At 39.2% G+C, this 72,089-nt stretch overlaps 1 protein-coding gene across 1 annotated transcript; it reads right to left on the reverse strand.

The window, feature by feature from the left end:
* Positions 1–18,330: 18,330 nt before the first annotated feature.
* Positions 18,331–44,337, reverse strand: LOC148537918 (uncharacterized). The gene is made up of 4 exons (XM_088460131.1): positions 44,124–44,337; positions 39,009–39,222; positions 37,002–37,057; positions 18,331–21,092 (listed from the first exon to the last, which is right to left on the reverse strand). Exons 1-4 carry the CDS (start codon positions 44,284–44,286, stop codon positions 20,389–20,391), a joined length of 1,137 nt encoding a protein of 378 aa, XP_088316257.1. The 5' UTR covers positions 44,287–44,337; the 3' UTR covers positions 18,331–20,388.
* Positions 44,338–72,089: the final 27,752 nt, after the last annotated feature.

Consider the following 72,089-nt stretch of genomic DNA (forward strand, 5'->3'; position numbering starts at 1 on the left):
CAATCGCCAATGATTACAGCAATGCATCCTGAGGATGCTCCGGGGAGCTCTAAGGGCAGCGGTGTGACCATCTGAAGCGTCCTAAGGACGCTCCTGGTGGCACTGCTGCATAGATTCTGGCTGCAGGGTGCCATTATAGGCACCCTCCTATCCAGATGAGGCTAGCAGAAAAAAGCTCAGAGGGCCAGACCAAATGATTCCGAGGGTCTGATACTGCCCCCGGGCCTGAGGTTCCCCATCCCTGGATAATATGAACAATAGAGTCATCTAAATACTACACTATCAGCTATTTTTATTTCTACTGCTTTTTTCCGGAACATGTATGGAGAGATCTTTTTTGAAAACTTATTTATTTATTAGTATATTATTATTATTATTTATTATTATTTATTTATTAATTAACAGTTTCTTATATAGCGCAACAAATTCTGTCGCGCTTTACAATTTGAATTAACATTATACTGGGTTGTAAAAGACATACATACATGACATACATAAGTGTAAGAGGGCCCTGCTCGCTTACAATCTATAGGGAAATAGGTGTTGCCACACAAGGATAGGTGCTACATATTGCAAATTGGTCCAGCCCAATTGCAGATGTTCTTGGTGGGCTGTATAATTAAATCACACTGGAAAGTTGGCCTAGGGTTAAGGAGGATGTTAAATTGAAGAAAGAGAATATGTGATAGGTGTTTACTATAAGAAGAGAGTTAGATAGGGAGCTATAAAAGGTTAGGTGGGCGGTCCTGGAATCTGATAAGCTTGTCTGAAGAGGTGAGTTTTCAGAGAACGCTTGAATGTTTGGAAACTAGTGGAAAGTCTTATTGCGCGTGGGAGGGCATTCCACAGGGTGGGTGCAGCCTGTGGAATTCCCTCCCTGTGGGTGCAACCTTTGTATAAAGAAGACACTCAGCACTAAGAATAAGAGACACAGACATTTGGGAACTATAAGTATATCTATTAACACTTCATTAGGAGCGCACTGTTCTACTGCTTGTTTTTGATTGTGATTTTTGTTAGGTATTGATAACACCTAATCTGAATTTGTAGCTGCTCTTGGACTGTGCAAGGGGGCATCATATTTTTGTCCAGATCTGGAGATCATGTTTCCAAAATAATGTCTAATTCTGCACACCCTGAATCTCGATTTTGATGGGGTTAACCACAAACAAAAGCACTGTTGGACATTTTTATTTATACAACATTCTTAAATGTATACTGAGTCATGCCAAGTTTTAAAAGTATTTACCTGTGTTTTTTTATTTTTTTTAAGCAAGTTTTAGGATTACATAGACAAAAACAAAGGGCCAGAAAAACTGAAACCCCATCCACCCCTGAAGCCACATCCTCCCAACCATCATCTCTACCCACCACTGAAGATGCCTCCCCCCCAACTCCTCATCACCCACCTTTGAAGATGCCTCCCCCCACTCCTCATCACCCATCCCTGAAGATGCCTCCCCCCCACTCCTCATCACTCATCCCTGAAGATGCCTCCCCCCAATCCTCCTCATCACCCATCCCTGAAGATGCCTCCCCCACACTCCTCATCACCCTTCCCTGAAGATGCCTCCCCCCACTCCTCATCACCCATCCCTGAAGATGCCTCCCCCCACTCCACATCACCCATCCCTGAAGATGCCTCCCCCCCACTCTTCATCACCCATCTCTGAAGATGCCTCCCCCCCAATCCTCATCATCCATCCCTGAAGATGCCTCCGTCCACACTCCTCATCACCCATCCCTGAAGATGCTTCCCCCCCACTCCTCTGGAAGCTCAAATTTGGCTGCTTCCACCCCAGAATTGCCGGGCCAAGGAGATGAAGGTAGATATATCACAGATGCTATTATGTAATGTATATCAAATATAGGAACCTGAAAATACTGCCATGTGAAAGCAGCATTAACCACAGTAGCCAATGTGCAACACTGTGCAGTATTATCTGGCGAAGGGTTACACACAAAATATTCATGGCTATGGTGGGTGAGTTTTATGTCCAAATGTTAAGATATAATTAAAAATACTTAATAAATTAATTTGATTACATTTATATTACAGTTGAACAAGAGGAGCCAGTCCAGGATGTTCTAAGGAGGGAGAAGGCAATCATTCGCACAGCTGTGCTAGAAATCCTGGAGGCCATTACCTGCATTCAAAATGCAATTTGAATCCAAAACATTTTTTTCAAATATAAAAAAAGTTAAAATAATAAAAAAAACATGTGTTGAGTTTTTATTATACTCTATGTTCAACTATTCTAGTAGTTATATAATAAAGTCTACCTGTCTCATTCTATCTTTCTGTATATATGTAAATTGAATTGTGTATAAGTATATATATATATATATATATATACATATATATAGACTACTGCGAGTGTAGTCCTCGCTCGTTCTGTTATGTGGTCCAGTATGTGAGTTTTCATTGTGATGGGTGTTTACCCGCCTGCACTGTGCGTTGCGAGCGATCGCTCATTTGCATTTTCTTGCTCAAAGCAGTTGCTAGCAATCGCGCCTTAGTTCTGAATCAGGTCCTCTGTGAGAGTGCTGAATCTGCAGTAAACCACAGGGTGTGACGGCATACCATAGCTGTATTGCATAATGAACACATCCATTAAGTCTTCAGCCTTTATAATCGTAATTTCATTGCTTTTTGAAGCTTGAGTGGCAGAAATTCTATAGGTTTTGAGAAATTTCAGATCATGTGTACAAAACCTTAATGGCACATGTGAAACTGTAAGGTTTTTGTCTATGGAATTTCATTTCTCTTTTAAAATGTATTAACTATCAGGGTTTGGAGGAGCAAACCAGGCCATGTGCAGGGGAGAAGTGCAACAAAACAGTATAATAGCACTGGTGGAGGAAGGCAGACACACAGGAGGTGTTTTAGGGATGCACAGGAAGAGAAGGCTGTGGGGGCAGGCTGCAGGAGTGTGGGGCAGTGGCAGCAGTGGAGTGCAGACCAGTGGCAGTAGTAGGGCAGTGCACAGGGGCATCAATGGGCGACAGAGGTGCTCACTGGTGCTGGGCATGCATCTGAGAAAATAAGACAAAGATGCATAAATAAATCAGTGAGATCCATCTATGCATCTGTGTTCAAATTTGAATTTGTGTAAAATAAAAATAAAAAAGGGGAAATGCCCCCCCCCAAACACAACCCGCCCCAGGCTTTTCACCGACGGTCCTGGTTGTGAAAATACGGAGGACAAACGATGTAGCGATCCCTGTATTAAGCACATCCAGCACCAGACAAATCAGAACCAGTCCTAGTTGCCAAAATACGGGATGGACAAATGACATAGGAGTCCCCCTGTATTCAGCGCAACCAGCACTGGGCTCTGAGCTGGTCCTGGTTCTATTAATACAGGAGAAAAAATTAGTAGGGTTCCCTGTATTTTCCAGAACCAGCACCAGACTTTTTCTAGCAGGGGGGTAATGCCACAGCCAGGGGAACCCTTTTCACTTGGCCCCCCAGCCAAAGCATTAACCCTGAATGCTAGTCAGCCCAGGCTTGTAATCCCTGGGGAGCTCTAGGGCTCCCCAGGCCAAGGCTGATAGTCCGGGGCCATCCCTGGTGCCCCTGGCCGGTGGGTTCCGGGTTGATAGTGTAGGGTGGTACATATGAAAGTATAAATATTGTCTTTTGCAGTAGTACTACAGGTCCCAGCAGACCTCCCCTGCATACTGGTACTTGGAGAACCACAAGTACCAGCAAGTGGGTGATTAAGGGCCCGCTGGTACCCATAGTACCACTGTAAAAGAAATATTAAAATAAAACAAAGATACCATTTGTTTTAATATTGTATTTTCATTCTTCACCTGGGGGACGGCAGCCTTTAAGCTCTTTTTCATGGCTGCCTCCTATCCCAGGACTTCCATGGCATCTTCACCTGGAGGAGGCCACCCATCCAGGACTTCCCCGGCGTCTTCTGTCTTCGGCAGGTCTTCTCTGCTGCCACCCGGCCAACGGACTGCCATGCCGTGTCCTCACACTGGCTAATATAAGCCAGCGAAGGGGGCAGGAGATGATGTCGAGAGCCGTGATTGGCTTGCGGCAGTCATCTTTAAATTTCAAAAATGGCACTGAGAAGGTGATTATGTTTTTTTTTTCAGGTACCTTAAGGATAAACTACTGGAGAAGGGTACCGATAGGCTTCAGGGATACATAGGTGAGTATGTGTGTGTGTGCATGTATGTTTAATACACTTTTACTTTGTACAGTGTGTGTGTGTCCTCTGTTTATTTAAAAAAAAAATTTTTGCTGTAGAACTACAGGTACCAGTGGGCCTGCAATGCCCTGCATGCTGGTACTTGTGGTTTTCCAAGTACCTATATGCGGGGGAGGGAAAGATTGCTGGGAATTGTAGTTCCACAGCAAAAGACAATATTTAACTTCTATTTTTTACACCACATTACACTATCAACCCAGCACCCACTGCACCAGGGGTTCTGGGGATAGCCCCGGGCTATCAGCCTGGGCCTAGGGTGCCCTGGAGAGGGGGTCCCCTTTATTGGGGTGGATCCCAGCTCCTCAGGGATCCCTGGCCAGGGCTGACTAGCGGCCAAGGTTGATGCTTTGGCTGGGGGACCTGGTGAAAGGGCTCCCCTGGCTGTGGCATCAGCCTCCCGCTAGAAAAAGTCAAGTGCTGGTTCTGGAAAATACAGGGGAACCCTACTCATTTTTTCCCCCAGTATTTTCAGAACCAGGACTGGCTCAGAGCCCAGTACTGGTTTCGCTGAATATGGGGAACCCCTATGTCATTTGTACCCAGTATTCTGGAAACCAGGACTGGTTCTGATTAGCCTGGTGCTGGTTGTGCTTAATACGGGGGGACCCTACATCGCTTGTCCTATGAAGTTTGCACAACTAGCACTGGGTCACTAAAAGCCCGGTGCTGGTTGCTCTTTTGGGGGGGCACGACATTTTGTTTTGTATTTTATGCATGTAACTTTTTTTTACACACAGATGCAGGCTTCATGAGCCTGCATCTGCCGCTGATACCGGCTACCTCCCCTGGGTCCTACTGCCCACTGGTCACCCTGCCTAGGCTGCTAACAGCTGCACCACCGCCTGCTATTTCCACTGGGTCTCAGCCACCGCTAACACCCACTACCTACCACTGGGTCCTGGCCACAGCAAACTCTGGCTTCCTTCTCCCTGGTCCCAGTCACCACTACTTCCTGCAGAGGACAGCCATCTTGGTGCACCCAAGTGAAGCCACAGTGAGTACACCTGCTGGAGTCTCATACTGAGGCTGTGAAAGGATTTGAATCATACTATCTCTATAATGGCACAATTGTGAGGTACTAGTCTAAAAACTGTAATTTTCTCAATTACCTGAATCCCAAAAGGCCCGACCCAGGAACAATAGCTACCTAATAAAACACACCCCCAAGTCTAAATTTGCCCCCTACCCTGAGATATGCCTTCCCAAAAATCCCCCATAGAGAGCAGCAGAAAAGTGGTCCTAACTGTGGTAACTTTAGATTACTCCCAAATCCTCATTTTTAATTTTTTTTCCCTGAAATTTGGCATGCAGAACCGAGCGACAGTTCTACCTGCCCATGCCAAATTCCGCTTGGTAACTCCAATAGCTTTTGAGGTGTAGCCTCTTAAACACCATGCCCCACCCTCTGGAATTCTCTTGGAGATTTCCATTATTTTCGATTCAGCCTTAATATAAGGGCACTGCTGAGCCCTTATAATACATACATATATACGAGTAAATATATATATATATATATATATATATATAACTGAGCTGTCAGACCCTAGCCATTGTTCCTAGCATGGTGGAATGAAGAGTAGCATGAGCTTTCAATGTGACATTAAGCCGTTTTTGAATACTGCACTTTCGGGTAATTTTTGCACATTTGTGGAACTGACTGCTGATGTGTGTTGTTACACTGTGTTCGGGCACCTATCAAGGGATAAAAGGTGAGTATTGTTTTTTTTTCAGGTACTTCCAATGGATACTTTACATTGAGAAGGGGACATGAACATCTGGCAACAGGTGAGTATGTGTGTGTATGTATGTATGTAATAAAACTTTATTCTCATGGTGTGTGTTGTGTATTTTTAAACATTTCTTTACAGGTGAACTACACATACCACTGGGCCCTTAATGCCCCGCATGCTGGTACTTGTGGTTCTCCAAGTACCAGCATGCGGGGGAGGCTTGCTGGGACCTGTAGTTCCACTGTAAAGACAGTGTTGTTCATTGTAATTTGACACTACACCTACACTATCAACCCGCCACCCTCCACCCAGGGGTGGCGGGGATAGCCCCGGGCTATCAGCCTAGGCCAGGGGTGCCCTGGAGAGGTGTACCTCTTTATTGGATGGGTCCTCAACTCCCCAGGGATCCCTGGCCTGAGCTGACTAGCGGTCAGGACTGATGCTGTGGCTGGGGGGCCCGGTGAAAGGGCACCCCTGGCTGTGGCATCAGCCCCCCACTAGAAAGGGTCCAGGGCGGGTTTAAATATACGTGGAACCTCATGCCAATTTTTTTTCTACGTATGTTTAAAACTAGCTCTGCCTGGTGCTGGTTCTTAATTTACAGTGGAACCCTATAAATTTTTTTCCCTGTAAATTTAAGAACCAGGATAGGCTGGCAAGTCCGGGGCTGGGTAGTCTTTTTTTGGGGGGAGGGGACTCACATCTTATTTTTTTTTTTTTAAAAACAGTTTTTTACAGGTACAACACAATGTCTCACTGATATGTGCAGGCTACTAGCTCGGGAGAGATTTGCAGAGAGAAAACACTGCAATCTCGGGTGAGTAATCTCATCTTCACTTGCAACTCGGGGGAGAAATCTCATCTTCACTTGCAACTCGGGTGAGTAATCTCATCTTCACTTGCAACTTGGGGGAAAAATCTCGTCTTCACTTGCAACTCAGGGAAGAAATCTCGATTTACTTCATCATCGAAAAACTCACTTTCAGCTAAACTCACTTCTTAGTAAATTTGCTAAACAAAAAAAAAAACTCACCCAAATTTTGGCGATGCAAATCGAGTTTAAAAAAACACAACTCGACCAAACTCGATTCTTAGTAAATTTACCCATAGTTGTAAGGTAAAATTGTACAAAAGAGAAAAAAAGTTTGTTGTTGGAACAATCAATTATTTTTGGCAAGATTTACAGATAGGAGTTATCACCCTAATAAAATGGGTAAAAAGATAAATTAATTATTACAGGAAAAATTAATGGTGGACTCCCAAAGGAAAAAACACATATCAGCATGCCCTGGCACAGTTTTAGCATTTAGTCCCATGGCAGCTAGAGGGTCACTTATTGCCCACCACTGGTCTACATGTATATTTTCTTGTACCAAATGCAATGTTGCAAACTTTTGCATAGGAAGCCTCCAAAATTAAGAATGGTAAAGATTATTGTCTTAAAGGAAAGTGACATTTGACATTTCTTATCTACCAGACTGGAAGAACTAAAATATCTTTAGAGATCAGGATGCAAGAACAATTAACAAATATCTATACTAGAAATGAGCGGGCTCGGCTCTCAGAGAACTGAGCCCACCCGAACTTTCAGTATCCAAGACACAGCCTGCCCCAGACCTCTATCCGAGGCAAAACTCGAGATCCCGCTGTTGGATCTCACAGTTTTGCCTCGGGCACCTATGTTCAAAGTCCTATTGAAGTCAATGGGCTTGCTGCTGATTGGCTGAGAGAGCTGTCTGTGTCGGCTCTCAGCCAATAAGCGTTTGCCCGTAGACTTCAATGGCCACAGGAAGGATAATATCGGCCAACCCCCCACACTGACACTGCCGCCCACCCACTGCTGATGCCGCCGGCACCCCCCCTCACTACTGGCACCCCTGCACTAAGGACAGAGCTGGCACCTCTGCACTGAGGACACCACCAACACCCTATGCACTGCTGACACCTCTGGCACACCATGAACTGCTGACACTGCCAGCACCCCATGTACTGCCAACACAGCTGGCACCCTGCACTGTCAACACTATCAGCACCCCTTTCACTGTTGACACCTTTGGCAACCCTGCACTGCTGACACCTCTGGCACCCCACACTGCTGACAACATCAGCAACCCAGCACTGAGGACACTGCAAGCAACCCTGCACTGAGGATACTGCTGGCATCCCCACACTGGGGAGACGGCCAGCAATGCCAGTCCAACCCACACAGTTTTTGAACTGCACTGTAACACGCACAATATCCGACCTGCACTGTATCCAACCCACACTGTATCTGACCCCCACAGTATCCAACCCACACTGTATCCGACCCCACAGTATCCAACCCACACTGTATCCAACCCACACTGTATACAACCTGCATTGTATCTGACCTGAACTTTATCTGACCTGTACTGTATCCGACCCACACTGTATCCAACTCACACTATATCCTGAGCTGTGTCCAACCTGCATGGTAAACTGCACTCTATCTGATCCACACTGTATCTGACCCACACTGTATCCTGCACTGTAACCGACTCACACTGTATCCGACCTGGACTGTACCCAACTCACACTGTATCCCACACTGTATCCAACCTACACTGTATTTGACCCACATTGTACCCAACCCACACTGTATCCTGCACTGTATCCGACCAACACTGTATCCAATTCACACTGTATCCCACACTGTATCCAACCTGCATGGTAAACTGTACTGTATCTGACTCACACTGTATCCGACCCACACTGTAACCGACTCACGCTGTATCCAACACACACTATATCCAACCTGGACTGTATCCAACTCACACTGTATCCCACACTGTATTCGACCTGCATTGTATCCAACCCACATTGTATCCTGCACTGTATCTGACCCGCACTGTATCCAACCCACACTGAATCCAACATGCACTATAAACTGCACTGTATCTGACCCACACTGTATTCTGTACTGTACCTGACTCTCACTGTATCCAACCTGCACTGTATACAACCCACACTGTGTCCAACCCGCACTGTATCCAACCTACACTGTATCCGACCCACACTGTATTCAACCCGCACTGTATCCAACCTGCACTGCAAACTGCACTGTATCCTGTACTGTACCTGACTCTCACTGTATCCAACCTGCACTGTATACAACCCACACTGTATCCAACCCACACTGTAACCGACCCACACTGTATTCAACCTGCACTTTATCCAGCACTGTATCTGACCTGCCCTGTATCCGACCTGCACTGTAACCTGCACTGTATCTGACCCGCACTGTTTCTGACCTGCAGGTATGGAGTGCTGTTTTTATGGTTGGGGAGATTATGGGGAACTGCTTAACAAAAAGGCTGATTGATGGGGCTTTACATGGGCACAAAGTGCCAGTCATCAGTGGCCCAGCATCCCCAGGAGGGAAATACAGGTTGTGCACTGAGAATGAGCATGTGCTGGGAGCATGTGCACAAGTGTAGGGGGCATTCACATCTGCTGTTGCTATTTACACATGTTTAGGTTTTTTCTTTGTGCTTGCTAACTACGGCTACTTTTTTTTCGATCAAGGATATTCCACGTACGATTTTTAGTAAATTGTTGTATTGTGTTCTACTGAAAGTACTTGCGAGTTAGTTTGATTGGTTATTGCTAAAACATTACTAATTTGCATAACATTTTTAAACAGAAATAACTGCTGTGTGTTTGTGCTGCTGCTCTGTTGCTTAGTTTAGCCAGCTAACCTTTGACTTATGTTGGTGAACAATATTGTGAGCTGTGAGGTGGTAAAAATTGACTGGAAATTACTGGATATTAATGTTTTTGAGGTTAAAAAAACTGCAGGAACAAAAAACGGCCCAAATTATGTGATTTTTGTAGTTTTTTTTATCATTTATTAAAAAAAAAAAAAAATACACATCCAAAACCAAAACGTGAGAGTTGTTTGAAGTTGGTGCAAAAACTATTGAACCAGGTGCGTCTTAAGAGAGGAGTGGGCCCATGTGCATTCGATGTGCAGGGCCCCCTCCTCTTTCCCCGGTGGCCAGCAGGCGACGGACGTGGCTGGCCAGCCTCCAGAGCATTAGTAGACTCCGGGCACTAGAGTGTGCCCAGAGTCTACTGCGCATGCGTAGAACACCAGAAAAATGTCAGCAGCGGCCATTTTCCAGTGTTCTGAGCAGTGCTGACACCTGACATGGGACCACGGACAGGTGACTTTAAAAAAATATAAGTGTGGGGTGTGCAGTGCGCGGCCCCCCTGTGCCCCACACACACTGCACCCATTATAGATGCACCACTGTATTGAACCTATTGTCATGAAAACTGCACCACTTTATAGTGAAAATTCCTAGAAATAACGTGCATTTTTTGCATATTGATCTGTCAAGTTAAAGCTGAGCAATTAAAAAAAAATAATTTATTGACATCATCAATGCAAGAGATGTGTGGCACCATGCGTGCTGCCAGTAAGGAGTGAGGGGAGAGGTGATTTGGGCGCTCGTTCACTTGAATAGGATAGGCTACATAGCAGTCTGTGCACAAGGCACACAGTGACATTGGTGTGAGTGGTGGGTGAATAGGATATGCTACATAGCAGTCTGTGCACAGGGCACACAGTGACATTGGTGTGAGTGGTGGGTGAATAGGATAGGTTACATAGCAGTCTGTGCACAGGGCACACAGTGACATTGGTGTGAGTGGTGGGTGAATAGGATAGGCTACATAGCAGTCTGTGCACAGGGCACACAGTGACATTGGTGTGAGTGGTGGGTGAATAGGATAGGTTACATAGCAGTCTGTGCACAGGGCACACAGTGACATTGCTGTGAGTGGTGGGTGAATAGGATAGGTTACATAGCAGTCTGTGCACAGGGCACACAGTAATATTGGTGTGAGTGGTGGGTGAATAGGATAGGTTACATAGCAGTCTGTGCACAGGGCACACAGTGACATTGGTGTGAGTGGTGGGTGAATAGGACAGGTTACATAGCAGTCTCTGCGCAGGGCACACAGTGACATTGGTGTGAGTGGTGGGTGAATAGGATAGGCTACATAGCAGTCTGTGCACAGGGCACACAGTGACATTGGTGTGAGTGATAGGTGAATAGGATTGGTTACATAGCAGTCTGTGCACAGAGCACACAGTGACATTGGTGTGAGTGGTGGGTGAATAGGGTAGACTACATAGCAGTCTGTGCGCAGGGCAAACAGTGACATTGGTGTGAGTGGTGGGTGAAGGTGCTGCTGCCACCCATCTGTATAGCATGACTGGTCACCTGGGCCACTCCCACTACAGGGCCGCTATGCAAAGCAATACAACTACAAAACCTCAAATAAAATAAAATGTTGGCATAAGCAATTTCATTGTAGTAAGAAATAAACATATATCCACAGCTTACCCACGATTTGGACCCTAATTGTCTCACATTCACTTTTTTGGAACATATACAAGAGGATAGTAGGGCGTGGGATAATGATTTAACACTATCAAGGATATACTTTCTTGATAGTCCTTTTGGATACAAACATTAGATATGCTGGTCCTTAAGGGACTTAATGATACGAGGGTTTATGTGTTTAATATTAGATAACTAATAGGTCTTCTCTATAAGCAGAAAGATTATGATTTTATAGTGAACAAATTTTTTAGGATACTAAAAATGCCCATTTGCACTCCTATTGGTTGTTAAGCAACTAATGGGGGAAAGTGTTGTTGTTGGTGACCAATGTGTAATGCAATTTTATTAATAATGATATCCTAGTAAACCATTTTAATAACTGAATTAAAAAAATTATGAATTGAGTTAATGTACTTTAAATTCCAATCTATATACAGGTTGAGTCTCCCATATCCAAATATTCCAAAATACAGATTTTTTTTTAGCATGACTGAGATAGTGACACCCTTGCGTTTTGATGGTTCAATGTACACAAACTTTGTTTATGGCACAATATTATTAAAAGTATTGTATAAAATTACCTTCAGGCTTTGTGTACAAGCTGCGTATAAGCAGACAATTTGTGTATAAGCTGTATATGAAACATAAATGAATTTCAGGTATGTACACAAACTTTGAGCCACAAAATTATTGAAAATATTGTATAAAATTACCTGCAGGCTGTGTGCATAAGTGTATATAAAACATAAATGAATTCTGTGTTTAGATTTGGGTCCCATTCTCAATATATTTAATTTACAATATCCAAAACACCCCTGGTCCCAAGCATTTTGGATATGAGACACTCAAACTGTAGTATATTACAAGTAACCCATTTAATAAAACTTATTAAAGTACAAATATTTAGATCTAGAGCCCATACCTGAAGATGCTGTACTTACAACAAAATGTCATGTGGCTTCATACTGCTGGTTATTGATATACGATGTGAGCTTGGATCTGACAATTGGGTGAGGTGTTACCTTGATGAATGTCTATTATTTTTATTATGTAAGGATTCACAATTCATTTTTCTAAACAATTTAAAGTTACTTTTGTAGAAGCCATTTTGGAATAAGAATCCATTTTGTATGCCATGTATGCATGAAGGGTGGGTGCACAGGACAGGATGGAGTTAATTCATTGTACAGACCCTGTTATAAGTGCACAGAAAAGCATATGTACATATATGGTAAGGTATGCGATTCCAATGTTTAAACAGAGCCATAGTCTCACTGCAGATAATGCATACCAGATGTGTTGCATGGTACCTTATAAAGGAGACTGTCTGTAGAATAAAGCAGAGAGAGATGGAGATGCTTGTGGTTACATATACACGTTCGTGTCCGTGTCTCTTTCTTTCACATGATCATATGTAGCCTTTAGCAAACAAGACTCTGAGGGTGACCAATAAAGAACTAATTCGCTGGCCAAAGCTAGTGAGGAGAATTGACAACATGGAGATTTCCACTGAGATGCCCAGCAGTATTGACCACCACTGGACAGAGCAAGTGAGATTGTGCTCTGGGGACAGAGTTGCCAGGACAATTTCCCGGGTGAGTAAACCCAAATGTTGTGCCCTCCTGGTAGCTGTGTCTCCATTGCAGTTGAAGTTCTGTCCTGCTGGAATCAATCCTTGGGTAATTATTGGTCACCCTAAAGGTGTTGTTATTAAAACATGTTATAATCTGTTATATGTTCAGTGAATGATAGGTGAATGTCTAAAGTCTTGTTTGTCTGTTTGTTATGTAACAAACCTGTCCTAATTGTGTTTTTAGAGTAACTTTGATTTAGCCACTGATTTAACTTTAGAAGAGAGCCCTACACAGTAATTTGTTTATGAAATAGAAGAGTGCCATGAAATTCCATTAGATTTAGAAAGGTACATCAGAGAAGGATTGGATACATTTACAGAAATGTGTTTTCATGTATTAGTGTCTGAAGGAACAGAAAGGGAGAGAGACCCTGTCAGGCAGTGTGTTCAGAAATAGGAGGAACGTTACATCCAGTCAATAGTGTTAATAACTGAGGTAGGAAAAGTCAGTGTGTGGATGTGCCTATAGATAAACATTTGATGATATTATTCTTGTGCACGAGAATAGTAACCTCTAATAAGAGGGGGGACCATTAGGTCTGATTTTAGTCATAAGGGACTTTGACTAAGCTAGACAAGGGAATGTTCTAGCGAAGCTTTATGGGAATCATAAAGCAGGATATTTGATGAATGTTTAAAAAGGCTGACACCCCAGATACTGACTGGTTTAAACCTCACAAAATGAGATATGAGAAGCAGAAGCAGAGGTTAATAAATATAACCTAGATGACACACTGAAAGGTCTGATTGAGAAATGTAATAAACGTGAATAAGAATATAGAAATGACCCCCAGATGCCCACTTACTTAATTATCACTGAAGAGGAATGTTGCGTTTTATATAACTAGTGTTTTGTTTGTTTTGTTTTTCTTTTCTTCTTAAAATGTATATTTCATTGGTATTGTGAAGGCATGCTGTGATAGAGCTGCTTTGCTGATGACAATGGAATGCAGGATGTCACAGAAAATGGCTGCTGTGCTGTAACTGAATGTTTGCTTGTGAATGAGATGGGCCCATATGTATGTGATAGAAGAGAGTCGAGTGAACTTGAGAAAGTAGAGTTGGTTGGAACAATTGTGTTGATCAGATGTGACGTGTGTGAATGATTGTGCGTAGTGAAGGTGTACTAGGGAATTGTGGAGAAGTTGTGCAGGAATTGAAAGGGTTAATGTGATAGTGTCAGTGAGTTGCCATTTTTTTCATAGGGACGCCCATAAATAAAAAATGTGCATTGCAAGATTGGAAAAAGGATTGATATTGAATGCATTAGTAACAAAATGCTTTATTTGTTATTTTCTAGGAAAATGGATATTGTTTCTGTAACTTGTGAGATCAAGAGACATATTGTAATTCTAAAAGAAACAGTAATTATATTTGATTGCTGCAGAAGGGATTAATAATAGTAAAAGTGATGTAAAATTTACCTAACAAAATGTTTTATCAGTTCATGATTTCTTTAAACTGTTGAATGATGCATGCTTACAAATTAAAATGTTAATGGTTTTAGACGACCAACAAGAACATAATATTACAAATCTAAGAATATAGGTAGAATAGGGGCTGTTTAGATATGACTGGAATGAATTAATTAGAAGGAGCCATAGGAATGCATATTGCCAAAACAGTTGCGCAGGTCAAGTAAGCTTTAAATGAAAGAAAAAAAATCCAATAATCCACTCCAGATGTTCCAAGTTCTGGAGTGTAAGGGAATGTGGTAATATACCCGTTATAGAAGAGAAATTATCCTCAGTTGTATAATATCATGAGCAACTGTTAAAAAAGACATAGATTAAGGGATTGATGGATTGATAAGTACTATCACCCTTGGAAAAGTCAGGATGTTGAACTAATTTTGTTTACAGACATGTAACTAGAATTACACTGACACTACTTAAAACATGCCAGGACGTTTTATTTTTGTATGCTTCTAACTGATTTGGTTAAGATACTCAGATCAATATTAAAGATTAGGATTAAGTAAGATAAACAGATACAATTTTTTTGGTTCAAAGCTCCAACCCAACCTAACCAAAAGGGTATGTCTGGACCCCAAGGTCGGGGAAGGGAAAAAGTCGTACAAAAAGTGCCTGTACTAAAGATATTTAAACAATTGAGAGGATTTTTAGGTCTTATTGTATTATACTTAAAAGGTGATAGACAGCAGGAATTTAAAAGTACTGTAACTTAGTTCTTGTGTTAACTCTGCTACATTACAGCAGTTAGTTAAGATTGAATCCAGATGTCACTTTGTTTCTCATGTATTCAAGAGGAGGGAGGACATGTACTGTGGGGGATGATGCTGGCATATGAGAGAAGATCCAGCAGCACAGCATATGCAAATTGGAAGGGTCTGAGCCTGCACATCCCTAATGCAAATACTATATGTAGTTCAGCTAGCAACCACAGGGGACTAGTGAGACACAGGAAGATGAAAATTATGATTACTTTTTTTATTTTTCACCTTTCTTTAATGATAATGATTGTTTTGAATTAATGAAATCTTTTTCGATAAGTTATGTTATTGTAAATTATAGATAGATTATACATAGTTTGTATTAGATTTTTTGTTTGCTACTTTTCAAATGCCGACAAATTTAGTTTTAAGTAAGGTCAAAAGCACATATCAGAGAACATACCCCAGAAGAGGAACTGCTCCAGCAAACCAAGTTGGCCAAACAGGCTACAGTAATATACCTACCTGATATTTTGATATTGGAGACCAGAAACAGCAGAAACATTGAACCTGATTTTGTTAAAAGCTGCAGTTTCAGGTTCCTCAGAAGTAATGGAAAGACTTGTGCACGACTTCGGTTGATGGATGGATGGTGGAGCACCACCTCTGTCTGCCACGTGCACTATTCTCAGTCTGAGCCCAAATACTTCATGGAAGCACTCATAAGAGATGCTATGGTAAAAATAGCCAAGAAGCACTGGATAGCCCCAGACTTCAGTTGGGCTGCATAAGCCTATCCCTAATCGTAGCACAGCCCAGGAAAAGTGATCACGGTACTAGAAGAAGAATGAAAGGAGTACCTCACCGATGTTATTCCTTCCAGAAACGAAAGATTGATTTTATATAGTTGGTTAAGTGTTGGGTATGTTCTGTGCTCAGACCTGTTGTCAAATTGACTATGGTCTTGCAGGGTAGCAAACACAATAGAAACAATAGGAACAATAGGAAAAAGGAAAATAAATGACAGAAGTAATTCGTACATGTGAGGTAATAGAGAGTGACAAAGGTACACATTTTATTAAAGACATTTTTAGAATGTATCTTGGAGAATCTGAGAATAAATAGGACCCAAAGCAATGATACAGTGTAAAGACTGAACTATACAGTCAAATTGAACTATGAAAAGTTTGTTAGAATGTTTATTTTTTAATATGATTGTTAGTCAAGAACTTTCCCAGTGTGAAACGTAGGATGATAACTTATAGAATACTATTTAGTATAGCTGCTAGAACAAGATGTGATTTCCTACAAGTGTATGAGCATAGTGACTTGATTCAATATGTGATGCATATATAATAGAAACTAACCAAAGTCCACCACCAGGTGTTCTCTAATGTTCTAGATCCCAATTCAATTGCAGCACCTAGAAACTGCAACCAGGTGATTGGGTTGTGATAAAGAAGCATCTAAGGAAAAGTCCTAGGACCCAGATACAAGGTCCTTATCAAGTTCTCCTAACTACTCCGATGGCAGTAAAGGCGGCAGAAAAGAAAATTTGGATTCGCCTCACACTGCAAGATCATTACATAAGGGGAGTTGGAGTGATTTGAAGTTATGAATAGATATATATTGCTAGGCCTTAAGCCAGACAAAGGCTTGTGAGGATGTAGTGTATACTATACTTCATTCTTGTTATAGTTTTGTTTCTAGTTTTATCAATATCCAGACCTAGTGTAAAGAATGGTCACAATATAGAAACTTTAGCCAGACTATTTAATACTGTGATAGATGAAATATTTGATGTGTTTGAAATAATTACTAATGAATTGAAATTCCAGGTGAAGGTTTTGGGACAGTTTAGGTTGATCCTTGAGTATCTCACAGCTACACAGGGAAGTATGTGTAAAATAGTGAGACCTATTTGCTGTAATTATATAGCTGATAATTTATCTGACCCGTTATATGTACACTTAGAGAAAGAAATTGAATGACCAGTTTAGGAAGATACATAATGATCCAGAGTATAATATTGATAGTAATGGATAGTTTACACGGTTGAATATGTCAAGTTGGTTCAAGGGAACAGAAGCATACTTTTCAAGTATTTTCATGTTAATAGCTAAAGGATTGAAATTAATAGTCATTTACCTGATTGTCAGGATAGATATATGACTAATAAGGAAAATACTTACACTTGATTACTGTTCTAGGTTTAAAGCGTCTAAAGAAATGTCAAAGACAACTATGATCCTGCTACATGGACATACCCAGAACTTTTGTGCAATTTGAAAGACAAGAGAACCATTGCTTTGCAGAGATTTATGTGAACAATGTATGGAAATAATTGAAGGCTTTTGCAAGAATACAGATGAAAAGAAGATACAGGACTATAGGAACTAAGGGACTCATCGCCTATGTGGTCTTGAATGGGCACTGCCCCATGCAGCTACCTCGTTAGGAGTAATAACTTGTTGTGTGAAGTAGGGACCAGCTACATAGGGGGTGGGCCATGGCTAGGTAAGCTAGAAAGACAATAGTATGTAAAAATTGAATCGAAAGGAGGGAATATGTAGAAGCCATTTTGGAATAAGAATCCATTTTGTATGCCATGTATGCATGAAGGGTGGGTGCACAGGACAGGATGGAGTTAATTCATTGTACAGACCCTGTTATAAGTGCACAGAAAAGCATATGTACATATATGGTAAGGTATGCGATTCCAATGTTTAAACAGAGCCATAGTCTCACTGCAGATAATGCATACCAGATGTGTTGCATGGTACCTTATAAAGGAGACTGTCTGTAGAATAAAGCAGAGAGAGATGGAGATGCTTGTGGTTACATATACACGTTCGTGTCCGTGTCTCTTTCTTTCACATGATCATATGTAGCCTTTAGCAAACAAGACTCTGAGGGTGACCAATAAAGAACTAATTCGCTGGCCATAGCTAGTGAGGAGAATTGACACTTTATAAACATAATGATGTATTGTACATACAGTATATGAAAGCAGAAGCAAGCAAGCTAAATTTTAGATATTTCATAAAGTATGTACCAGCAATACTATCCATGATTTTAACCATCATTTTATAAAATACATAAAAATGTTACATTTGTTTGGAACATTACAGTATACTTTTAAAAAAACATTTTCTTTATTAAAGCATATAAACATAATTAAAGTGCATGATACAAGTATGAAAAAATACAATGTAGATACATAACATAAGGCTTAACAATTCAAAATCACTCTATTCACATAAAGTAAGAAACAAAAATAGAAATTAAGGTAGACTTGGATCAAACTTTTAATATAGAGTGAATTGCCCAGTTAATTAATAGTTGAAGGAATTTTCTTGTTTAAGTTTATGGTGTATGTATAAGATAAAGCAAAAAAAGTATACCGAATATTTTTTTTTGCTTGTTAAAAGATTGAAGTAACAGTTCGAATTTGGCAACCAAAAGATGGGAGAGATGCAGAGATTAGCAGTGATTAAACTCACAAAGCCAGCAAGTGAGCACACAAGTCAAGTGAATGAACAATGTATAGATTAATGAAAGCATAAAATCAGACACCAGTTTTTTTTTTAATGATTGCATTAGATCAAAAACATCTATTTAAAACTTATTCAAAATTATCTTATTTAAAAAAAAAGTCATAATCAATAGGGAACATGTAAGTAAGCATACTATTAATATCAATATTTATAAGTATTAGGGCTTCCCCCACTATATATTGAATAATTAATATTTCAGGAACCGTGACACTTATGTTAATATGCCCCTGGTGGATGCTCCTCACTGTATACCCTTCACAGGGTATACAATTGGGGGGCTGAGGACTGCTGTATCTACATTTTCCCAGTGAATGCTCCTCTCTGCAGTTACTAGGGACATAAGGTTTTCAACCTTATGAATCAGTGAAGTCACCCACCAAAGAATACCTGCTCTCTACACCTCAGCTCTAAAACCGTTGGATTAGTTTTTCAGTTTGACCTCCACAGTGGCGTCCCTCCCCATGGTATCAACCGGTGCGGGGAGGGATGCCGTGTGCGTGGCCATGCCACATGCCACCAAAAAGGGGGTGTGACCTCGTAGACAGGGCGTGGTCGTGCGATACGGGGCGTGGCCTCATGGCCGAACTCCCCCGTGGTCCCATTGTTACTGGGGGGCAGATGCGCACTGCCCTGTGTGCAGTGACTGCCAGCCGTCTCCCTCACAGTTGTCAGGAACTGAATGCTCCTCTTTTTATACAGTGCAGCACCCGGCTTCTGTCACTGAGGGGGGGTCTGCACCTTGGTGTCACCCCTTGGTGGGTGACACCCGGGTGCAGCCCGCACCCCCCACACCTCTTGTGATGTTACTGGACCTCCATACACAGCACGATATTCCAAGCAGTCAGTTTGTCTCTAGAAATAAAGTATGTTTATTTACCAAGAGAGTCATCTGCACTTATAACAGTAAATTTGCACATTTCTCTGTATTAAATTTAGCATTCCGCCTATCATTTTTATTATGCCTAGGGTTCTTGTATAATTCTTGTGCCACACTGAATTCCATTCTCATTTTTGTTTCCCCAGACTCCTACCTTCCTATTCCCTGAAGATATCACAATAAAAATTTATACTAACATTACTCCAGGTCCAAGATCCATTTATTAACTATAACTTTTAATAAATGCTGAATGCAACATTTAGAAATTTCTGAACAGTTATTTCATGGAATGACAAAGCAGAACCAGAATATTGGACCTTGAACTCCAGCTGCAACATCGACATCTCTCTGTTTGACGTATAACGTTTGTTATAATTCAACCTTTTCATTGAATGTCGAATGCTGTGATACAGTTCACAAATATTTTGACAATAAAAGTTCTTGAGTTCTTTGAATTCTTTGCTATAATAGCAACTTGCTGGTGATAACAAACAGACTGAGTGTCTCGATCCGAGACAAGAACATGGCGATAGGTTGGTTTTCTTGCACTCCACTTGTTTTAACTCTAGTAGCAGGATAATTTTTAGCAGGAGTGGAAGAATTCTAAATAGATACAGTTGCAGAATAAGCAGTATGATTTCTAGAAGAAACAGTCACAGCATGTGTAGTGGAAGTTGTAATAGAAACACTTGCAGCATGAAAAGTAGAATTTGTAGAAGAAGCAGTTACAGCAGAATGAGGAGAATTTGTATCAGCAGCAGCAGAATTTGTAGAAGAAGCAGTTACAATAGAATCCTTGATTCTTTGGAGTACTTTATGATAATAATTTGCTGGTGAAAACCAACAGGCAAAGTGTCTTGATGAGAGCAAAGAACATTGAGTTGGGGTTATTCACATGTCCACCGCTTGTTGTAGAAGAAACAGTCGCAGCATGAGTAGTAGAATTTGTAGAAGAAACATTCGCAGCATGAGTAGTAGAATTTGTAGAAGAAACATTCGCAGCATGAGTAGTAGAATTTGTAGAAGAAAGAGTCGCAGCATGAGTAGTAGAATTTGTAGAAGAAAGAGTCGCAGCATGAGTAGTAGAATTTGTAGAAGAAAGAGTTGCAGCATGAGTAGTAGAATTTGTAGAAGAAACAATCGCAGCATGAGTAGTAGAATTTGTAGAAGAAAGAGTCGCAGCATGAGTAGTAGAATTTGTAGAAGAAAGAGTCGCAGCATGAGTAGTAGAATTTGTAGAAGAAACAGTCGCAGCATGAGTAGTAGAATTTGTAGAAGAAAGAGTCGCAGCATGAGTAGTAGGAGTTGTAGAAGAAACAGTCTCAGCATGAGTAGTAGGAGTTGTAGAAGAAACAGTCGCAGCATGAGTAGTAGGAGTTGTAGAAGAAACAGTCGCAGCATGAGTAGTAGGAGTTGTAGAAGAAACAGTCACAGCATGAGTAGTAGGATTTGTACTATTAGCAGCAGAGTTTCCATTATGTGCAGCTGTAGTAGGAGCAGAAGTAGTTTGTGTGGAAGCTGCAATAAAAAGAAAAATGGGGATTGTCATCAGTTTGAGAAAGATACACTAATTTTATGTTTGCAAATTGCGTAATCAGGCCCAATTAAAAAATATACTTGCTTATGACAGCTTTGCTCAACCCTCTCACTTACAGTAGAGACCTATTCATGATCACTAATAGGCCTGTTAGCTGGTGTGACAGCTGAAATGTAAAAATTTAAAATGTCCTGTGTTATTTTGAGCATAAAACACCATTTATTTCTATATGGAGTGCCTGTCTAATAAAAAAGGTACTTTATTATGTCATCTGTGATCTGCTAATTGACAACATCTGAGTGTTCTGTAGATTGATGCAGGTGACAGAAATGACAGCATACATAGCAGGCACAATATTTCAGCAATAAAAAGCTTAGATGCATCTCTCATGCAGACTTGAAGATCATAGACAATTAGATGATATCTGGTATCTGAGTACTGATAGAACATGGTGACCAGTTAACCACTATCATGGCTAACAAGGAAATTGTTTACCTCTATATGTACATATGATCACATTATACAAATCAATGGCTTTCATGTTTGCCATGGCACTAGAGGGTCTCTATAAAGGCAGCACACACATTGTTTATCTTAATGAGCATCATGTTTGAAACCCCATTTCTAAAAAATAATGCTACAAAAATATACAGTACAAAGGGGCTGCTGCAGAGTTGAATGCAAGTTGTTCATGACAACACCAGAATTTCCTGGATGGAATGAAATGAGAAGTTGTACATCTCTGTGACTGAACTGGCTCTATCCGTAGGAATCGGTATGAATGACCGCCGGACGAGAGCCCAGCGGTCAAAATCCTGACACTGGCAGGCCGGACAGCGCAGATCCCAATGGAGGTAAATAAAGTACCTAACCCTCCCCTCTCCCCTTAACCCTAACCCTCCTTTAGGGGTGCCTAACCCTAACCTCCCCCTAGTGCCTAACCATAACCTCCCCCCTAGTGCCTAACCCTATCCTCTCCCCAGGGGTGCCTAAACCTAACCCCCCTCCCCGCACCCTAATCCTAACCCTCCCAGGGGGGCAGGGCTGCCATCAGAAATCATGGGGCCCGGGACTACCAAAATAGACAGCTCCCCCCTTCCAGCCTATGTCCCCCTTTCCACCCCCTTGTCTTTCCAGCCTATGTCCCCCTTTCCACCCCCTTGTCTTTCCAGCCTGTCCCCCTTTCCTCCCCCTTGTCTTTCCGGCCTATGTCCCCCTTTCCACCCCCTTGTCTTTCCAGCCTATGTCCCCCTTTCCACCCCCTTGTCTTACCTTTTGCATGATACTCTGTTAGCTGGTCCGGCGGATCTCAGTCCCACGCGGCCGGTGGGTCCTCTCTTCGGCAGGGAGCGCGACGTGACGTCACGAGGTCAGCGTCGCGCTCCCAGCAGTCCTTTAGGTAGGAGAAACTGTGTCACAGCAGGAACTCCTGCTGCGCCGCCGAGCTCTATGGTCTTGCTCGGTGTCGCAGTGGCAATTCCTGCTGTGATCCAGTTAATAATGGTAACGGGTGTGCAGCGCGGGCTGGCTGGCTGCCCCCAGAGTGACTGTACGGCCAAGGCTGAGTTAGGGGTGGAGCGGGAGGACTTACCTGGACTTGTACTGCGGCAAGGGGTAGGAGCGGACGGGCGGGCCCCACGAGTGTCTGGGCCCGGGACTCCAGTCCCAGCAGTCCCCCCCTGATGGCGGCCCTTGAGGGGGGTGTCAAACTCTAACCTCCCCATTGGGGTTACCCCTCCCCTACTCTAACCTTAACCCTCCCCAGGGGGGTGCCTAACTCTAAGTCCCTCCGGGGGTCCCTAAACCTAACCCCCCATCCCTGGCTACATGGATACTTACCCCCGGCATTGGATTATTGGTCCAGCGTCCTGTCAGGGTCCCGGCATCGGAATTAACATAGTCGTCGGTATTTTGACAGCTATGTTAGATCCCTTGCCGGGATTACACTGTCAGGATTGTGATATGCGGCTGCAATGACTGCATCCACTATCTGATCCGTATGCTTGGTTTTATAGCTGCCATCATTATCAGTGTGCATGTGCAGCAGCCCTATTCGTGATGGAAGAGATCCGACTGAAAACAGGCGTAATTACGCATATGCACAATTCTGCATAGCTCGCCATTCTGTTGACGCACCCTCTACATACCCTTGCTATGAGCCTACTTGTGATTTAGTTATCACCCAGTTACACTTATTCAGCCTCAAGTAGAGATGTGACTGAATTGTGTACTACTCGTCATCACACGTAGCCGTGTATGCTTGGCTCAGAAGCATATGCAGTAAGAAAATATGCCTGATCCATCCAATGAACGAGGTGAAATCTGCATCAGCTCCAAACCTATTTGACTTTTAGACTATACTTTTTGTACACCATGAACTGTAGTTATTAGGTGCTTTAATCTGAATGTCCTCGGACCTCTGTATATTTGTTCTCAAAATGCAAATGATCTTTCAAAGTTGTTACATTAGCTCTGCAATTTATTTATTTTTTTTCAATATTTTTATTGGATTTTCCGTAAACATACACAAATAGATCAGACATAAAATATCATAATCAGTAATGTACAGACACGATATAGTATGACAATGAGAAATTATAGTCAGTGTGGTCGCTCCCCCCCTTTAGGTATAGGAGGTTGCTGTGTCTGCTGCTTAGCAGCCATGAGCAGTCTCCCACTGCATCCCAGCACACGCTGTGTACTGGGCTGCTGTGAGGGAGGGAGGGAGGGAGGGAGGAAGGGAGGGGGGGCGGCGCAGGACCCGGGGCCCTCTGGAAGCCTGGTCCTAGGTAAATTGTACCTGCCCCCCCCTCTCGCCGCCCCTGATTATAGTAGTATTAGAATTAAATTTACTAAAAATCTCCAGTCCAGCCAGCGGTAGTAAAAAGATATGCAAATTCCTCATATATTAAGCCAGATCTATTATAGATAACTATACAGCTTACTGTTAAGGTGGGTACACCTAGTAGATATATTTGCAGATTGAGTGATCTGCAGATATATCTGTAGATGATGGTCGTTCATATACACTGAACAACCATCATCTTCCAGGGGGGCGGGTCAGGAGCGTTTCCGCCCCTCCCCGCAGCTGCTGCTTCATGTGTACAGCTGGTCGGCAGATGGACAGATATGTCTGCAGATACATCTGTCCAATGGCTGTGCAGCACAGCCAATGCGATATGTCTGTGAATGACATCATTCATAGACCTATCGCTGGTACACACTGGCCGACAGGCAGCAGATATATTGCCCGATCAATTGATCGGCCAATATATCTGACAGTGTGTACCCATCTCTAGATAACAACATTGAATACACAACCAGTAAGACTTTATAATGAGATCTCTATCAAACCCATCAACATATAATAGAACATAAATAGACATAAAAAAGGGTAACTGGTACAAAAAGATAAACCCAATAGGGAAGAGAGGGAAATAAGGAAATAAGAGTGGTAATTAAGAAATCAAATATTTGGACTGCTCGAATCACCAATTATTGTCATCTCTATAGGCATAAACAGAATATTAATAAGCTACTGTACAGTACATATTGTAATGATATGATTCACTAAACCTTATCACTAGGATTCAGAACAGTTATGGTGCCAATGTTACCCATCTAAGAAGAAACCATTCTGTTGAATTGAACATTTGGAGTAACTTTTGTGACAGTATACAGATATAATCAGCAAAATTCAAGCTTTTCTATAGGTCACAATCTAGTGCCCCACTGTTTTCCATTAAGGATAGAAAAATACACACAATTCCATTGAAGGGGTGCCGTCAATATTCCAGCATGCAGGATGCTGGAGCTTAGAATTCCGGTGTCGGAATCCCAACACCTGTCAGAATGCTTGCGCCGGCATCCTGACCGCTGGCATCCCGAAGGTAATGGACGGAATTAGAGTTAGAGGGAGGTTTAGAGTTAGGGGGAGGGTTAGAGTTAGGGCTTAGGTACTAGGGGGAGGTTAGGGTTATTCACTAAGGGGGGAGGGTAAGGTTTAGGGTGCAGGGAGGGGGAGGTAAGTTTTAGGCACTAGGGGGGAGATTAGGGTTAGGTACCGGGGAGGGAGTGTTAGGGTTACGGGTAGGTACAGGGGGAAGGTAAGGAAACCAACCAACAGGTGTCGCTATCCTAAACCTGTCATCATGATTTTGACCACCAGGATCCCGAGCACCGGCATCCCGAACCCACCCACATTGAAAATATAACTACTTGCAAAATAAGAAAGAAAGTAATGTGGCATTCAATAAAATACATTCCAAAGTGTAATTTGTATTCAGGATCGAGGTGATGCTCTAATACAACTAAGTAGAACTTTGCAATTGATCTAAACTCAATGCAATTCCTGCAAAACAAAACTTTAAGTTTTGCTTTTATAAAAGGGTCTACAGAAGATCATTAGGCATATTACACGCCCCAACTCCCCCAGGGGATACTAGGGAGTATATTTACTAAAGTTCAATTTTAATCAATTTTGATTGATTTAAACTCGATCAAAACTGATGTTGGGTTTCTCGGGCTAAATCACACATTTACTAATACATAGATTAACTAAAGCAAAAATTGTCTGTGTGATTAAGCCCCAGAAAAACAACATTGATGTTGCTTGATTTTAATTGGTTTTTATCGATTTTAAATTTGATCAAAATTGATTGAAATCGACCTTTAGTAAATATACCTCTAAGTGGGGATGGTTCATCCTGTACCTCAGAATGGCGGTATGATGCCGGGTTGTGACATCATAGTCCAGCACCCACTTCCAACATTTCACTGACATTGAGGAGTAGCAGTTTACTTCTCCTTCATGACAGAAGCATGGACTACTGTATGGTTAGGGCAAAACTCTATATGAGTGACAATATTTAATACCATACCACTGGCTTCCTATTAGACCACCTAGGTTTGCCTAATGTTAGTGCTGGCACTGTTTTTAAACAGATGTGTCCTCCTACATCTAGCATCAATATGCCATGAAGAGCACCCTGCCGTGTCACAGCATAATGTATTAAGTTGCATCATGGCGTATTGAGTTGCAGCATAATGCACTGAGATGCTGAAAAGCCAGAGAGTGTAATACAACTTTCTGTCCACCAGATGTTGCACTGTGCATGTGTCAAACAGCCAAGGCAGTTTCTGTGGCATTGCCCGCTGATTGGCTACCAGAACCACGTGGGCACTGTCATTCAGACTGCTATAGTACAGCATGTCCATCATGGATTGAGAGCTGCAGTTTATTGTTTCCTTGAAGACCAGATTCTACTTAACAGGGGAAGGGGACAGAGCATTGGCAAGGTCTGTGTGAGTATGCACAGTATAGTAGCGTGAGTGTATGTGAGTGTATAATAAAGGATTAAGGCCCTCATTCAGACCCACTCGCAAGCGGGCGCACGTACGTTAGGCGTACGTACAAAATTATTTAAATTCAATGGCTCGCTCGTATTTTCGTTCGCATCTAAAATTCCTCCCTAAACTCAGGCGACCCCTCCTCTAACTAACGAGCGTGCGAAATAGCGAGCGTACATCCCCGAAATGGCTTGAAGGGAACTCACGCACAAGTGAAACCGGAAGTGGCCTTGTCAGATGTCGATTACCTGCTCCTTTATTCTGCCTACCTCCCTCAATCGTATCATGCCAATCAATGTATCAATTAGCTTAATTGTTTTTTTTTTTTCAACACAATGCAAGAAACTTTACTCTTGTCCGTGTTTGTGTTTACCCGCAGAATACGTACGGATGGAACATTCGCTTTTATTGTTCAAAAAACATGTGAACCACAATTAAACAATTGTTCTATTGCTGTGGATCCCCGCATATTTTCCGGGGTTCATTTCTTTATTTAAATTTGCAAACGCATGTCACTGCATCAAGCCTATCATAACTCTCCAGAGATTTCTGGCCCTGTTGAACACATGACTCATACACTAACCAATAAAATTGCTCCTGTTAATTTCCAAAATACATTAGCCAATCAGAAATTTTTTGCACACTTTATCAAAAATGTTTTGTATGAAAAACTCCATTGCCATCATGAGAGCCTCCGCATTCACCAGGCGCGAGCTGCTGGTGCTTACGGAGGTGATGGATCGCCGTATCACCAGCCAGCCTCCACCCATCACCAACCGGCAGAAGCGCTCCGCGTATGCGGAGGCACGGTCCCGCCTGCGGTCCTTAGGTTCACGCCGCAACATCGGGCAGCTAGAGCGCAGGTGGTCGGACCTGCAACGGCGAACTCCCCGCTTGCTGGCATGCTTTCGCATGCAGATACTGGAAAGTAAGTGTTATGTATTGTGGTTTTCATGTTTGTGTTTGTGGGGCAAACTGCGTGTGCATGTTTTCCTGTCTGTCCTATTTATTATTTGTCCTCATATCTGCGTGTGCATGTTTTCCCTCTATTTCTGTTTTTTTTCATTCTACTCCTATTTGCATGTTTTTGTTGGTGGTTTTTTTTTTTTTATTTGGGCCCCGGATTTGGCCAGAAACTAACCTCAATTTGTTTGACATATTTTAGGTGGACAGCCAAGACTACGCCGTCACCGTCCGGCCAGACGGCGTTCCCGGCCACTATCCCCAACCCCCAGCCAACACTCCACCCCAAATATTTCCCCTATACCCCACTCCTCCCCAGCCTTCCCAGACCCTCTCCCAGAACTGTCGGGCCTCATTCCCCTCCGTCCCACTTCCCCCTCTCCTCCACCCACCCCTCTTCCAATTACCCCCTCCCCGGAGTCCGTCATTACCCCTCCCCGTTCTTTGGGGAATGAAGGCTCCTCCGAGGAAGAACATGGAGGGACTTCCGGAGCTCCCGTTTTGGCTCCCGGTATGTTTTTCTTTCTCATTTTTTTTAAGCACAAACTGTTTGTATGTAATCATGTGTCGTGCCTTTATTCGTGATTTTTGGGTTTACTTTTGGTGATTTAGCAGTTTGCCTTTACCTCTTCCTGCTGGTTTCAACATACACATATCATACCTGTGGGAATTTGTACATAGGCCTGGTATTTTTGGCAGCACCCCCTTTTTGTTTTGGTTTCTTTTTTTTAGGTTTAGGAGTGATTTCGTTGTGTTTTTTTTTTGTTAATGTGGCTTCCCTATTGTTTTATTAATCCACACACTTTTCTCACCCACAGAGGAACAGAGGCGTCGGCAAGAGGTGGTCGAATGTGTTGGCCAGATGCGCCAACATGTCATTGGCATTCTTGTGGGCCTTGACCGGCTGTCTGGCATCCTTCGCCAGTAGTTTTTTTTGTTTTTTTTAGTTTTCTAAATAAATTGTTGATTTCGAATATACGTTCTGGCTCATTCTTTTTTTCCAAAACCAAGAAAAAAAACCCTGACATAAGTTGACTGTTCCTGCAAGGATTTCCCTTTTTAAAAAGTTAGATTGTGTTTTGTATTTGTATGTAAATCAGCCACAAGAAACACAGAACAGTAACAATGTCATTTCCCTTTTTGGGTGTAGTGTCAATTAGATATTTCTACATTTTACAGGTTCCTAGTTGGTGTGCAAGCTGCTTAGGCCAATCTTCCAAATCCAAAGGTTTGGACAGGCTTCCTTTTGGTGTGGGTTGGGAACCTGAAAACATATTTCAGTTTACATCAACTGGTGTCAGTACTGGATTACCCCTTAGTCAAATGTAAGGTGTGTTAACCTGGTTACACTTGCTGTTAACGTCCAAAAAAAGGTAGACCATTTCACTTCAAACATTTATTCACAACATAAATGAGAAATCAAAGTGGTCACTCCCTCAAAAAAAAACACAGTGATAAACTCAAATACAACACATACAAATAAAATATTTAAATTCAAAAAACAATCAAGAACTGGTTGATGAAGGACCATGCCAACATGATTCCACAAACATGGCATTGCGATATGGGTTCCAGAATATATGCCCCAAATCACCAGATCCAGGTTTGGTAAGGGTAGCAGGAAGTAGTGAGCGTTGGAGTGCCAAAGATTATGTGAACAAACAGAAGATGGTGAAAAAAATACAAATAAATTAGATGTTCGCAAACAAACACAAACACATTAGGTATAAACACTGTAGCTTTGGTCAAACTTACCTAAAAATCTGGCCACCACATCATCACGTATGGCCCCCCACATACTGACCTCCGACCAACCTCGGGGGTGCCATCCTCAGGTAAGGCATCCTCTGGCTGCATTTTGACACCACTCCTTATGGCGATGTTGTGAAATATCCCACACAGGACCACAATTTTCGACACCATATCCGGCAAATACATGAGCTCGCCACCAGAGCGGTGGAGGCATCTGAATCGGCCTTTTAAAAGGCCGATACAGCGCTCCACCACTTGCCTGGTGGCTGTAAGTGCGGAATTATACTCACTTTGTGGGCCTGGTGTGGGAGCCAAATAAGGAGTGAGCAGCCAGGACATGCAAGGGTATCCACTGTCTCCTGTGAAAAATAAGAGACAACATCAGGAACACTGTGTATCAAGCTTAACATTGTTATGTACTAAAGGTCTCCACTTACCCAGAAGCCACGCATCACCAGCTTGTAGGTTGGTTAATTTCTGCCATATCCCTGATTGCCGGATGACGAAGGAGTCATGTGCACTTCCTGGTAATTTAGCATTCAGGGACAGGATCTGGAGGGAGGCATCACATACCACCATTACATTCAGGGAGTGATAGTGTTTCCTGTTTCTAAATATTGCCTCCAGCCGTGCTGGAGGCTGAAGTGGTATGTGAGTACCATCCACAACCCCTATGATGTGTGGGAAGCCAGCTATTTGGTAAAAATTGGCCTTGGCCACACTAAGGGCACCCATATCCAAAGGCATTTGAATAAAATGATGGAGGTGCTTGAAAAGTGCCTCCATCACTGCCCTCAGGATCCGGGAAAAGGAGGATTGGGAGATGCCCGCCACTATTCCCACCATTGTTTGAAACGATCCTGAGGCACAGAAATGTAACACCGCCATAAATTGCGTCAGTGGTGGTATTGCTGTTGGACTGTCAATTTGCCGCTCAAGATCACTTTCTATTAATGAGAGAGTGTCTATGATGATTTTGGGAGGTAGACGGTAGCATCTTAAAACCTCATCATCGGGCATTCCAAAAAGGGTGACACGTGTTCGAAATATCTGGGGCCTTGCATGCCTACGATGCCTACGCCTGGGATGAGATTGAGGTTGGTCGGCTTCCGGGAGCATGGCCAGAACAATCCGCCCCAGATCAACCTGAAATTCAAAGATTTCAAAGTAAGGCTTTTGACCCACCCCAAAACTATATTAAAATAACTTAGCTTGATGATACCATCCATTGCTGCTTACATGCCGGGGTATTGTCATGATACGTCCAAACTGAAAATAAACACCAAAATTACTTGACACATTTCACTCTGTGCATTTTTGTTTCTAAATTTTGTGCTAGACCAAAGTTAAAATATACCAAACACCCATTTAGCAAAACCGCAAAGCGACATTTAACACAGTACATCAAAACGGGTCGAAATTTTGGCTCAAAAAGCGAAAGATAAACCACCAAAAAGTTAGAATGATTATTAAGCTGTTTAAAATGCCCTAATTAGTTCGCTAATACAAGTCACAAGAGTAACTACTAAAAATGCGCTAATTAGTTCGCTAATACAAGTCACAAGAGTAACTACTAAAAATGCGCAAATTAGTTCGCTAATACAAGTCACAAGAGTAACTATTAAAAATGCGCAAATTAGTTCGCTAATACAAGTCACAAGAGTAACTACTAAAAATGCGCTAATTAGTTCGCTAATACAAGTCACAAGAGTAACTACTAAAAATGTGCTAATTAGTTTGCAAATACAAGATAAAAAATGGACTTACCAAGAGCAAATATCTAAGATGCAAAATCAAAAGGTCTTTGGGGTCCAAAATAAACAAAATCTAAAATAGAAGAAATTAGGGATCCAAAAATTACAAAATATACGAAACACAATGAAACAACAATTGAACAAAAGTTAGACTTCACAAAACTTACCAAATCAAGAAACGAGGTCCCAAAAATATAAACCAACAAAGATAACGGAAAAAAAAACGCAAATCTAACCAACAAACGAATCTCCAACCGCCAACTCCTTTCTACGCAATCAATAAACTCCAGCCAAGATAACCTCCAACAATCCAAAAACGCCACCTCGACTTGAGACACACCAAGCCATAAATAGTGTTTCGTTTCCCGCACAAATTAAGGAGGGATCATAGGGCCGCACAATCAATGATGCGGCCGCAAAATAAGGACGCATGTATAAATACGTCACGAAAACACATTCAAATTCTGGTGTATTTCTTGTTTGGACCTCAGACATGGCGACAGACCAGGGAAAAAATGCCCAAGAGTCAGGCGGTAAGTCTTTCATGCATTTTCTATCAATGATTAATTTGAAACATAAGATTAGGCAAGTTGTGATTTTGTGAATTCTGTAAATTTACACAAATAGGTGAGGAGGATGACATGGAAGAGGCTGCTGGGCCCAGTATTCCGGCCAAAGCGGCCAAAAAAAAAAGGCAGCCACATTTCACAAGAAAGGAGATGGAGGTTTTGATCCAGAAGTGTGTGGACATCCTGCCACAGGCAGACAGGAATATGAGTCTAAGCCAGAAGTGGAGAATGTGGGAAGAGGTAGCCGTTGCTGTCAATAGGGTGGGTGATTATGTCCGTCTAGCCCGGGATGTCAAACGGCGGTAAGTAAACCCTTGCCCCCCCTAAAAGCAAACCCCATTTTAAACCAAAGGATAATGGCTTCCATTTTTCCCCACAGATTGGGCGACTTCAAATATCGCCTAAAGCAAAAACTCGCGGACAGGGCTAGGCATGCAAGGTAGACAGGTGGGGGTCCCACCCCTGTGTCATTGGAGTTGATGGATTTAGAAGAGCTGGCACAGGGGTGTGTGCAGCCTGTGGAGGTGTTTGGCGTGTCCAACATGGATACGGACATGCCAGACTTTGCGGCTCCTCATGTTGGCCCAGGTAAGTATTGTGATGTCACCAACTCTGAAATGCTATTGTGCCAATATTTAGATTATAATGTGACTCTTTTCTCATTTTTCCAACAGAGACACAGGCGGATGAGTCTGCTCCAGAGGGAAGCCTTGGCCGCAGAATTTCTGCTGGCTCTGCAGGGGAGGAACCAGTACATCCGGCTGAGGACCCTGCAGAAGCCAGTCCAGGGCGTGCCCCCTCGCAGGCAGTTGGCCTCCTCACAGAACTCAATTTAAAATCGGATTTCCATACGGAGATTCTGCAGAGGATGGACGCCAGTCTGATACGGGTGGCTGAGGCCCTGGAGCAAAATGCTGCGGCCAACGTGACCATTGGTCAGGTCCTGGCGGAAAATACCAGGGCCAACATCCGCATCGCCGATGCCCTGGAGCAGCTCGTTCGCCAGCACATGGTGGAGCCGACCTCCCTTCCTGCCGGAACATCAGGATCCTCCACCTCTGGCACAACATCAGCCAATCCTCCAAATGTGCCTAGCCCTGTGCCTAGTCCAGAGGCCACAACATCTGCCTCTGGACAGGCCAGCCCGATGGCATCCCGGACCCGGTCTGGCGCCCACCCTCCCCCATCCAAACGGGCGAAAAAACGGTGACAGCAATGGCGACTTTTCCCACACTCCTTCTGTGCTTGGCTCATATTCCTTTCTGGTCAAAACTTCCCTCTCCTTTCTTGTGAAATGTTTTTAATTTATTTTTGTATGTTTATGTTAGCAGTTATTGATTATTTATTTTTGATAAAAAGTATCTTTGCCAGAAAAAAAGAAAACAAAATATTATGCCAATTGGTTTGTGTTTAAACAATAAATTTATGATAAAAATCTGACATTGTATTGTGACATTATTGTACAAATGGGTTACATTTAATCCTTGCCCTAAAGGCAAAAAAGGACACAAAAAACCATTTCATTTTTTTTTAAAAAAAGGCCTCTTGAAGGAACGTTTACAAAATCACATAACGATGCAAATTCCACATTAAAAAAAAAAAGGGGAGCTAATTAATACATGATGACATTATTGTCACAATAGGCCATAAACAACAAACTGAGGCCAAAAAAAACCCCAAAAAATGTACGCCAATTGATTGTGTAATCCTGACATTAGCAGGTATGATTTCCACCTGCGTACGGTTTTGTGCTATCCCAATAAACTGCTTTCCAAACACATACCAAGCCGGTTTTCAATACAACACTAGTTGCTTTTGTGACCACCCGCGATTAATCACTGCAACATCGTGGAGTCCCGGGACGGAGGAGAAGGCCATCGCCAATGTGGTCGAGTAATCCAGACCCTAAACTGTGCGAGCATTTTGAAGGGAAAGAGGATGTTCCAGTGACGTATGTGACGGCCCGAACACATTTGACGTTCGCATCTGCTAATGTATGTACGCCCCAAAAACGCCTCGCCACGCCTGCGTTTTCCCATCTCCACCCCCGTCAACACCCCAAAACGCCCTGTTCTGTCAATCACATTTGACATGTCACTTCCTGTACGCTATTTTAGGAACGAGAGAAAAAAAGCTCGCATCTGCCGTACGCACATGCGCAGTGTAACACCGACGCATGCGCGGTTAGTCAACATCGGAACGCAACGAGCGTACTGTTGGTAACGTGCGGCTCTGAATGAGGGCCTAAATCATTTGCTGTGCGAGTCCTGCATTTTTTCAAATATTTTATTTATACCGTAAGTACTGGTGCCAGCCATTAATTACTGTCCGGACAACTGAGATGCAGGGGCAGGCTGACTGGGATCTATATTCCCACTAAAATGGATAATATAACTCCTTATGTTACACTATTAACCCCAAAGGGGGTGTTGCACAATTTTGCGTCTCAGATGCACGTACAACATAGCGTCTAATGGGGCCCATCCATCAGCGATGGATTGCCGCAATCCCGCGATGCGGCAACCAGGCATCACGGGATCGCAGAAATCCAACAAAAAATGATCCCGATCGTCAAATCGCCGACATTTAAAATGGAAAATGTCTGTGATCCGGCGATGGATTGCAGAACATCGATGGTGGGAGGTTAGCATTTCCACCCAGAAACGCCGGCACTTCCCATCGCATCGCCAGATTGCAAAATCCGAGGTCTGATGTATGGCCACCTTAAGATGCAAGCATGCGTCTGGTCACTAAAAGGACAGGCCTTTGGTGTGTAGATGCTCATACTACAGACAAGTTTTACAAGCTGCAACTAGGACACCTGAATGCTATGCATGGAACAAAGCTGTAAGGGGTTAGTGGCTAAGGTAAATGTTTCCATAGCCATCACCTGGGGTTCGATTCCAGGGGCATTGAACAATGTGATTTTGTAATCAATATTATATCTACAGTATATATGCATTGCTCTGCACTTTAAACATTTGGCAATCACTACACTAAAAGTTTTTCTTCTTTTGGTTACCGTACTGTATTAATATTACTGTATCTGCCCAAGCCGCCCGCGAGCAGACCACACACACCACTCACATTTACATGTAAATATACAGGAAAAAGCTGCAAACAGACAGTACTAGTCTTAATACACCTCGATAATATAGACACACTCTCAGCTTTCAACAAAAGGAAATTAATTCATGCTGACCATTTGTAGGGTACTGCTGCTTAACTCACGGCATGCAACATACCTCCCCTCATCCTTCATTTATATGCAATGTTACAGAGGTGACTTTTTTGCTAATCACTACCGTATTCATGTGCTGGCCAGGCACCTGTGTGTCATGACCAGGGTTTCTCGGCATAGGGGATGACGGTATTACCTGTGAGGGTGCTGTGGCGTGGTCCTTCCGGTGGAGGGGCTGGTGTCTGGTGGCGGGCATTGGCTGTGTGAAGTGTTCCGCAGGCACTGTGTCATTCTGGCCAGGGTAGGCCTGGTGGTGTTTACATTCCGCTCTGGCATGGGCACCGCCATCTTGCCTCTGGTAATGTGACTTAGCTGCTCCAGTCCAGGCATGTCACATGCTCTCTCTGACCTATCACGATTCTGCACTGGGTACTTAAGGGAGTTCAGAGCTTCCCATGGTTGCCAGTGCAACGTGTTTCACAGCGTATGCTGTGAGACAGTTCCCGTGCTCCTGTAACCTGCCTGTTTGAGTGCTCACTTGTGATTATGACACACCTCACTGTGTCTCACTGCTCTTACACACAGTATTTTCATGCAATGACTAAGATGCCTGTATTGCATGACCTGAGCAACAAAGTATAAGGACACATCTGTGTAACACTATTTTTGCATTCTGTTTGCTGTTACTGTACATCTGAAAGAGGGCAACCATTTTTGTTTAGAATGTTACTAAAATGTTAACTCAATCGTATCAGTGTCTCCTTTTCATAACAAGTCCTCTCTTTGTCTAGTTGGGGTATTATATCTTTATTCTTTAGTATAGAGCCTGATGCAGACGGGCAATCAATACATTCCTCTGCGTCTGCGAAATTTGCATATTTTTGCGAATCAGCTGCGTACGGGATCTCAGCTGCGATGGTATTAGCGTACATGTCTGAATCAGGGCCATAGGGGGTCATTCAGACACACTCGCGAGCGGCAGTCCGCTCGCAAGTGGGTCGATGTTCCCCAGGGAGCTCCGTCGTGCGCATGCGCGAGACCCGACGAGTGAAGGACTTTCCTTCGCTCGGAGTGTCTCATCAAAGGGGGCGTGCTGTCGATGGTGACTGACAGCACGCCCCCTTTGGTGGGCGTGCTGGGGGCGTGCCTGCCAGACGGAGGCGTTCCCAAGGGAACGCCTACCGTCTGAAGCCGGCCCCACTGACGTCACTAGTGATGTCAGTGGGAGTGATTTTGGCTCTGATAGAGCCAAAATCACTCCTGGCCTTGCGGTTGAGAAACCCAACCGCAGGCTTTTACTTGCAGTTCCGATGGTCGCGATGGTCAAGACCATCACGACCATCATTTTGCACGCTCGTATATGCTGTGGGTGGTGACCCACAGCTATACGAGCGTCCAGGAGGACGCTCCATATTAATGGAGGTGGGCCCTGATTCAGAGCGAGCGCTCTGGTCAGAGCGTCCGGCTCTGAATCAGGGCCATAGTCCATTAATTGACAGGAAGGATTCTCAGCTATGTCATTCACCAGTTTATCTCCACAGTCACATAGACTTTATCATGTTTCACACAGTGATGTCTTCTTTATACTTTGTTTAGCTGCAATTAGCGCTGTCCTTCATGCTTTAGGAGCCTATTTATTATGAGCTAGAAATCATATTTATAAAATGGGTCTTTTCACCAGTGATAGAGCCTTGTCCTATACATCAAGGGTTTACCGCCGGGTCTCACTTGCGATTGCTTAATCCCACTGAACAAGGATTGCAGCAGTACAGGTATCATTGCAATCCTTGTTATGTTATTGCTACAGGGATGTCAAGATTTTATCTATTAACTGTATAATTAGGATGCAATGAGTAAGTACATAGACCCCAACGTCTTAATGATGACTATCTTACAAAATACAGTAGCTGCCTTCAACTTTTATAGATAACTCTGGTACTTTACAACTACTAAAAACAATGAGCCCAAACACTCTCTATACTAAACTTATTTATTTGCTTACAATATGACAAGACATTAAAACTGAAATCAGTACCTTATATGTAGGCAGGAGCATTTTATGAGAGGAGGGAAAGGGCTTGTGTGCAGACTCAGAGTGGGCCCCTTCCTCTCTCCGGCAGTGCCGCTGTGAAGTAGATTATGGCATGTGCGGGTAACCAAATAACTTTTCCAACCTGGTGGGGGGTTAGGGTTAGGCACCATCGGAGGGAGGTAAGGGTTAGGCCATCTGCATTTCATACCCAACCCTTTCAGTACACCATATTTAAACATACTAATCCAAGTTACAGAGAAATTAGCCTGTAACATTATATAATAGCTCACCTTTAGACACATTTTTTTCAAGCTTGTAGACATCTGTATCATTAATAATAAAAGCACTGGAATAATGAAAACAAAAGGTAAAATGAGTACTAATGGATTAACATACAGATAAAATGTACACATCTGTAACTATATAGTGGCTTCTTCCATTTATCCAGTAATACGAATTTATTAAAGACATTTTGCAGGGTTACACCAAAGAGCAAATGAAAAATGGAAACCTTTAAATTAAAATGTTTAAATTAAGCTTTGCAGGAGGTAGAGAGGAAAATCACTGAGCTGGTCTTCTAGTGAATATAGTCGGGAACATGTGACGGTACATGAAATCGTGCTTATCCTACTGCAATCAATATGAGGACTGTCGTGGGCAGGGCCGTGACCATGGGTGTGCGAGCAGTGCTTTCGCACTTGGTGCAGTGCCCTGGTGCTGGCACCATTACTGCCACCTGCATGTGGCTTGCAGGGTGCCTTGAACAGCACCACTCAGCCAGTAGTGCTACTGCAGAGTCACCCAGAGCTTCCAAGGGATGCTCCAGGCCATGCATTACTTCCCAGGAATGGGCCCCACCGATTAGGAGTGACATAATGGGTTTAGGGGCGGGGCCAGAACTGGGCACACTGCTACCCTGTTACGGCTCTGGTTGTGGGCAAGGAAAGCATTGAGTCAGTACGCAAAAGATTTGGGAAGCAAGTTGAGATTTCACTTGCATTGTTGCATTGTTCCATGTTCCTGGCATTAATGGCCTTGAACTCATTATAGCATTTGGAATAACAAATTTGATCACAATAGGTTCCTTTAGATGTTTTGTCGAGTTTGGTAACAACAACAAACTAAAGAGGGTATTCTATGAACTGTTTAAGTTTTGCACATGTAATCCAACCTACATGTAATGTTGCCTTGATAAATACAGTTCTGTTCTGAAACTGCAGCCAGGCACTTACAAAAAGACTATGGCATGTACCAAGGACCAGAGGAAACTTTTTAGGTTTGGGAATATATTTATTCTAAAACAAATCACTAATTTGTTGCTTTATATTGGAGATATATGTTTATATTGAAATAATGAAATACCTATTTTTCACAAATATTTGTTTAGTAACACTCTGGGCAAATGCCGGTGTGCATACTTGCCTGCTGGCCGTGCATCTTCATTTTACTGGAGCCCGTTGCCGGCAGCATTAGGCTGCTGGTAGTTGTGAGAACCCATTTGCATAGGAGTGGGCTAGTAGAGGAACCCTAGATTGATAAATTGCCTACTGTGAATAAGACATTCCATGATGGAATATTAGTTTGCATAAGGACATTGCAAATATTCACAAATAGACTGCTATAGAAGGAAGCATGTATTGATATATGTAACAACATGCTCCCAACCAAGTGTGTTCAAAGGGCCAGAATACAGTGTGATAACCTTATCTTTATAATTCATTTGAACTGTGCCAGCTGAGACAGGGTTCTGTACAGATGGCCCTCTGAAGATGGCAGGAGCAGTAGGACATTTAAGTGATACATATGCTCTAATAGAAAGGGGGGATAATCAATCCTTCAAGTTAGGATAGTGATTATATTAACAATATAGACCCTTAGGTTCAAAGAACAAAACTCCTGTGGAAATCAGTCATTTCCACATCCTCCTGTGATCATTGTTTGACACACGATAGTCACAGCTTCAATGCCTATCAAAGTAGTGATAATAAGATGTACTGCATGTAATAAGCTAAGTAGATAACAAATCTGGTGGAATGTAAAAGTATTGATTATTGAGAGAGTATAGATTAAGCTTTTTTAACTACTTTTATTGCTACATTGACTATTTTATTTTGAAGTGCTGTAGATGCTTTGCCTTATGGTGCATGTACAGTACAGTAGCAAAGGGCAAACAATGATAAATGTCCTCTTTATATGCATCCTTACACTAAAAGTTTTTGTTTTTTTCTCCCTGGTTTGGATTTTACCAATATGTTGTCACATTAAAGTTATGATTTCACACTTACAGACAAACTTACGTAAATGAGATGTAAGCTTCATTCTGTGATGGTGGAGAAGTCCAGTGTGCAACAATTGAGGAACTATCTACATCAAATATATGTGTACCATTGATTCCTACAGAACAATTTGCAAATGTATTATCTTTTGATGTCCAGGTTCCTGTAGCTGTGTTGTTTATGCTAGCCTGTAAAAGGATTGCAGTACTTTCATTTTTGACTGATGTGAGAGTGACTGTAATTAAAGAATAAAGAGTTGTTAACATATAAAACATGTCACTTGTTGAATTGTACAGAATGTTTCTAATTTATTCTACATTACTCATATTATCGCATTTAGGTATCCATTCATCATGTTAATTATCAGGGGCCGGGTGGCCCCAGATAATTAAGCATCCAACTTGCTGCAAGTATCAATGGTGGACAAATATTCACTGAAGCAATTCAACATTGCTCTGGTGCAGAGACATTTGATATGAAAATCAGCTGTCTCCATGATCCCCTTCACTGCTACTTCCATAGCAGTGACAGTTAAGTACTGCCGAGTCTGACTGAACTGGGATTCACGCACGCACACAAAGCCCCAGCGCCCAATAGAAGGAGCCGGACAGGGGAGGAGGGATTCAAAAGGATCCCTCTTTGCAACCCAGCACTCCATCCAATAGGGACAGAGTGGGGTTGAGGGAGCAAGCGTAATCTGAAAAAGGCAAATGTTCCTGTAATCAAGCTCTGAAAATATAATATTTTCGGAGCATGATGATTTTAGGTCCCCGTATTAGTGTATGGGGGACAACAGGATAGATGGGGGCTGAAAGGTAAGCAGGAGATATCAGTGATATCTCTTGCATTACCTTTATAATGAATATCTCCGATACTTAATTCTACAAAAGTATGTAAAAATGTTAATTTTCACTTGCTTATGTAGTAATTAAGTGATGATGAATAGACCCCTTAGAAGTTTATGTATCATTGGTGGCAGTGGGGCCCTGTAAACTATAATTTGTTATTGCTGCATATTGCAGTGATAAGAAATGTGTTTTAGTTCCTATTTATCAAAAAAAACTTGCAAAAACATTTTTATAATATGCCCAATCTTTAAACTATGCAGAAATAGATGTTTCTGCATGGTGCTTACTATAACAAATAGACAACTTAGAATCTTGTTTTTACTTCTGTTTCTTCAGAATTATTTGTGTTGTGCATACAGATGTTTCCTTACACATCTTTACTGCAGTCGCGCTAAAAAGCCCCTCTCAACCCACCAGGTCCCATGAGACTCTGCTAGCGAAGGGCTTGTTTTTTGCTAAAAATGCGTATAAATCGCAATGCGATGCTACTAAGACACGCCAGCAGACTATGGCCCATATTCAATTAGACACAAAAATTTTGCTGCCGTCGGCAGATTCTACTTTCCGCCTACATCGCGTGTTTTGGACGCGGAAACTTATCGGCGCGCCCCCGCTATTCACCCTATTCAATTACAAAGGACACGAAAACGGCAAGCCGCAATGTCGGAACAGGCGGAAAGTGCTGTCAGAAATGGGGAAATCGGCCTGAACGTCCCCAAAAGATGCACTAACATTGGGGATCACTATAGATGCCCCCGATTAGCCCTACTGAATGTTTTTGGGGTACTTAAGTTGTGACATTTGGTGCTAATAAGCACATTAACACAAGCGGTAAAGAATAGCAATAAGATATATTTTTGGTAGAAAATAGGTAGTCCTTTAAAATTTGGGGTACTTCAAAATGGGTGCAAGCTTATTTTAAAGTCTGTAAAGTGAAGTTACAAATATCGTGAAAAACTCACCTGTTGCAGCACCTGCAATCATAGAAACACCTCACCCCTACTTGTAGACCCCCCCAAAGTCTATTTTGCTACTTATTATGTTTGTACCCCAACTTTGAACTTTTTTGCCCCATTTTCAAAGTCATGTTTTGGGGTGTCCCTCATTTTTTTTTAATGCAGTTATCCTTTGGGGGGCTGTCCCAAGGGTGCTGAGTGATTTTCTGACATTTGCACCCCTACTCCCCAATTCTGCACTTTATTTCGCCTGCTTTCATAGGCGAATCTTTTCCGCCTAATACATTGCATTGACTTTCTGCGTACGCGAAAAGTATTTGCAATTGAATAAGGCGAAAAGTTTCCGCCTGGCGAAATGACGTCACCTGCGATACTTTTTCGTGGATTCTGACTTTTCGCCACTAATTGAATATTTGAATATCTGTATGTGACTGAGTCTCTGAATCTGTATGCAAAGTGCTATAAAGTGGCTGTAGCAGCTTTTTTCATTTCAAGTTCTGTTGTGCTTCATATAAGACAAAAGAAATATAGAGGAGCAACCAGCGCTGTATAGATATATATTTATAAACTGACTGGATGGTTCTTAGGAGTCAATGATGTAATTCTCCTCTAATGTTCTTCTTTTAACAAATCACCAGAATGACACTAAAGGTGCATACACACATAAAGATTTTCTGTCCAACCATCCAACTAGATGATTGGTTGGAATGAAAGTCTTGTAATGTATGGGAGTAAATGATGATCAGCAATTTGCTCCTAAATGCCAGAAAACAGATGAAAATGGTCGGTCAGACAAGTTTGTTAAATGTTTGACCTAAATAATTTGTTCAAACAACAGTTTTTGTCCATTTTCCGGCATTTGGGACCAAATTGCTGATTGTCATTTGCTTTCATACCTTACCAGATTTTCATTCCATCAATGAACTAGTTGGCTGGTTGGACAGAAAATTTTTATGTGTGTATGCAGCTTTATATTAGCATTCTGCCAGGAGTGCATATAAAGGTTTCTTTGTATCTTAGCCTGGATACATGGAATCAAATAAACCACTTTGTTTCTATTAGAAAGATACTTACATTGGCTTTCTGTCACAAATGCATCTCATGGTATCTTTCACCCTCTTTGTGGAAAAAGACTCATATTCATAATATGCTGAAGGTTTTAATTCTCCATAAACAATAGTCCATAAATCCTCCAAAAAATTATTTTGTAAACAAAGTCTAATATATGGTCACAAATGTATTAATTATAAAAAATTAAATGATCCTCTGATAAACTAATACTCCAAATGGATAAAAAGTATACAGTAGCTCATCGAGAAAGGCAGTTACCAAACTCCCAATAACAGTCTTTAAAAACCAGCTCAGTCAAACTTATATAGAATTCTATATAAGTTTGACTGAGCCAATTTATAAAGACTGTTATTGGCCAATCAATCATGTGACTGGCCGGCTTGAGGTATAAAACCCGTGTTCCAGCATCAGTGCGGCACATCTTGAAAAAGGAGAGGGAGCTCTCTGAAAGGCATAGAGGAACAACCGCACACATCCAGAAGGTCACCCACCCTCTGGGTGGGTGACCTTCTGGATGTGTGCGGCTCTTCCTCTATGCGTAAAATATCTCCGGCGGCTTCCACAAACTGTAGCATGGGTACTGACGTTCTATCTCCGTCTCCCTCATGGGAGTTTGGTAACTGCCTTTCTCGATGAACTATACTTTTTATCCATTTGGAGTATTATTTTATCAGAGGATCAATTAATTTTTTTAATGAATAAATTTGTGACCATATATTAGACTTTGTTTACAAAATAATTTTTTGGAGGATTTATGGACTATTGTTTATGGAGAATAAAAACCTTCAGCATATTATGAATATGAGTGTTTTTCCACAAAAGAGGGTGAAAGATACCATGAGATGCATTTGTGATAGAAAGCCAATGCAAGTGTCTTTCTAATAGAAACAAAGTGGTTTATTTAATCCCATATATCCAGGTTAAGATACAGATAAACCTTTATATGCACTGCTGGAAGAACGCTAATGTAGGTGTCATTCTGGTGATTTGTTAAAAGAAGAACATTAGAGGAGAATTACATCATTGGCTCCTAAGAACCATCTATTCGGTTTATAAATATATATATCTATATAGCGCTGGTTACTCCTCTATATTTCTGCTGTCTTATATTTATATGTAGAGAGACAGGTGCGCTCTAAGAGGAGTATGTAAGCTGCTGTTTTTTGTTAAACAAGGGCAGAGAGTTAAATATTTGTTTGCTATATCTGTTGTGCTTCATACAGACTTAGGTGTACACAGATATACAAGTGTCGCATATCAAATGAATCAGCACATGTCCGAAATTAGCAGAGTCGCATGGGACCTGGCGGCTCAGTGATGCCAGGCAAGTCGCTCGATGTCGTGTATTGAGGATAAATGTATAAGGACACATCTGTAATTTAAAGTGTGATAAATTATATTAATAATTATTAGTAACTTAATTATTTTTCATTGGTGAGCTAAGTGTGACAGTACAGCCTGCTCCATATGTGTGTATTATGTCTTTATAGTAAAACATCTTAAATTACCAGTTTTTTTTAATATACTAGCATATAGTACTCTACATTTGTGCATTTGGTTTTTGTTGCTAGTTCCTCCAAGTATTAGGTGCATATTTATTATAATTCCCCCCAAAATGTACATTTCTAATAGTTACATATTGCGGCGATTTGGCATGCCTTTTTCTGGGTAATTTGTCAGATTCCTGGATATGGTGCGGTAAAGCCTAAAAAGTAGTGATCGGACCTGGTGGAGTTAATGCAATTGGGATGCCCATGAGAAAGTGCTGCTTAATGGAGAGGGATTTAGAAGATCCCTCTCCAAAACACTTTGCGAACTTGTATAAAATAGGCCACAAAAGCGAATACCATCATTAGCTAGCACAACAAAATATCTGGAGCTTGGTGCAGTTTATAAGGCTTTATGCAGACCCAAAAGACAGCTATACAGACTGCTTTTACGATAGTTAACAGGGGGAACACAGCAGATATCTTCCATATCTGTTGCAGCACCCCCTTTGTAAATGACTCTAATATTAAAAAATGGGACAAGCCTCTGAAAACAGCCATTTTTGGGGGATTGCATACATTTCTTTAGTATGATATATAGGCACCTAAGTACAATGCTTATATTTTAGTAATATCTATAGCACTCTATCTACAGTGTATGTCAGTTATTTTTGAGAACAGTCCAGTTTTTTTTCTATTTTTAAAATAGGTGAAATGTTAATCTGCTTTATTAATATAGTCCTTATAAAAGAAAAATAGCGAAGGGTCACTCACCTGTGTACACACTGGTATTGAGAATATTGATGACGTTCAGTGTATATTTAGTGGTTGTAGCAGTGTTGGGAAAAGTGCTACACAAAACTGGATCTTCGGAGAAGACTGGATAGACCATCACTCCAAGTAACAAGAGCAGAGCGGAGAATCCTGTTAGCGACATACTGTATTCTGCACAGCTGCAAAGTAATGACTGTGATTCAATAACTTCTCAGACTCCTATGTCCAGCTGTTATGACAGAGAAAGTCACTGAACATTGCAGAATGTACTGTATGCAAAATATGCTTTTCTACTTCCTTAAGCTGTCATTTTTGCACTTTCACAATTACCATTAGAAGTCACTATTTAATTCTACCTGGAAATCTCAAACTAAACCTTAAATGCAAGCTTTACCCATATTGTACCTTTTAATTGCATAACATTTGTATGTATTAATTTATAAAATGTTAAAAATAATTGAAACCTATCACAGACATATTGTCATCTCTCACCAGCAACATAATGGAAAGGAGAGAGCCAGCGACAGTACTTACAGTATTTAGCGCTGCAGCTTTGGGAAGGAAGAAGGCCATGCATGATATAAGATTGAGCTTCATTTATAGAGTTCTGTTGCATCTTTGAGACACAACAGTCTGCTGTTTGTCTCTATGGTTAGAATGAGGCAACATACTGGATAGGTTAGTTAAGAGCACATGTAAACCCTTGTAGAGATGTTGTGCCAAAGAAATGGGGAGCACCTCTAAAGGCTAGATGACATTCTTAGGATGTGTCTACCTGGTCCTGTGGTGACATACTGTAGGGGGTCTATCTCTCACTGTAGCTAGGACTTTCTGCTCAGAGTTGGCTCTGTGTGTGTATTGCTACTGCTATATACAGATTAAACAATGTTTGCCGTTATGTTTAATAACATGGTGTTAGGGCGTTTTCTGAGTTTTAAAGGTGTACATAGAGACCTACCTTTTTCTATGGACCCACACGTATTAAATGTATAATTTTAAGCATATGTAAATGGATGTAAATATTAAAATCATTATACTAGACTATAGTGCTTTAAAAATAATTGAAATTGCTTTACACTGCGATGCCTTATTCTGAATCCTTCTTGCATTATTTGAGCGCATCTGGGGGCTGTCAACACAGTTATAAACTTTCTTTCACATTTAGCCTTTGAAGTGCCAATGTGTACAGTATATAGACTTAACATGTTGCAATATAGATCATCTGTTAAGGCGGGTATCCACTAGATGATATGCTCCATGAGCGATATCGTATAGTGATACCCTGGCAGTGATGTACTCAATGTCATTAACGACATTGAGCACCCACACTGAAAGATATATACCGTTCAGTGACATCACTCTCCCTCATCCCTGTACTTGCAGTACCTGCCAATATCATCATGTTGTCCTGCAAGTACAGGCAAAGAAAGATGCTGTCAATGAGCAACGGGAGCGCACATCGCTGGTTGTTGATGGCATATCCACTGCACGATATTGCGGACATTGAACGATATCGTTATCGTTCAAAATTCAAATCATCCAATTTATTGTGAAGTGGATATGCGCCTTTAGTCTTCCTGTGTAGTCTTAAAAATTTTAATTTATTTGCACCCTTTGTGAAATTACCAGAATGTACATACTATATAGTCTATTCTGGCCTCGTGTATGATGATCAAAGTTTCAGTACAATATGTTAACCAAATCAAGTTTTACAGATATGTGAATTACCTGCGATACAGTTTTCAAATTCCAGTTTTATTTCATTCCACACCCTGGGCTCATGCTGAGTTGGATAGAATGTGCATATTAATCGAAAGTGCAATGAAAAAAAGGAGCATTTTGATTATCTAGCTGAGACAACAATATACACCAAAAGCTTCCAGGAAGGGTACTGTAGTAATGTACCATTGAAAAACAAATGAGAAAAATAGAAACAGAATATTATCACCCTGGAAAAGAAGCCAGATTGTTATATACGCCGTGAATATCTGAGGGCTCCAAGCTTCGTCTATGGGACTTACACGGTAAAAGAACCATCCCTTTCCCGTTCGAAAATCTTGGTAAAAACCAATCCAATACACAGTGGATAAACATCAATTTATTGAACAGTCCTATTTTCAAAAGGAGATTGAACTTTATATTCCATTTTTTCGGAAACAGAAGTTTACATAGGAACAGGCATAAAATTATGTGGACACTTATAAGGGTGAGGCAAATTGTTCTTATATGACATATATCAGTGTATGCATATTCCTTTTAAAATTGAATGCATATTCTTTTTATTAAAACTGTCACATTTTTTTACTATCTATAGGAAAAAAAACCCAGGCGCTTATTAGAGTTTTCAATCTTAGTGTGACTGAATGAGGTAATCAGCCTCTCGAAGAAAGTAAATAGATATAGATAACAGTCACAGAGATTGAAAGATAATAGTTATTATACTAAAGCCAATAAATCAAAAAGAATACATATCATTTATTTATAAAAAAGGGGGTCACACATGTGATCTTTCACAATTCACAATCAATAAAAATGTATATTATATACACTGGTATTAATAAACTTGTATAAAATTATACACACATGTAGGCATTGGTTCAAATATAATTGCAGTACTGATCTCAGGATATGGCTCAAAAGATTACGTCTTCCCTCAAAAAAGTAAATATATATATATATATATATATTTATATATATATATATATATATATATATATATAGTTTATAGTCTTGTAATAAGGGCCACTTATTAATAAGGGCTCCAAATGCCGCCGGGTGTTTAAGCAGTGAAGTGAGGTCCGTACTTCCGGCTCACACCTTGCTGGATTCTTTTGTGTGAGTGGGAGATTTGACGACTTCACTGCTTAAACATCCGGTGGCATTTGGAGCACGGGACTGGAGCATCAGGTACCACCTGGGGATTTTCTCCTAGAATTTGCCTATCATTTGAACTGCTGGAGCAGAATAAACGGCATGGAGGAATAAACCTTTATACTGCAGCTCCTGTATATTCAGGATTCACCAACAACATTCACCGTTAGTTGCTCCCCACTGGTCGGGTTGAGCGCAGTACCAGCCGGGTACTAGGGTGGAATAACCCTCTCTACATCCATGCTGCACAGGATTTGAGTCTGCAGGTATCAATATCTACATAAGGACCAATTGTCCATTCAGTCTTTGTCACATCCAGTGGCCCTTATTACAAGACTATATACTATATATATATTTTTACTTTTTTGAGGAAAGACTTAATCTTTTGAGCCATATCCTGAGATCAGTACTGCAATTATATATGAACCAAAGCCTACATGTGTATATAGTTTTATACAAGTTTATTAATACCAGTATGTATAATATATATTTTTATTGATTGTGAATTGTGAAAGATCACATGTGTGACCCCCTTTTTTTTATAAATAAATGATATGCATTCTTATTGATTTATTGGCTTGAGTATAATAACTGTTATCTTTCAATCTCTGTGACTGTTTTCTATATCTATATTTTTACTATCTATACTGATATATTATTTATCATCCATAATATTGTGTACCTATCTAGCGCTGCTTCTTTGTAATATTGTGTAATCTCACTACAAAAATGCATCATCATTACTATAGCATTAACAAAAAGTAAAGGGTTTAGAAGCATTATAATGTAGACACTGATTATCATCATCAGTTTGCATTGTACACCAGGAGTTGAGGACCTGTAAGTAATATGCCTCCAAAAATGACACATATGCATCTATCTTCTGAGCAGCACGGATGCATTTTTCATTTAATAGACATAGGACTTCATTCAGAGTCAGTCGCAAGCGTCGATGCGCTCGTAACCGACTCGATGGTTAGTCCTGTGCATGCACAGCAGCCACACTGCGCGTGCGCAAGCCCCGGAGCGACAGAGAAACTCTGTCGCTCCAGAGCTCATTACCAAAGGGGTGGCTGTCGATATTGATCGACAGCTCACCCCGTTTGGTAGGCGGTCCGGGGGGTGGTTTGCAAAACAGAGGCGTTCCTTAACGAACGCCTGCCATTTTGTGGGCGGCCGCACTGACATCATCAGTGATGTCAGTGGGGAGTTTCCTGTTCAAACAGAGCAGGAAGCTCCCTGGGGCTTATGAGTACCGAGACCCAACCTTAGGGTCTCGTCATGAGCCACGATGGTCGCGATGGTGATGACCATCGCGACCATCAACCTGGTTGGTTGTTAAGCTGTGGGTGGTAACCCACAGCTTAGCGATCGACAAAGAGGCGGTCGTTCAGGATGCAAGCGACCGCCCTGATTCAGTGCGACCGCTTGCAAATAACGACCACCTCTGAATGAGGTCCTTATTCCCTCCAAGCTTCATCCCACCTTCCTCAGCTCAAGAGGTCCTTAATGCGAAATGCTTCTCAATCTGAAGAGCTAATTAAGAATTTTGTTGTGCCTATGCTCAGTTAAAAACAACAGTTTGCTAGGAAAAAAGGTGCAAATTGCCTTTAGATCAAAATCAACGTCATAAACCCATGCATATGTAAATTTGTTGCAGCGATGGCCAACTCATCCTGTGTGGTGCAGTTGGGCTATTACTGGGCTATCAAAACATGTTAAGCATTTCAGACATATGTGAACAGAGGTGACTATTTTGTGGTCATTACAACAAAGAGGGTTAGATCTAAACGCTAGAAATTAATATATGTTTTTACTTACCCAGCTTGTTAGGTAATCTCTAAATATTTAAATATTTTCTAGAAGTCTTGGTGGGGGTGCCCCTAGAGTAGTATGAACACATTAACAGTTCAAAAAGAAGAAAATGTAGTTTGGGCACGCAGTAGTAACATATAACTTTAAGTAAATTTATTTCAAATTTTTAATGTATGCAACAAAAGGCAGATAGAAATAAAAACTCTAAGAATATAGACCTTGTGGGTAAAAAGAGGGGACACAGGACCACTACAAAAAGGAATATTAGAGATTGAATCATCAAAATGGTGTACCAAGAATAGTATCTGCACAGTGCTAGGTGGGGACAATCACACCAATCACACCCCTATGGATCTGCCACTGACTGTTGAGTATATAGTGAAATTTACATCCCTTTTTTAGTGTGCAAAATATTATACTACAGTATTTTACAGTCCAACTAAGCATTACACATTCCCACCCCACCAATGCTAGCCAAAAGCAACATACATTACAATACTACACATAATTTTAAATATAGAACTGGAATGCAGTCAGCACGTAGGTGCAGTAGAGTCTAAAATAAGTGCTACCCAGTGTCTGAATACCTGTATTGTTCATCTGAAGAAACAACGCAGGCTTGCAAAATCTTAATGTGAAATGGTTTCTATTAGCAGAGATTAGCAGAGTTGGCTAAGACTGCACTCTGGGCCCATAAACTGTTAACCTGGCTTTTATTTATATTTTGGCAAAGGTCATTTCTTTTTTTAATTGCCTCTGTTTCTAAAAATAATTGAAAAGTTCACAATACTATCAACCTCACAATCTGTATTTGAAATGTATATAGTGTGAAAGACAGATACGCTAAAGTAAATGTAAACAAAATTTGAATATATAAATAAATACAAGTGTATAGGTAAAGTGCAACTAGTGGGTAGTCAACAACCTAAAATCATAAAAAAACTCCTCATAAAATATACATAAGTGGCAGCTTGTGGAGTATATCCACAACTTATCTTAAATAACATAAATTGTAGATCTACTCATCTCATTTGTGCATTTTATTAGGTGTTATCACTATATACACTATTTTGTTCACTATTAGGCACTTTTTTAATCGATATAAATAAAAAGTTTAAGGGGTTAATTTACTAAAAATCGAGTCTGGTCAAGTGTTTTTATTTCAACTCGATTAGCATCGTCGAAACTCAGGTGATTTGAGGCTCCTGAAACTCACAAATTTACAAAGAAGTGAGTTTAGCTAAGAGTGAGATGGCCGATGCTGAAGCGGATCGAGATATCTCCCCAAAATAGCAAGTTTGAAGGTGATTACTCACCCAAGATTGCAGTGTTTTCTCTCTGCCTAACTCACCCGTGCAAGCAGCCTGCACATATCAGTGAGTTATGTGAAGGCTGCTTGTGTTATACCTGTAAAAAATGGGTTAAATGTAAAAAAAAAAATTAAGTAGGGTCCCCCCCAAAACCATAACTAGCCCCGAACTGGTCAGCCAGTCCTGGTTCCTAAAATTACAGGGAATAAAACAAGTAGGGTTCCACTGTACTTTAGGGACCAGCACCAGGCTGCAGAGCCAGTCCTGTTTTTAAATGTAGGGGGAAAAAAATTGTGTAGGGGTTCCCCTATATTTTTAAAACCAGCACTGGTCCCAAACTGACCGGGATGTAATGACACAGCCAGGAGACCTTATCTCCATAGCCAAAGCATTTGTACCCCAAGCCGGTCAGCCCAAGCTGGGGAAGGTTATGGCTTTTTTTTTTATTTAACTGTTTTTTCTATTTACAAGCAGAAACAGATATGAATCACACTGATCTGCAAATGTTTCTGCCAAACTCACAGATCACAGGCAGGTGAATTGATTTCACAAATTTTTACAGGAGTGTTGTCCGTTCTCATGTGATTTTAGAAACTCTCATCTTGGTAAATTCCCGAATACTATCTTCACTAGCGGAAAGGTTCTTGAATTTTGCCAATGGTGAATTGAAGAGAGTTTGCTAACTCTCCAGTATTTTCCCGTAGCAAAGGAGATTTCTCTCCCAACTTTTACATTTATTAAATTTGCGAGTGGAAAAAATGCTCAAACTCTCCAGAGATTGCTAACTCAACTAAATTTGACACTTAGTAAGTGTTTTACCAACACATGTTGCACTGTGAAAAGCTGCCACTCATGTATATTTTATGAGTCAAGTTTGTTATGATTTAATGTTGTTTTACTACCCACTATTTGCACTGAGGTCTTGATAATGGCCTATTGGAGACCGAAATGCTTTGACACAAAGGAGAGAGAACAGCCATTCACTTTTAGCTGTACTTCAGAGTTATGCTGTATTGCATTGTTCTTTTGTGAACCATTTCTTTTAATTTGGAACATTGGACCATTTGGGACTGTGTATACAACTGTGGATATATACTTTGAACCATGGATCTACTTTTTTTGATTTTTATTATATTTTATTTATTTGTTTATGTACCTCTGCATGGGAACTTATTCAAATAAATCCTGTTGTTTACTACTTCCTGATAAATTATTTATTTAATTTGATTATATGGAAGTGAGGGGAAAGGCTTATGGAGATGTATCCAGGATTAAACCATTAAAAAACCTTTTATTGGTTTTCCATCATCCAATTAATCATGAGTGGTGTATGCTTGTTATCACTTGAGACTTTCATGTAAGATAAAGAAACCATTATAATCTTGATCTAGTTTTGCACTAATAGTGAGTGGGGTACATATACCCATTATTTTGGGTGTTTAGATGGAAGGATTGACTCTGGTGTTCGGGAGCTCCAACTATAAAGAAACCTTGATATACATGATACCATAGTGTGAGTTGTGGTACTCTTACTTCTTAACACCATTCCCTTCTTCTTCAACATCATGAGGGTTGGAATGTGAAATCTTCCCTGTATTTAAAGACACTTCTACACATCTGTTTACTTTTTTTTGTCTCTTACCATATTATACAAACATGAGGAAAGAATATTTAAGGAGTAGAGAGAAGAATAAATGTAGTACTGACACTGTCAACTCATTTCTGAAAAAGGGACATATTGTATGAGTATCATTATTAGCATTTTATTTTAGCGCTTTAGTTTGTGTCCATCTTTTATTTATGCTTTCAGTAAACTGCCCACACTCCAGTGTGTACATGGAAAGAGTTTTCAGCACAGCCAGGAACCTTGTCAGCAGTTGGCGTAGGCAGCTACTTCCTCAAAATGTGGAAAGATAATGTTCATTAAAATTAACTATAAATTCCACGAAAAAGTTTTTTTACCCCCAATTACATCAAAATACTGAGACATCTGCAATGGTGGATTCCAGCAGGAAATAATTAATATTGTGTGAAGATGATGCTAACAATGATGAGGGTGAGGAAGAGGATGATGACATCTTGCCACTGTAGAGAAGAGATCATTAACAACACTGTTAGCTGCCTTAAGCTCATTGGTAGCTTGTATTGTTGGGGCCCAAACAAGCTAATCAATACAGCAACAACAGTGGCAGCCTCTGTTGCTGAAGTGATTGGTTTGTTAAACTGTGCATGTTCTTTTTAATATACAACATATGGGTGGGTGTGAGGACCTAAAGACAATTCTGTTGTGCAACACTTTTCATTATTGGCTTTGGCAAGAATGTGTGTATTTGACAGGTAGTGTACTTTATATAACTGTACTTTACTGGGGAGTTCCTGTTATTTTGTATCTTTCAATGCCATCCATCACCATCTTTTCATCCAGACATATAGGCCTAGTTTCCTGCAGCTTCTCAGCAGATACAGACTAGTAGCATCAAATCATATAAATAATTATCAATTTGACTTGGCCTTCGATAGAACAGCAAGAGCAGCAACCAAGTACTAGCACTGCAGCTGCTGCCACAAGTCATGATGATACTAGTCCTTCAACATCTGCTAAAACTGGTGCTCAAAGGCATAGAGGGTTTCAGTCAGGGCATCTGAAATCAAACAATGTCGTACATTGCTGAAAAAACATCACCTATAATAAAGCAAAAGTTTCCTGCAGAAAAACATAAAAATGCCAACATGCCCTACACCAAATGCAGTTGCAAGTAAAGGCTCAGGCCTAGGCCTTTATGTGTAAATGGGGGAAGTGCAATTGCTGTCAGTCAGGTATCTTCTTCTGCCTCACATGATACACGACCTTCGCACTCAGTGGTATATTTTCTAAAGTGTGGGTTTTTAGAAGTGGAATTGTTGCCCATAGCAGCCAAACAGATTCTAGCTATTATCTTCTAAAAGGTGCTACATAAATGATAGGTAGAATCTGACTGGTTTCTATGGGCAACAACTCCACTTCTAAAAACCAGCACTTTAGTATTTATACCACTTAGAGGGGAATTCAATATGAAACGTAAACTTCGCTGTCGAAGTTTACATTTCATATCGGAGCTTTTACCTGGGATAAAGTATCGGGCGTGCGCCCGCTTATCCCCGTATTCAATATGGAACTAACGAAAACGGGAGCCTGCGAAGTGGGATTTGCGTAAAGTTACGAAATTTCCCTTAACAAAATTGTAGGACCCTCCTAAAGTTGTAAAAACATTGGGGATCACTATGGGTACCCCCTTTTAGCCTGTAAATGAAAGTCGGGGATTTAAATAGCCGCAGCAGGTGTTTTTTTCCCGACATTGAAGAAGTGTTGCAGAAGAGCACTTAGGTTATGTTTTTCCTATCAAATTTGGGGTACATGAAAATGGGTACTAGCATATTTTTATGTCCCTAAAGTAAGTTTTTTAAAATTCTGCAACTATGCACCTGCCACTAATAGCCTATTCAAGAATACACCTGTCGCATACTTGCAGAATAGCCCTGAACCTATTTTCCTATTTTTAAACACTTTTTTCCCATTTTTTTTTTCACCCCAATTTTTTAATTCATTTTTTGGGTGTTCCTATTTTTTTTTTTTGACACAGTTATTTTTAAAATGTCATTCCCAGGGGTGCAGGCTATTTTTTTTAAGCCTGCACCCCTAAACCCCAATTCTGCACTTTTTTTCGCCACCTATTCAGTGGTGAAAAGTTATCCCTGTTTTTTTTCAAAGACTTTTCAAACCTGCAAAAAGTCTTTGAAATTGAATACAGTGTAAAACTAAAACCTGCGATAATGACGTCATAGGTGCAATATTAACGCAAAAACTGAGTTTTCGCACCCATATTGAATTCCCCTATAAGAGTTTAAAAGAGGTGTCAAAAAATGAAAACAGGAAAATCAGTGCTGAATAAAGCACTAAGGCAGAAGAACAAACTGTGTTCAGAAATGTAACAAATCCTAGAGGAGAGTCTAAGAGTGTCCACAAGTGCTACATGTGAGCCTGGCTTTTCTGATACTGGACATGTAATGAAGCCTCCTTTCTCCATTTCTGCACCCTCTGTAAATGTGTGGATGAGCAGCACAAGTAAAGAAGCTGACATAGAAATTGAGGATGCTACGGGGGAGTGCAACAGGATGAGCTGTATATTGGTGTAGATGACTCCATTAATGAGGATGTTGATAATGAGAATGTTGTTTGTGTAAGGCAGGCACCAGTGGAAGCAGGTCTTGCCCATGAAAAGCAGAAGGCCATTGTCATGCCTGGTCGTAAGACCAAAACATCCAACTCTTATGTGTCTAATTATTTTTATCCAGATCCTGACAACAGTTCTAATACCACAGAGCACTTTCTTCTCTATTTTAGCTTGTTTCCATATATGATAAGGAAGTTGGGACACTTCTTAAGAGAGCAGCTAGTGGTTAGAGACCTACCTCCTATCTGTGAGTGCTGACTGTCCAATTTATTATAATCTGATTCACTTAATTAGACTTTTGAAAAAGCATCTCAAGAAACTGAAGGAGGAGTGAAAACAAAGTGACTCATGTTGGACTTGTAGATCAAATCATTTATTATCTTTGCCATGATCAATGAGTTATCAAAATATTGAAATTGGATCCCTACATTTTGTCGACTGTGCTTGATCCTAGGGGTTAAGTCCTATGCCATCTCTTTCTTTTCAACTGACACAGATATTAAGAAATGCAAAGAGCTCATGGTGAGCAAGTTATCAGCTCAAGTGGCACATTACATGACAATGTCTCCTCCTCCAATTTGTCAGGCAACTGAGCTTTCCCAAGAGACCCACTGGTGATGCAGATGAGTCAACACACATTTTGACATTTGGTCAGGTCTAAAAGAGTTGCTCAAAATTAGTGATACCTCTACCGTAACACAATCTGATATGGTCACCATCCATAGAATGGTTAAGGATTATTTTAAGGACAGTGTACAAATAGACATATCAAGAAGTCCCTTTGACTACTGGGAGAATAAAAAGACAATTTGGAGTCCCTTGTAGAGTTTTCAGAACAGCCAGGAACCTTGTCAGTGATCAACATAGAAGGTTAATTACCCAAAATGTAGAAAAGATTACAATCAGCCAAATGAACTGTAATTCCATGAGGAAGACCTTTACTGCCAATTACATAAAAGTATTGAGATAAAATATAACTTTTAATCTTCCTAGTAAAATCTGGTGTAATGGCTCTTTTGAAACAAAATTTGACAGTCACTCCTAAAATAACACACAAAAAACATTGTATGTACATAAAAAACAATTATCAAATAATTATTCAAGTGGTGAAAAAATATATATACTGATGCAAATGTATCTCTACAATGAGTAAGTAGGCAGGTATCGGTATGGAATTTAGACAATAATCACATTTATACATTCATTGATATTTAGATAAATATCTGGCCATACATGGTCCCATACCATTATTGTCAGCAATTGATTAAAATATCTTGTACATCATTCTTATTGGTGCCATAATTGTTCATACAACAAATGTGAAAAACATCTCTGATGTAGATACTTTTTCTATCAGGAGTGAAATAATTAGGTTTCTACAGACTGCATTGGTTGCAGACCCAGAGGAAACTTGTTTACAATATAGTGTCAAATTCACACCTTATTTAGAAGAGAAATGTATCTAATTTGTTGCAATAATTCCACAATATTTCTTCTCAAAGATCAAAACACAGCATGCCTTGTGTCACAGTAATTACTATTTTGACATATTAGGTCTGGTTACTCAAGACACACTGATAGAACTATCATACATATAAAGAAAACACAAATTCAGATGATAGTTTTCAGACAAACTTATGACTGTTTACATACAGTACACTTGATTGTTTCCTCACATAAATTGTGTGCCAAAGTTGTTCAAGGAAATATGTTGGAAGTACCAAATTAACCTCAATAAATCACATAAATATACATATATGTCATCTCATATATAAATGTTTTGTCTCTCAGAGTTCATGTGCCCAAGAACGTGCCAGAATATATATATATATATATATATATATACCTACCTCCCAACATGACCCTCTCCAGGAGGGACTCAATGCTCTGGTCCTGGACTTCCCTGGTAATTTATGATTGGTGGCGGCTCCAGAGGCGGGGCTGCAGTACAGTCCAAAATTCAAATAGGGGAATCACACCAACTGCCAGTGAATCCCAGCCAGTGATGTTTGGCAGCATGTGAAATGACAGTTGGTGTGGCTCCCCTATTTGAATTTTGAACTGCGCTGCATCCCAGCCTCTTACCAGGGAAGTCCAGGACCAGACCACTGTGTCCCTCCTGGAGAGGGTCATGTTGGGAGGTGTGTGTATATATATATATATATATATATATATTTCTTGCAATTGAATTTAAATGGCTACAATAATCCCATACATGAATGCTACCTACTATATAAGTGAATATATCACATATATGTCATGAATTAGAGGTAATAACAATAAAATGAAGAGGTAATTAAATAAAATAAAACCGTTATATACTAACCTTATGCATGTAAAGTGTAATACATGAAAAAAATGGAAAAATTCTAAAATAAAATAATAGATTTCGGTATTGTATTAAAATAGTTCTTACACTGAGATACCATATACCTGTTTATTAATGCTACATGTTTTGCAATAAATACATAATTAAGAGAAGGATTTTAAATAATCCAAAAAGGTGTGACATGAGTCACAGTGAATTAGATGTGAGGTAAATGTACAGTATATAGGACACCCAGGTGGAAAATACTAATCAGGGGGTGAAAACTTGCATATATGTTACAGTGTATATGTGAAACAATAAAAGTATGAAATAAAGTGAATTAAGGTGAGTCTCATCCAAAACATATATATGTTGTATATTTTGTGTTGGAATTAGATGAAGAAAAATATTGAAAAATATTGAAAAATGTTGAAAACTATTCATTATATAGATCTTATATCTAGTTATGAATATAATTTAATATGGTGAAAAATATATAGTGTAATTAATCGGTACATTCGAGATTGTATGGGGCAAGGGTACCTAATCTGTGAATCCACATAAAAATAAGTTAAATACACTATCATGTGCTGTGCATAAAGTTGTATCAGGTATATGCCGGGAATCACATGACTAAAAATAAAAACAAATAACAAATAGCACTACCCCAGATATATAATAATGATCAAAAAGAGTGAAAGAACCTTGGTGAAAAAGTTTTATAAGTGTGGGGTAAATGTATATAAGATCCCCAGGAAAAAGATCATTGATGGAGTGTAGACTTAAATATATGTAATAAACCATGCCATATAGTCATATAGTCACCTGGCTTCATTACATTGATGATGTTTTTATTATATGGGATGGAACGGAAGACCAAATTATAAACTTTATGATGAGGTTCAACACTAATAACATCAATCTGAAACTTACCTTTGAATATAGTACAAACAACATTTAATTCCTTGATTTGAATATCAGTTGGGACAAGGACAATATGCTGCAAACAGCACTGTACCATAAGAAAACAGCAAAAGTGTCCTTCTAAACTCAAGTTCCCATTTTCCTCCAACCATTGTTTACATTCCCAAGGGGAGTTTCGGTGGTTGTTTGGATGATAGTGTCTACAAGGACAAATGTATTGAGTTAACAACATGCCTGAGAGAATGAGGCTATAGCCACAGATTGATCAAAGAGCAAAACATTCGATCACCAAAGTTGAGAGAGGATCCTTAATTTTTCAGAAGCAGAAAGAAAAGAAAAACAATGATATTAGATTCATTGGTGATTTCTGCAATGAATGGAAAGTACTAGCCCATTCTACTCTCAGACTCAGATCTGGCGCAGAGATTTAGTATGGATGTCTGTATAAGTTGAAGAAGGTCAAGGAACCTCCAAGATACTTTTGTTCAAAGTAATTTCATGAAGACTATAAAATCCACTTCCAGCACAAAGGAACTGTCCCCTGTGGGACATGTCAATACATGACCTCTGTTGAGAGAATTGAGGATAAATTTGGATATGTACATGAAATAAATTAGCATTTTAATTGTCGATCAACGAATGTGATATATTGTCTATCTTGTCCATGTAACATCAAATTTGTAGGTATAACTACCCATATGCTCAAATTGAGAGTCTTAGAGCATGTGGGGAATATCAGAAATGTGAATAGAGACCTGACAAACATGAAACAACTAACATCTGTAGCAAAACATCACTACCACCTGCGCCATGATCAAATAATATTTGTTTCTTGATGTAAGCTCTATATAACAACTATATATTTTATAACAAATATATATTTTTTCTTATTTATTTGTCTACACAGTACTAATAGTATTAACTGATAATTTATGAGTCATTTCACTTTTTAGTAATATTTTATTAAATTCTTCACAATATGGTTTATTACATATATTTAAGTCTAGACTGCCACAATGATCTTTTTCCTTGGTCTTATATACATTTACGCCACACTTAGAAAACTTTTTCACCAAGGTTCTTTCACTCTTTTGGATCGTTATATATCTGGGTAGTGCTTTCTGTTATTTGTTTTTATTTTTAGTCACATGATTCCCAGCATATACCTGATACAAACTTATGAACAGCACATGTTAGTGTATTTATCCTATTTTTATGTGGATTCACAGATTAGGTACCCTTGCCCCATATGCTCTCGAATGTACAGATTAATCACACTATATCTTTTACACCTTATTAAATTATATTCATAACCAGATATAAGATCTATATAATGAGTAGTTTTCAACATTTTTCAATATTTTTCAATATTCTTCTTCATCAAATTCCAACACAGAATATACAGCATTTACTGTATATGTTGTAAATGAGATTCTCCTTAATTCACTTTATTTCATACATTTATTGTTTCTCACATACACTGCAACATATATGCAAGTTTTCACCCCCTCATTAGTGTTTTTTTCTCCCGGGTGTCCTATATACACTTACCTCACATTTAATTCACTATGACTCATGTCACACCTTTTTGGATTATTTAAAATCCTTTTCTTAATTATGTATTTATTGCAAAACATGTAGCATTAATAAATAGGTACAGTATATGTTATCTCAGTGTGAGAGCTATTTTAATGCAATATCCAAATCTATTATTTTATCTTATCATTTTTCCATTTTTTACATTTATTAAACTTTACATGCATAAGGCTAGTATATAACGGTTTTATTTTATTACCTCTTCATTTTATTGTTATTACCTCTAATTCATGACATATATGTAATATATTCACTTATATAGTAGATAGCATTCATGTATGTGATAATTGTAGCCATTTAAATTCAATTGCAAGAAAAAAAAAAATCTCAATTAAAATATATTTATATATTCTGGCACGTTCATGAACTCTGAGAGACAAAACATTTATATATGGGACAACATATATGTATATTTATGTGATTTATTGAGGTTAATTTGGTACGTCCAACATATTTCATTGAACAACTTCAGCACACAATTTATTTTTTTTATAATTTTTCCATTTATTACACTTTACATCCATAAGGTTAGTATATAATGGTTTCATTTTATTTTATTACCTCTTCATTTTATTGTTATTACCTCGTAGTCATGTGATTCTTGACATATATGTGATATATTCACTTATATAGTAGGTAGCATTCATGTATGGGATTATTGTAGCCAGTTAAATTCAATTCCAAGAAAAAAATCTCAATTAAAATATATATATATTCTAGCATGTTCATGGGCACATGAATGGCTAATCTCTGAGATACACAACAGACAACATGTGTATTAACTATGCGGAGAATGTTTTTCCTTGATTACCATTTATGACTACCCTAAGGTCCACACCTGGGTTAATTAAATTGATCAAATGTGATAGACACTTCCTCTGACCAGTCAATTGGGACTTTTACTGTGATTGGTGACCATTTCCTATTTAGTTCATGATCCAGAATATGCAGTTAGGTAACCAGGTGATCAAGCCCTATGTGGTGAAATTCGCTTCCTGACCAGCAGCTTCCAGCTGCAGAAGGGAACCGTATATGGCAGGCTCATTTGCCAGCAAATCTACTTTTATCCTTGGTATCTCAGGTATTCCTTTCTGGTGTGTAGTGACCGTTCCAGGCGGCGTATTCGGCCCCTGCACTGCTATCAGCAACAGGTACCGTCTAACACCACAAACAGCATCGGAGTCTCCCATACTTACTTTTGTTTCTTTCAGCACTGTTCAAGGCACTCTCTATCATCTCCAGTCCACTCCACAATGCCCTCAGACAGCAGAAGGGTTCAGGACACTGGTACCGTACCCAACTAATCCTTTTCTATCTGTTCGTCCCATGATCTATCTTACAAATTTTGTTTGAACTATGTAAGCTAAATATCAATCATTGTATGTAAACAGTCATAAGTTTGTCTGAAAACTATCATCTGAATTTCTGTTTTCTTTGGATGTATGATGATTCTATTAGCATGTCTCGGGTAACCAGACCTAACATGTTAAAACAGTAATTACTGTGACACAAGGCATGCTGTGTTTTGACATTTGAGAAGAAATATTGTATAATTATTGCAACAAATTAGATACATTTCTCTTCTAAATAAGGCGTGAATTCGACACTATATTGTAAACAAGTTTCCTCTGGGTCTGCAACCAATGCAGTCTGTAGAAACCTAATTATTTAACTCCTGATAGAAAAACCACCTACATCAGAGATATTTTTCACATTTGTTGTATGAACAAACTCATCAGAATTAGGGAATACCGGCACCAATAAGAATGACATACAAGATATTTTAATCAATTGCTGACAATTATGGTATGGGACCATGTATGGCCAGACATTTATCTAAATATCAATGACTATATATATGTGATTATTGTCTAAATTCCATACCGATACCTGCCCACTTTCTCATTGTAGAGATACATTTGCATCAGTGTATATATTTTTTCATTTACTTGAACAATTATCCGATAATTGTTTTTTATGTACATACAATGTTTTTTTGTGTGTTATTTTAGGGGTGACTGTCACATTTTGTTTCAAAAGAGCCATTGCATCCCATTTTTTTACTAGGAAGAATAAAAGTTATATTTTATCTCAATTTATATAATTCATCATTATTACCCAAAAATGTGCCCCACAAAGGCATTTCTTGCTTTCTAAGTGGCTTACGCTAATTATTTGGTTTTCCTTAAGTACCTGTTATTTAATTCCTGGGAGCACCTCCAGCTACTATTCATTCTGTTTTCGAATATTGAATATTTCCTTAAGACAATATTTAACTGCTGGTTTCTGATTGCACTTATTAATTAGTTTCGATATCCAGTGCAGGATAATATTTTCTTCTTTTTTGAAGCAAGCACATCTAAGTAGAGAGACTTCATTAATGGTGGATTCCAGCATGGATGAGTTAATATTGTGTGAAGATAATGTTAGCACTGATGAGGGTGAGGAAGAGCATGAGATGATTACATGTTTCCACCTAGAGAAGAGATTATTAACAACACTTTTTGTTGCCTTAAGCTGATTGTTAACAACATTGTTAACTGCCTTAAGCTCATTGGTAATTTTCTTTGTGGGGGCCCATACAAACCAACCAGTTCAGGCACAAAAGTGGCAGTCCTTGTCACTGAAGTGATTGGTTTGTTAAACTGTGCATGTCCTTTTTAATATACAACATAATGGTGAGTGGGAGGGCCCAAGGACAATTCCATCTTGTACCTCTTTTCTTATGCACTGTTTGGGGCATTGGTGACTGTTTTTTTTGCATAAACGACAAACATTTTTATAAGTTATTAAACTGCCACACTGTCTGACACTGCTTTGTGGCATTGTTTCATAGATGTCCTATATTCTTTTAAAATGCTGTTCATTTGTGCTGCTGCTCTGTCGCTTAGTTTAGCCAGCCAGCTAGCAGCAGTCTTTTGCGTATATTGGTGAAAATTAAATTTAAAGCTGTGACGTGGTCAAAATTGACTGGAAAAGACTGGAATTAATGTTAATGAGGTTAATAATACTGTAGGAACAAACTCAGGCCATAATTACATGATTTAAGCTGTTTTTATAATTGAAAAAAAAAATACAGATCCAAAATACGTGGGGAGGCAAAACCAATATACAACAATGAAATAGAACCAAAACCAAAACACCGGGGTCAGCTCACATCTCTTTTATGAACACGGCTGTGTTCCCAATTGCAGAACCACAGTTTCAGAGGCCATTTTTTGAGAGAAAGTTGACCCACAATCTGCGCAGCCCAAGACTTAATCAAGGAAGTCGATGTGCATCTTGTGTTAAGGGATAGGGGAAGTGGGTGTAGGAACATTTGCACTTGCTTTATTCATTCTTCAGCATTAAGCCACCTTTTCAAAATTGCAACCAGCAAGATTCTAGGTGTAGTTTAACATAAAATGGAATCTGTGAAAAGTAAAAACATATTTGTGTATTCTTCCAGTCATTGTCTGGTGATCACCAGAAAATAACTACTAAGACGGCACTGAAGAAACTCATCTCCTTCATATAGAGGTACCTTCACAAGTGTTCTGGCTAGTATTGGAAAGTAAAAACAGAATGGGCCTGATTCTGTGGTGGATGCCAATGCCACTATGACTGTGCCTTCTTCCGCAATGCAACTGCACCATTATGCTAATGCTGCAGCCGATGGGATTCATACAGAGACACCCACTGGCTGCAGTGCTGATCTGTCTCTTTGTGTAAAAGCTAGCGCCATCTACATCAACAGATGCACATTGGTCACATCATTGGACATTGTAACAGCCCTATGGAAGGACATAATGTCTGTCTTAACATGGCCACCAAAATAAGTGCACATAAATTGTGTGCCGATGCTGTTCAAGGAAATATGTTGGAAGTACCAAATTAACTTAAATAAATCACATAAATATACATATATGTCATCCCATATATAAATGGTTTGTCTCTCAGAGTTCATGTGCCCAAGAATGTGCCAGAGAGAGAGAGAGAGAGAGAGATTTTTTCTTGCAATGGAATTTAAATGGCTTCAATAATCCCATACATGAATGCTACTTAGTATATACATGATTATATCACATATATGTCATGAATAAGAGGTAATAACATTAAAATGAAGAGGTAATAAAATAAAACCGTTATATACTAACCTTATGCATGTAAAGTGTAATAAATGAAAAATGGAAAAATGATAAAATAAAATAATAGATGTGGATATTGCATTAAAATAGCTCTCACACTGAGATACAATATACCTGTTTATTAATGCTACATGTTTTTCAATAAATACATAATTAAGAGAAGGATTTTAAATAATCCAAAAAGGTGTGACATGAGTCATAGTGAATTAAATGTGAGGTAAATGTACAGTATATAGGACACCCAGGTGGAAAAAACTAATCAGGGGTGAAAACTTGCATATATGTTACAGTGTATGTGAGAAACAATAAAAGTATGAAATAAAGTGAATTAAGGTGAATCTCATCCATAACATATATATGCTGTTTATTCTGTGTTGGAATTAGATGAAGAAAAATATTGAAAAATATTGAAAACTGTTGAAAACTATTCATTATATAGATCTTATATCTGGTTATGAATATAATTTAATATGGTGAAAAATATATAGTGTAATTAATCTGTAAATTCGAGATTGTATGTGGCAAGGGTACCTAATCTGTGAATCCACATAAAAATAAGATAAATACACTATCATGTGCTGTGCATAAAGTTGTATCAGGTATATGCCGGGAATCATGTGACTAAAAATAAAAACAAATAACAAATAGCACTACCCCAGATATATAATAATGATCGAAAAGAGTGAAAGAACCTTGGTGAAAAAGTTTTATATGTGTGGGGTAAATGCATATAAGATCCCCAGGAAAAAGATCATTGATGGAGTGTAGACTTAAATATATGTAATAAACCATGCCATATAGTCATATAGTCACCTGGCTTCATTACATTGATGATGTTTTTATTATATGGGATGGAACGGAAGACCAACTTATAAACTTTATGATGAGGCTCAACACTAATAACATCAATCTGAAACTTACCTTTGAATACAGTAAAAACAACATTTCATTCCTTGAGTTGAATATCAGTTGGGACAAGGACAATATGCTGCAAACAGCACTGTACTGCAAGAAGACAGCAACAAACAGTTTCCTTCTAAACTCAAGTTCCCATTTTCCTTCAACCATTATTTACATTCCTAAGGGGGGTTTCAGTGGTTCAAAAGAAATTGTTTGGATGTTAGTGTCTACAAGGAGAAATGTATTGAGTTAACAACATGCCTGAGAGAACGAGGCTATAGCCACAGATTGATCAAAGAGCAAAACATTCGATCAGCAAAGTTGAGAGAGGATCCTTAATTTTTCAGAAGCAGAAAGAAAAGAAAAACAATGATATTAGATTCATTGGTGACTTCTGCAATGAATGGAAAGAACTTTAAAAAATTATACAAAAGTACTAGCCCATTCTACTCTCAGACTCAGATCTGGTGCAGAGATTTAGTATGAATGTCTGTATAAGTTGAAGAAGTTCAAGGAACCTCCGAGATACTTTTGTTCAATGTAATTTCATGAAGACTATAAAATCCACTTCCAGCACAAAGGAACTGTCCCCTGTGGGACATGTAGAGCATGTCAATACATGACCTCTGTTGAGAGAATTGAGGATAAATTTGGATATGTACATGAAATAAATTAGCATTTTAATTGTCAATCAACGAATGTGATATATTGTCTATCTTGTCCATGTAACATCAAATTTGTAGGTATAACTACCCGTATGCTCAAATTGAGAGTCTTAGAGCATGTGGGGAATATCAGAAATGTGAATAGAGCCCTGACAAACATGAAACAACTAACATCTGTAGCAAAACATCACTACCACCTGCGCCATGATCCAGAACACAAATTGAAAGTATTCTGTTTGGAGAAAATAATACTTGGCATAAGTGGAGGTGATTACATGAAAGAGCTACTCAAAAAGGAAAGTGAGTGGACCTATAGATTAGGTACCCTCGCATCACATGGTCTCAATGAGCAGATCAATTATACCATATTTCTATCAACTTATTAAATAATATTTGTTTCTTAATGTAAGCTCTATATAACAAATATATATTTCATAACAAATATATATTTTTTCTTATTTATTTGTCTACACAGTACTAATAGTATTAATTGATAATTTATGAGTCATTTCACTTTTTAATAATATTTGATTCAATTCTTCACAATATGGTTTATTACATATATTTAAGTCTACACTGCCACAATGATCTTTTTCCTGGGGTCTTTTATACATTTATGCCACACTTAGAAAACTTTTTCACCAAGGTTCTTTCACTCTTTTGGATTGTTATATATATCTGGGTAGTGCTATCTGTTATTTGTTTTTATTTTTAGTCATGTGATTCCCAGCATATACCTGATACAACCTTATGCACAGCACATGTTAGTGTATTTATCTTATTTTTATGTGGATTCACAGATTAGGTACCCTTGCCCCATATGGTCTCGAATGTATAGATTAATCACACTATATCTTTTACACCTTATTAAATTATATTCATAACCAGATATAAGATCTATATAATGAATAGTTTTCAACATTTTTCAATATTTTTCTTCACCTAATTCCAACACAATATACAGCATATGTTATAAATGAGATTCACCTTAATTCACTTTATTTCATACATTTATTGTTTATCACATACACTGCAACATATATGCAAATTTTCACCCCCTCATTAGTGTTTTTTTCTCCCGGGTGTCCTATATACACTTACCTCACATTTAATTCACTATGACTCATGTCACACCTTTTTAGATTATTTAAAATCCTTTTCTTAATTATGTATTTATTGCAAAACATGTAGCATTAATAAACAGGTGCAGTGTATAGTATCTCAGTGTGAGAGCTATTTTAATGCAATATCCAAATCTATTATTTTATCTTATCATTTTTCCATTTTTTCATTTATTACACTTTACATGCATAAGGCTAGTATATAACGGTTTTATTTTATTTTATTACCTCTTCATTTTATTGTTATTACCTCTAATTCATGACACATATGTAGTATATTCACTTATATAGTAGATAGCATTCATGTATGTGATAATTGTAGCCATTTAAATTCAATTGCAAGAAAAAAAAAATCTCAATTAAAATATATTTATATATTCTGGCACGTTCATGAACTCTGAGAGACAAAACATTTATATATGGGACAACATATATGTATATTTATGTGATTTATGTGATTTATTGAGGTTAATTTGGTACGTCCAACATATTTTCTTGAACAACTTCGGCTCACAATTTATTTTCTCATAATAATTACGGGACAGAGAGATTAATACAGCTTTTATTTTAATTTTCATTACTTTCCTATCGTTTTACTTCGCTGATTTGAACTTATTTTGCATATTTAATAATGTATATTCAATAAATGTTATATTTTAATATTAATATACCTACATCGACACTGTTGTGCATCCAAATAAGTGGACTACGTTTTTCTTTTGGTGTTGTGTACTAATTCAATGGTCCAGTGATAGCACCCCTCATATTTATCCTGATAATTAAATGGAACTATAATATTAAGATGGTTGTGTGATATAGGTATTATGTGTTAAATACTTTGGTGCGACCTATTTGTTTTGTATTCAATTTATATTTACTGTTTCTATGCAGTTTCTAGGGTCAGCACAGAGATAAAGATCAAACACAATTAGTGATATAATCTCAATTTTGTAATAAATTTGATTGTTTATCCTTCCCTATTAATTAATAATTTTTGAATTTTAATAGTTCAGACCAATATATATATCACCAAACTTTAATCATATACCAATAATGAGTGATCCCACCTTTAGTATTTCTCAAGAGATTGGGAATCAACAATTACTAATGAATGGCAACAAAGATCAGATATTTCTGGACAATATACTAACAAGCCTTACAGATAACTGGCTTTATGATTTATTTCATTTAAATTTATTGTGGCTAAAACAAACTAAAACCTTCAGGAGTAAAACTACTTTTGAAAGTTATATTAAACATAACTTAACTCCAAGAGGTTTAAGGCCAAAAGTCTTCCCTGCTTATGAATTAGCAACAGAAGATTTGAGTAAAGAATGGGAAGGATCTTTGTTAAAGTGCTCACAGGAATTGATGCATATTTTAATTAAACATGATAGCATTATGCTTGAAAAACATACGAAAGAAATAGAACTTTACATGAGAAATTAAAACCATTTGAAGGTCTAGAAAGATTTAAAAAAACTTTTGAAAAATTTAGGAATGAAATAGACCAGAATGAAAAATTAATTATTGACCAGAAAAGAACAAAGTTTTCAAGAGATAAACAGGATTATGCACAAGACCAAAATCCATGAAAGGTTATTCAACCTCAGAAGTGGAATCCTCTTACAGTGAAGTACCAAATACAGCATATAGGGGAAGGAGTTTTTTAGGGAGAGGGACAGAATTAGTGGAAGAACCTATAGGAACAATTACAAGAAAACATGCAGAGGGGGTCAGAAATTTAAGACAAAGGAAAAGTAACGACAAAACAAAATGGGAAGAATTACCTCAGAGGCAGAGAAGAAATTACAGGAGATAGATCAACAAGATAATTTGAGAATAATTCATCTGTCTGATAAAATTCTGAATAAAGAACATATCTCCCTACTTAGTAGGGGTTTATCATTTTCACCTGAAAAGAATTTTGACAGGTTTGAATGGGAAAAAGATCTGAACCTCTTTGCACATAAACTACTCTTACACAAATTCTTTAAGAAAAGACCAGAATGTCCCCCTATACCCTTAAGAGAAGATATCCTAACTGAGGTTACATTGGATGATGAGGATGATATAGCAATCTCTATATTGGAAGAGCTAGCTGGAGAAACATCTGAGAGTCAGAATGGATCAAACTCCATGAGACCAATTCTAAAAAAACAGTCGACATTTGTTCCAGATATTAAAATTTGTCCACAAGTGGAGGTTTATGTCAAACTGGTGTCAAAAGAATTAGACCGGATGATGTGTGATAATTATAAAGAGCAAAATCTCAGTAAAATGGAATTAAAAGCCTTAGATGAAATAAAAAATTGGGAAGATATTGAAATTAAATCATCTGACAAAGGTGGAAATGTTGTTATTTGGCCCAGGGAAATGTATTTACGAGAAGCTAAAAGACAATTAACAAATACCAATTGTTACAAAGAACTAATTTTTAATCCGACCCAAAATTTTCTGATGTTATATTAAAATATGATTAAGAATGCTTATGATGAGAGAGTGATTACGAAAACAGATTTTGAATATCTGTGGGTAGAAATCCCTAAAACTGCAACATACTACATGCTGCCCAAGATCCACAAGACTGAATGCAATCCCCCAGGATGCCCAATAGTATCTGGGATAGGGAGCCTTGGGGAAAAAGCCAGCAATTTTGTGGACAAGCACATGAGAAAATAAGTAACGCAATTGCCATCATATTTGAGGGATACTATGGACCTATTAGGAAAGATAGAAGGTATACCCCTAAGCAGTAATACTATACTTGCCACATGTGATGTTGAAAGTTTGTATACCAGCATTAATCATGATTCGGGCTTAGAAGCTGCAAGGTATTTCTTAAACATGGAAAGAAGAGATGATGAATTTGGTGTTTTTTTGTTGAAGTTATTGAAATTAATTTTGACTAAGAATTATTTCCTGTTTAATGAGAAATACTATTTGTAGGTACGGGGAACTGCAATGGGCAGTACTTGTGCCCTGACGTATGCAAATTTGTATTTAGGCTGGTGGGAGCAGGAGGTGGTATTTGCAGAAGAGAACTTAAGATACACTGAGAAATTATTGTTATGGCTAAGATTCATAGATGATATTTTTATCATCTGGGAAAGGGAGGAGAATCTATTAACAGAATTTATTGACAAAGTCAATGATAATACTCTTAATTTAAAATTAACAACAGAAGTGGATCGTATACAGGTCAATTTTTTGGATCTTAAAATCAAAATTAATGATAAAGGAAATCTGGAAACAGATGTGTATCGAAAGAAAACAGCTACTAATAGCATTTTACATTATCAAAGTTCGCATTACCCTGCTACTAAGAAAAGTGTTCCAAAAGGGGAATTCCTTCGGATGAAGAGAAACTGTTCATTAGATGATACCTTTCAGATAAGAGTGGCTGAACTTAAGGGTAGGTTGAGATCAAGAGGTTATAGTAATAACATCATTAATAAAGCTTACCAAGATACTCAATCGAAAGATAGAGACAAATTATAGTTCCTAAAAAAAGAAAAATCAAAAATGGTAAAAGATCAAACAATTAGATTTATAGGAACTTATTGCAGGCAGTGGAAGGATTTGAAATATGCTTTGCAGAAATATTCTTATATTCTTAAAACAGATGAGGATCTAGCCACCATTTTAGGTTCTAAAATAGATATAAGCTGGAGAAGAACAAAAAATCTGAAAGATCATTTAACACATAGTCATTTTGGTGTAAGAAAAAGATCATGTGAACAAAATACAGGATCTCACAAATGTGGGCACTGCAGGGCCTGTGAATATATGGTGAAGAAAAGCCATTATGTGAATCACTATGGCAAAAAATGTGAGATCAGAGACTTTATTAATTGTTCCACCTTGGGAGTTATATATTGTCTAATCTGCTCCTGTGAAAAGGTCTATGTGGGCATGACAAAAAGACAATTGAAAAAGAGAGTAATGGAACATGTCTATAATATCAACAATGCACTGAGAGATGAAACTAGGAAGAAAACTCTCACCAGTGTAGCAAAACATTTTTTGAAGTATCATCAAGGAAGTAGCAAAGGATTACAGGCATTTGGAATGGAGAAAATTCAATTGGGCTTGAGAGGAGGAGATATAACTCGAGAGCTTCTGAAGAAAGAAGCTAGACAGATTTTTTTAACGGACAGTGTGACACCAAAGGGTCTTAATGAAAATTTAAATTTTTCAGTCTTTCTGTTATGAATTTAGAATAGTTTTCGATCAATTTTCGATTAATTTTCCTTTTATGAAGTGATTTGAATTTATAGCATATGTAGAAGATGCTATTCAGTATATTGGTGATTATATCGGGAATATTTTTGTTATCTTTGAATTCCAATTGTGACATTGTATGAGGATTATTCATGCTACAATGTAATGTTTTATTGATAAAATAATTATTTGAGCACTTCTAATTATTTATTTTTTATTTATTTTATTTTTCGTGATATCACATTTATTATAGGTTTACAACATTAATAATTTTATTATTCATTTTAGAATTGAATTTAGCACATTTGGTTTTATTAATTTGTTTAATATATTGGGAAATACACATTTGGGGAATGCACATGTATATATATATATGTGTGTGTAGGTGTGCATATGTGTATATACATTTACATACTGATTAATTACACATAGAATATTTTATAAAATTTACATGAATTAATTTCACTTACTATATGTGTACCATCATAGATACACATATATATATATATATATATATATATATATATATACACTCATCACATTTAAATTAATCACATTTTTATATTATTATAGTAGTATTAGACACTTTTATTAATCACACCATATTTATTAATATTGGTCATTACTTGTATATTGGTTAGAATAGTCAGAATTATTATATTTGATTATTTTTGATATAATGGATTAGCCATATAGCTGATTTATTTAATATTTATTAAGAATTAATTGTTACAACTAAATATTGATTAATAATTTAAATCAATTATAATGAGAATTCCTCACAATAAAGATACTATTTTGGTGAGTTATTTCCTAAAATTTAAAACTTGTAGGTTAATTCAATATAATCCTATAGTATATTAATGAACCATATGAGACCTATCAGAGTTGTCAGTTTCCATTTTCAAATGAATGACGAGTGATGATTGGTGTTTAGATGTATAAAAGACCCGGGAAGGAGAGCAGTCGGCTTGCCTTTGTGATAAAGCTACAGCGAAACATGCATAAGCGTTTAGCTGTATTAATTAGACTAATGTACCCCACCAAATAGAGATTATGCTGTATTGTATACTTAATAGACAGAGAGTATGCGCCTGTCCACTGTGAATGTATACAGTGCGACATTGCAGCAGTGAGATTGTACGCTGGGACAGGGAATACACCGCTGTCCGCTGTGAATGTATGCAGCGTGACATCGGGGCTGCACGTGGAGACTGTGTCTTTATGCTACTAAGCTGACACAGTAACAGCTAATAACGGACTGTGGTGTGGTAACGCCACGTGCAGGGATAGGGACCCAAGATCGAGTGAGATTGTGCTAGTACGGCTGCTCACAGAATCTATATTTGGGCAATAATAAAATGGCATGATACCAGTCTGGGTATAATAGCTGGTGCAGCTCTGGTGTAGGTAGTGAGAGTAATAGGTACTGATGTATATTTTAGATTCAGATAATGTGTGTTAATAATTTGATAGCCTTAATATAGGCAGTCAATTGTGAATGAGAATTAAGCCTTTAATTGTATGACAACTCTGACTATTTGCGAGCCATTCAAATAATAATATCTGGCACTGCCTGAATTAAGGATCAGTGTGTCACTGAGATAGAAACAAAGATTTAAAAATTACAACTGTATGTATTGGATGGATACTTGTATCAATATAGGCTTAACTAGTGTATAACCAAGACATACACTATATTATAGGACACACAGTCTGGGTCTGAATCTAAGGATAACATCTTGAAAGATAGTTGTATATTATATTATGGTTCAATAAATATATATATGCTTAAATGCTGTGAATTAATTTGAGGATCAGTGGTGATAATATATAAACATACTTTTCTGCTATATAATCTACAATAATAATACTACAGATACATTCCTGCCTT

Source organism: Taudactylus pleione, unplaced genomic scaffold, assembly GCF_031769625.1.
Source record: "Taudactylus pleione unplaced genomic scaffold, aTauple2 ptg000042l, whole genome shotgun sequence".
Lineage (NCBI taxonomy): Eukaryota > Metazoa > Chordata > Amphibia > Anura > Myobatrachidae > Taudactylus > Taudactylus pleione.

What these genes read in the sequence shown, in the direction of transcription:
- LOC148537918 (XM_088460131.1), bottom strand. Translation starts at nt 44,286, where the DNA reads ATGTCGCTAACAGGATTCTCCGCTCTGCTCTTGTTACTTGGAGTGATG. An exon ending in CAATACCAGTGTGTACACAG is followed by an intron (nt 39,223 to 44,123) that starts GTGAGTGACCCT and finishes CTTTAATTACAG; the next exon opens with TCACTCTCACATCAGTCAAA. An exon ending in TGAAAAAAATGTGTCTAAAG is followed by an intron (nt 21,093 to 37,001) that starts GTGAGCTATTAT and finishes TTTTTATTGCAG; the next exon opens with CTTCCACACAAACTACTTCT.